General features: G+C 35.0%; 3 protein-coding genes across 4 annotated transcripts; 2 read left to right on the forward strand and 1 right to left on the reverse strand.

Moving 5' to 3' along the window:
- Nucleotides 1-4043: 4043 nt before the first annotated feature.
- LOC133854018 (glycerol-3-phosphate acyltransferase, chloroplastic) lies at nucleotides 4044-26888 on the forward strand. Of its 2 annotated transcripts, none has more exons than XM_062290037.1 (13): nucleotides 4044-4446; nucleotides 9058-9155; nucleotides 10933-11019; nucleotides 11149-11246; nucleotides 14499-14556; nucleotides 17228-17329; nucleotides 17437-17498; nucleotides 17603-17713; nucleotides 20105-20183; nucleotides 20548-20667; nucleotides 20745-20858; nucleotides 23197-23351; nucleotides 26430-26888. In XM_062290037.1, exons 1-12 carry the CDS (start codon nucleotides 4167-4169, stop codon nucleotides 23332-23334), a joined length of 1347 nt encoding a protein of 448 aa, XP_062146021.1. In that variant the 5' UTR covers nucleotides 4044-4166; the 3' UTR covers nucleotides 23335-23351; nucleotides 26430-26888. The 2 variants fall into 2 exon arrangements, with proteins under 2 accessions (XP_062146021.1, XP_062146022.1); XM_062290038.1 differs by having other exon boundaries at nucleotides 4046-4446; nucleotides 23200-23351.
- Nucleotides 26889-29560: 2672 nt separating this feature from the next.
- On the reverse strand, nucleotides 29561-30691 carry LOC133853973 (uncharacterized). The gene has a single exon (XM_062289992.1). It carries the CDS (start codon nucleotides 30689-30691, stop codon nucleotides 29561-29563), a length of 1131 nt encoding a protein of 376 aa, XP_062145976.1.
- Nucleotides 30692-47548: 16857 nt separating this feature from the next.
- Nucleotides 47549-59991, forward strand: LOC133854753 (uncharacterized). The gene is made up of 5 exons (XM_062291021.1): nucleotides 47549-48415; nucleotides 49471-49507; nucleotides 50094-50330; nucleotides 50840-50887; nucleotides 59267-59991. Exons 1-5 carry the CDS (start codon nucleotides 48087-48089, stop codon nucleotides 59804-59806), a joined length of 1191 nt encoding a protein of 396 aa, XP_062147005.1. The 5' UTR covers nucleotides 47549-48086; the 3' UTR covers nucleotides 59807-59991.
- Nucleotides 59992-70983: the final 10992 nt, after the last annotated feature.

The raw sequence follows: 70983 nt of genomic DNA on the forward strand, positions 1-70983 counted from the left end.
TGTCGGATAATTTGATTTTCTGAGACAAATTTATAAAAAGTGAAATAGAATTCTTTTTGTTTTTGTAAAAGTGAAATAAAATCTTATTTATCTAGTGTTAAATATGTTAAAAAAAGAAAAAAAAAATTATGTACCTCTTATGTAAGAAAATACTTGGCATTTATTAATGGCCCAATTTATCTTCTTATTGGTCTATGTTTCCATATAAAATAAGCAAAAAAAAAAAGAAAAGAAAAGAAAAAAAGAGAGAGAGAGAGATATCGAATTCCAGTAAGATAACAGGATAGGATACCCTATCCAGAACTTAGGTTGGGAGGGATTAACAAGAAAGATTTTTGTGTATTTTACTGCCGTCTCATTCATTAATGATAATTTTATACCAATCTTCAGCATTGTCTCTGTCAAAATTCCACCCAACTATGACGTGTCATCCTCTATCCTCCTACAATAACAACGGTCAGACTCCTTACCTCATCACTTGTACGAGACTCAATCCTGACAATATCAATGTGCCATTTTGGCACCTTTCGTGACAGCTTGCGCATGACGGTTTTCTTGGGAAAGTGTAGAGGGTGATTACAAGTGACGTCAATTGTCAAAGCTACGGATATATTTGACAAATTAAGTACTTTTGCCGAATAAAAAGTTAATTTTAAAGTCAGTAGAAAGAGATAGATGTAATAAAAAGTGAAAAAATTAAAATATTTTGATGATGATTTAAAAAAAAAATTGTAAAAATATGGTTGGAAATGATGCTGCATGATTCTGCATTTTTTATTGTAACTAGTCAAACATGCCTTATAAGATGGGTATTTTTATTTATAATTAAAAAAATAAAAATAAAAATTTGTTATTTTCAATCTTAAACGGTGTCAATCTTAGGGTCCGTTTGGGTTTGCGATTTTAAAAAGTGCGATTTAAAAAAAAATGATTTTTAAAAATGGAGTTAAGCGTTTGGCAAAATCGCAATTCAGCATTTAAAATCGCAAATTAGCCTTTAAAATTCTACGTTTTCAAAAAAACACCATCTTACCTGCGATTTGCAAAAGAAGATTTTCTGTTTTTTCAAATTGTAATTTTTAAAAACGCAGTTCCCAAACGGATTTATGTTCTGCGATTTAGTTTAAAATCGCACTTATTGTCTATGAAATCGCAATCTCAAACGCTCCCTTAGCAGAATGACTTAATTACAAAAAAAAAAAAAAAAAAAGTAATTCGATGTACTTAAATATCATGGTTGTCAGTTTGTGAGGCTAAATGGATAAAAATTAGCTACAAACTGATTTGTAGCTAAATCTTACAAACCATATTGATAAAGTGACATGTGTCATGCTATTAAAAAAATACATGTTTTTCACATGATATAGAACATATGTCACTTTATTAGACTAATTTTTTAAAATTAACTACAAATCAATTTGTAACTAATTTCTAAAAATATGCACATGGTTAATCATAACATTTCATGACTATCCATAATATTTCATAAAATTTTCATGTAATAACTTTTCATAGACTTTCGTACTTTGCTTTAGCACGTGCAATTTTGTCTCTTTATGTGTACTACAATAAAAATCATCATGGTGCAACTCTTTTGTAAGTTAAACATTTCATGAAATCATTAAGTAACCCTATGGATCTTATCACTATATGAAAATAACACAATTTCATAACTTAGGAAAAAAAATATCATTTTTGTTTGAATAAATCATGTGATAAAACTTTTAATTAATTTTGAAAGGAGTTTACTTATCTTGTTGCCCACTAAGGCTGCTATTAGCTAATTATTGAAGGTGACTTATTGACGATGATGTTAAAGCATTAGTAACAATTTTACTTAAATTTCTTCTCAATTAAGAAAATTAAACTATTTTTTGTTTTTCTATTCGGATGCAGTCCACAATAGATTCCTTTATTATTTTTCTATACCATTTAAATATTATTTAATTAAATACTAAGAAAAAAAGAAAATAAAGAGAAGTCATTTAAATATTATTTCAAAAAATGTTATAGGACTGAGAGAGGAAAGATAAAGTTTTTTATATTAAAATAATGCTAAGGAAACTACTTTTGCTTCCCTAAATGTAGGGTATAACTTTTAGTTATATTGATATTTTCTTAATTTAGGGGGAAAAAAATTGATTTAAGTGAATTTTTAAGAATTTTGCCTAATAGGACCTAGAGAGAGAGGGTCTCGAGAGTTTTCTAGAGAGAGAGAGCGTCTTTGAGGAGGTTTTTTTGAGGGAGGGAGGGGGGGGGGGGGGGGGGGGGGCTTCCACGTCCCCCTCCCAATGGTGGTTATCTCTTAGCTTTTCTTGGGCTATGGAATTTTATTTATTTATTTTTATTTTTTAATTTTTATTTTTCGTTCTTGTGAATGTGAAGTGTTTCCTAGCCATTAGGGCTGTAGGATTTTTGTCCCCCCGGTTTTCCGGTGGTGGTTGTAGTCCTTTGACAGAAGATTTCTCGGGAGTTTTGGTGTTAGGGAGCGGTTTCTTGGTGTGTCTTCGGCGAAGTATCTGACCGTGCTACCTTGGTCTTTCTTTGGAGTCAGATCTACTCACTTCAGCCGGGTTTCTCAAGACACGCACCTCTCCGTGGTAGTCGCCGGCCTCTTTTGGTTCAGCAGCCTCTAGCCTCGGCCGTGACGCGCGTTCCTGCTCAGCGCATGGCCAGCACGCGCCATGGAGGTCACTCCCTGTACCGGCGCGTGAGGGCTACGACATGACTTAGAGGGTGCGACTGGTGGTGTTTGATGGATTGGGTGTCTCCGGAGGTCATCAGTCGAAGAGGGAGGTCCCTAGCGGGGCGCATGTGTTCCACGCGCCGCCGTCGGTGACAGCGTTTTCCGACGCTGGTTTTCCGTGTTGATCTTTTGTTGTTGGGTGTTTCTTATGACAGTTTGCTCTGTGGTTGTATTAATCTAGTCATTGGTTGTAGCTTAGAATGTGTGACCGATTTCTTGTTCAAGTAAAAGTTTATGTCAACGTATATGCACTATTCTGTTGACTAGATTTGTTTAGTAGCAACTGTCTGTAGTTACATGAGTTTTGGCTCATGTTGGTTGTACACCCTTGGGGTGGTCGATTATATTTGCCTTTATGGTGTGGTCTTTTGTATTGTTTTTCTCAATAATGAAAGTTCTAACTTTCCCTTAAAAAAAAAAAAAGAAAAAAAAAGAAAAAGAATTTTGCTTACATATAAGAAACATAATGACATTTAGAAAAGCTACTTTTTTAGCTATTAACTCTCCCCATCTGTCTAACAGAATGGTCTACCAACCCCCATCCATTCCGACAGCAATCAGCCGCTCTTCTCATTCCACAAATGGGCTGCATTGAAGACCTTAAGATTTGTACATTTATGTGCACTTCATATTAATAAATGAGTCGCTTCAAATTATGTGTTTGAAAACGTTCTCACTCATTTTTCTCTTATTTTCTCTTTAAGAACTAAAAATAGAGAAGACTCCGTTGTAACCCTTTTCCTCCTTTGAACAGATTAAAAAAAAAAAAAAAAAAAAACGTAATTTATTTGAGAATAAATTAACATTATTATATAAAAAAAAATTACAAAACACATAAATTCAAATGCCATTTAACCAAATATGAAAAACATTTACGTATAACAAAAAACTTATATTTTAGACTCCATAGTCCACCCAGATCAACAATCAAGATTCAAAAGAAACAGTCCAAACGGATCCCAAAAGGCAAAAGAAAACATAAGAAAACTAAAACTAGAGCATGTAAAAAAAAAAAAAAGAAAAAAGAAAAAAGAAAAAAGAAAAAAGAAGAAGAAGCAAAACTAGAGGACAAAGCAATGGTTCCGACCGTACCCCACACCCCTCCCCGTCAAAACCTAGTTTGAACTTTGAAGACAAACAGGCCCCACCGCCACTATTACTTCCCCTGTATCTGCATCCTCCCTTCCCTGCCACGTGTCTCTCCTCTGTCACCAATCCAAAACAACATTCAGAATCTGCCTCAGCGCCTCGTACACTCCACGACGTCGTTTCCTCCCAGCGATAAAAAGCACGTGCGCCCGCCAATCCTGAAACCCCCTCCTCTCCCTCTCTCTCTCACTCTCTCTGAGTCTCAAAGTCTCATCCACACACCTCAGCTCCTCAAGCAATCAAAGAGAACAAATCAAAGCCTTAGACTAATATGTTTATCCTATCAGCTACGCCTTCGCACGCATTCTTCACATCAACACCTAGGGTTTCGCTTTCTTTTTTATCGTCTTCTTCTTCTTCTTCTAGGCTTCGTTCGGTCTCTGTGCGATTCGGTGCTCGGAGGCCGGTTTTTCCGTGTCCTATTCAATCGCTGAAGGTGAGAGCCATGGCGGAGTTGGTTCAGGACAAGGACTCCGCCGAGAATAATGTGGCGTGTTCCGGCGGAGAGAGGAGCCACTCGCACACCTTTCTCGATGTGAGCACCGAAGAAGGTTCGGTTTCGGTGTTTGTTTGTTGTGACTTTTTGTAATTGGTTTGTGAGAAAATGTTGGGGGGAGAGGATGAGAAAATCGCGCTTCTTGTGTTGAATCTTGTGCTTCATTAACTGTTGTTTGCTAATTTTCTTTGCTGAGTAAATGTGGAGATGGTGAAGTGGAAAAGTGAAATTTTCTGTTGGCGATAAAGTAACTCTGTGATGGCATGGAAATTAAGAACAAAGCAAAGAATAAGGAGGAAATATTTTTCTTTTTTATTAAAATTTCGTTCCTCTAATTTGAATAGAAAACTACGTCAAGTGAGCCTAATTGTTGCATGCGGATCAGTTAACTTGAAACTCATTTTTCGGCACAATAGCAGACTTTTGAAATTCAGATTTTTAGAATTAATTTTTTTTACTCTCTCTCACTCTTCCGATTCTAGTGCACATCTTGGTTTGCATGTTAAATATGGCGAGTTTATTAATCATTGGTTGTTGTTTTCTTCATTCGATTTCTTTTTTCGGTTTATCTTTGAGTTCTGGATTTTATTTCGCTGCCCAGTGAGAGTAGCGAAGAGAAGGAAGAAGATTATATATCTCGACTCTCATGGAATATATTTTATTTGCTTCCTAAATAACATAGATTCTGAATCGTTTGCTGAGTCATACTTTCACTCTTTTTGTTAACAAAAGCTAACAGAGACTCACCTTAATAAGCTGAATATTGTTTTGGACAAGTGTTTATCTTGATGAGAAGTTTCTCGTTTCCGTGGTTCGTAATGATGATGAATTTGAGAATCGTTATTTTAGGAATTTCTCCTGTCTACTGATCTTTACTCGATCTCCACATGGAACATACAAATCATGAATATGTTAAAGCAAAGATGTATAGATTTTGTGTGAAGACTTTTGTCGTTGCTCCTCTGTTTATTGATTTCCATGATATGCTTCTAATCTAATAGTTATGGTTCATTAAAACACCAAAAAAAGAAAAAGAAAAAGAACCATCTTTTTGGAGCTCACAAACCTCCTATGAGGTGTGTCTCTGTTAAATTTATGATGCTTTTCCTCCCTTTTTGGTTAAAAAAATCCTAGATAGTCTTATCCTATCAAAATATTTGTAAATCCAATACTAAACTTCTCAAAATAAACATGATTACCTTTTGTCTAACCCCTGCATAATAGAGTAATGCCCCTTTTGTGCTTTCTGCAATATATTTTTTTGTTACTTCTAAGTATAAACAAGATTGGCATTGATCTGTGTCCACCACCCCAAGATCTCTTAATTCTGTACTTCTCTGTGGTGAGTGGTCTGCTGACAAGGGGACATTATTTGAATCATTGAAATTGTAATTATAACAGGGAAAATTATTTGAGTCCATGGTTTTGTATTCCACATGGATTTTACTTGGGCAGAGAGAGAACAAGGGAGTTGTTAGTCTGTTGGTTGACCGAAACTTTCAGGGTAAGAGGGACGTTGTATGAGTCATTGGTTTCTTGAATTCGGCTTGTATTTTACTTGTCACATGCGTGGGCACCAGAGAGGGTGTGAGATTCGAAATGGAATTTTTTTTGCGAGTGTTTCGGAAGGGAACGAAATTCCCTTTGCAAGACAATATTCTCTGCATGGATCTCAGGGGGTAGGAATTCTACACGTGGTTCTTTGAAGGGATGGAGTTGCTATAATTAATGCTGTAATTTTTTTTATTTTGATAAGTATATTTAATGCTTTAATGAGTCAAACACTTTGTCGTATTGCCTATTATTGCTTATTGTCATCGCAGATCTAAATAATTGTATTCTTTAAGGTTTGTAATATTGTTCTAAATTGAAATTTAGATATGAGGAATCTACGAAACTTACAGTAGGTTGGTGATATGCAAACCTTGCTATGTTGTAGTGGATGTCAGGGAAATGCAGAGATAAACTATTAGAGTATTTACAGCTTAAATTATAACATAATAGCACTTTATTCAGGACAAATGCTGTTAGTTAATTCGACCTGACTTAACTTGTTTGGGTATGTATCTGACTTGCTATGCAGAATATGGTCTTTGTATGGTTGTTTGTTTATCCACAAGTCGCACTGATGCAATGCCTAATAAAGTAAGAAATGAAAAAAAAAAAAAAAAAAAAAAGAAGGAGAAGAAGAAAAGAAAAGAAGTTTTTATGTTGCTTATCTTATAGAATGGCTTCACATGACATAACCATCTTTGTTGCAAAATACAAACTGGCCTATTTCTGTAACTGTAATACCATGCGCTAGGGCCTGAGAAAAACTGACCAAGGTTGGTTTGCTGAATCTTGACCTTCCAGAATGATCTGTGTATTCCATTGTGGATACAGAGGTCTGAGGAAGATCTTTGTTCTTTTTGTTTTTAAAAGCAATTAGTTTCAATGTTCTCTTGGGCCCCTTCTGGTGGGGCCTTTCCAAGGATGCTTAAGCTTAAGCAATAGCTACTTGCAGACTGTTTGGTAACCCAAGGATGTTTTAGCTTTTTGCCAATTTGATGAAGTGCCTTGGCCTTTTTAGGTAGCATTTGGAAAACAGCTCAAGGATTGCTTCTAAAAAAAGCTACAACTTTTGAAAAGTTCAAGCTCTGAAAATAGGCCCGGAATCTTTTTTAATTTTCTTTTTCTTTGTCTGAAAATAGTTCTCCCTGTGAACTAGGGCTGCGCCCGCGGTTTATTAATGATATGCTATTACTTATTCCAAAAAAAGAAAAAATTTTGCTCACATGGAAACTAAATTAGAGTTTTCAGAATCAACTTGTAAAAATGAGAACTAATTAATTTTTCCATGAGCACAGGTTACACAAAGAAAGAGTAAAAATAGTAGGATTAAGAGGATATGATTTTGAAATAATGATGGGAGAGGTTCATGAAGCAAGATTTTCTATGAGGTCTGGTTCATAATTGTAGGCTAGCCAAATCCTCAACCAATGTCTTCCTATGGACTTGAGATATGGAGATGGAAGATAGCATTTTTCGATCATCAGATGAAGGATAGAAAACTGAGAAGAAACAGGCGGAGGAAAGGTTCATATGGACATAATTGGAAGCTTGCCGATTTTATTATTCTGAGTTGCGCTTGTTCGCAATTAGCCAACACTCATGATTGGCCATTGGTGATTTTTTAGAAGAGACCTATATTTGGTAATGGAGAGAAATTTCATCTTTCCAAATCATCATGAAGAACACACCCCTACTATAACCTATAAAGTTGCAATAGATTAAATAGGTCTGTAAGTGTATCCGCTTGATAACTAATAAAGGAACTATTATAGAAGGCTTTGAACTTCTATGTATGTATGTGAATAATTATGATGTAAAGTTGTTAGCTATGCATAGTGGTTTGATATTATACTCATCTCATAACTATTAGGATTTTCAGACACTTAAATGTATGAATATATGAATCTTCTAGCATCTTAGTGCTATTCTGCATATTATTGTTATTATTGGTGTTTTGGATCATGCTTTAATGAAAGATATTTAGCATATGTACTTGATGACAATTTAGGTTTTGGAGGGAATAATTTTACTTTAAGAAAGAGTTGAATATGGTGGTATTGCTGATTGAACTTCTTTGGTGAAGTATTATACTAGTCTTAAATGATAGTAGAGATGATAAATGATTGATTTAGAGCCATGAGTAGACTATTATGGCAATGTGAATAATCAGAAAAAAAATTATGGGTTATGTACGTCAAGGGACAGAAAAAGTAGGTGTAATTTATGGGGGCATTTCCTAATAGTTTATAGATTTTTTACTGAATAATGCACTTGCTTTCATCATAAAAGATGGTAATTAATTGTTATCATGTATGTTGTCAAGCTTGTGCCCATTCTGTCCATTATTCTTAGAAAATTTGTCATGATGATATTGGTTGTCAATATCCATCTTAATATTAAACACGGTATTATAGTCAAGTTGGTGGGCCCCTATATGATGTTCCATACTTCTTTAATAAACAAGATGATGCAAATTCTTCAGAATTACTACTTTCAGAAAATTGGAGAAAGTAAAAGTGAAACTGAATTTGGATGTACTAAATTGATGCATGGGCCTTTTTGTAGACACATGAATATATCAAATCGTGCTTTACCTTCGTAGAAGATGGAAAGATTGTGTAGAAGATGTACAATGATAAAGAAGTTTAAAACTAACTATGCATATGATAATGCAATAGTTTTAGACGGTTGTGACATCCTTGTTAAATGCAGCTTTGTTGATGAAAATTGTTTTTGCTTTTAAGAAAGTGAATCGTTAAATCATACCTTATTTTTGGCTTTTGTGCTCATCGCTAGCCCAGACAATGAGCTCTTTTCTGGCCAGCATGGGAAATTTGGTAGAAAATGTACCCCAGCAGCTTGGAATGCAGCTCCTTTGTGCTTGATTTAGTGTATTTGGTTAGAAGGCAATAGCCAGATGCTTAATGGCCAGGAGCTAAGCTGGCTTGAGCTCATACAAACCTTTTCAAATCCTATTGTTAATCTATGATGAAGTGGATGTTAGATGTTCTTCTCGTTTTTCTTTTCTAAACTTTCAGGTCTCTTTGTCTTTTATTTTTTTGAAGGTTTTGTCTTCTCTTTTATGTGTATGATGTTAAAAATTTATCTGCAGAGCTGCTGGCTGGAATCAGGAAGGAAAGAGAAGAGGGAAGGCTGCCTTCAAATGTTGCTTCAGGGATGGAAGTATTGTACCACAATTATAAAAAAGCAGTAAATAAAGCTTCCTAAACTCATGCTTTACAGCATATATTCATATATTTTCGAGAACCATTGATTTTTTCCTTTTCTTTTCCCTTTAAGTGAAATACAGAAATATTATGCCTTAATTTCTTCCAAGAAAGAAAATGTGTATGGTGGTATAATGTGTTCAATTTTTCAGTTCTACATATAAAGAATCTGCAAGTGAGATACTTTTTAAATACCATTAAGGTAAAAATAAGGTGAAATATCTAAAGATTATGCAAAAAGTTTAAGCTGGTAGGAAATAGTAAATTTTATCATTTAATTAATATTATAATACTTCCACTTATATGTGGGCTCCAACTCCTCCTTAATAAGTGAAGTCTAACGCGTGAAATATTTAATTGAAATGGGAGGTGAATTACGGAAAAATAGTTCAAACGCAGAATCTTTGCCTAATATCATGTTAAATTACTATTTATTCCAAAAGTTTTAGTCGACAAGAACAAGTGAATTTAATCGTTTAATTAATATTCAAATAAAAATAACAAAAAAAAAGAAGTTTTACTAGAAAATCTAATAGTACTTTTTAATAAAAATTTAGCTTTGGTTTCTCCTATGTATACCATCTATGTACTTGGGGGCACTTACGCTTTTTTTCTCAATAAAATTTTACTTATCAGAAAAAATAAAAACCTAGACCCAACTTCTACTTTATTATGCCACCACTCCTAATGACTATGGGACTTGTACATAATATGAATAACTGATTTGAGAACTAATAAGTCCGTTTGTTTACTTTCTAAAGCAAATCTGGCTATCTGTAACTTGAAATCTTGCCCTTGTTAGATAGAAAATCACATAAGCTATCAAAAGACCTTTGCTTTGGTCCTATGCATATGGAGTCATGGCAATTTGTGATTTCATATATGTAGATTTTCTATACTTTAAATTTGTCAGAAGCTCTCCTCCTCATGCTTCATTATTTAAACTCACTCACTTGTCGGGTTTTCATATTGCATCCCTGAACCTAAATGCTTGACGTTTTCTTTTGATCTTCCTCCTTCTATCTCCTACTGTAGGTCATTGTCATTTCATTGTTTATAGCATGTATGATTGACACGTATTATACTTCCATCTCTTACGTCACAAGTTATAATTAGCATTTCTTCTATAACTAATGATGGTAAAAAGCAAGATAAGCATTTTTTGTATGATTGGTCTTCGTATATAATTATTTTAGGATAATTTTTGATAAGCTTCATGGTTGAAGCTTCCGTAATGTTTTGATAAGCTTACATCTATAATGTAAATTGTCAAATGTTTTTTTTTTGCTTTACCTTCACGAGACCTTGACCACTGTGCTAATGATTGTTGACAATGTTTTGGTGCACTCAGGATTCTATTTCTAGGTAAAATTGTATTTTGGTTTTGTACTTTATTGTTTACTTAAACTTATGAACACTGGAGAACTTGCAAAGTAGGGTGGGATTATTTTTCGGATTTCCTTTACGGGGACAGCAAACAATTTTTGGTCATTTAGGCCTTAGGGTGCTGTCCTGCAATTCAATATATACTGATTCTTTTTATCTTTTTGGCATGTATCTATCTTCCATAATTTTAATTTGCATGCTGTATTGGTACTTATCAAAAAAAATTTGCATGCTGTATTGGTGAGTTCTAACTCAACTAATACATTCTCCCCTTGTAAGAACATGTGCCAGTTGAAGTTGTGGGTTCAAGACTCACTGGGTGTATGACTTACCAAAATAATACTAATAATAATTTGTTTGCTGTCATGTGTCAGGTTTTCCAAAGTGGAAATCCAAGGGCTGATGAAATAGTGTTGTCAAATATGGCTGTTGTATTAGATCGTGTATTCTTTGATGTTGAGGTAATGTTTAATTATCTTTACTCTATCATTATGTCCTTATAGCTTCTAGAGTATGTGCATCTACAGTCTGCAGATATTGGATATGAGTTATCAGCTTTTATGAATCTTATATTACAGTAATTTTTTCAGGATCCTTTTGTCTTCTCACCATATCACAAAGCACTGCGAGAGCCTTTTGACTACTATACGTTTGGTCAAAATTATATCCGTCCTTTAGTTGATTTCAGGTGAGGTGACAACTTTTATGTACTTCATCTTGTTTTTTGAGAGATATTGATTGATCTCTATAAAACTGCCTGAAAAATTAATGACTTGATTTGTTTTATGACTTTCCATGCATGTTCACATTTATAATTTGTCATTGCTCAAAATATTTTTTTTATAAATAATCAAGATATCATTAAAAGTGTAAGGTGCCCTCAAGTACACTTATGGAGTATACAAGAGAAACCACCTAATTAGTAGGAGCAAAAAGAACAAGAAACTGATGAAAACTAATCACCAAAAGAGAAACAAAAGCAGCTGTCCAAAGTTACAAGGTATTGAAAAATAAAGACTTAATCTCCTCCAAAGTCCTCAAAACTTATATCATTCATTTTCTTCCAAAGACACCACAAAATGCACGAAGGTACCATCTTCCACACATCAGCACTTTGAATGTTGCTGGTAGTCCACCAACAAGCATATAAGTCGACTACTCGTCTAGACATAACCCAAGATAGTCCAAACTGACTAAAGAAACCATTCCACATAGCACAATGTTCAGGTCTTTAATATGATCATTTAATGAAGTTCGTGCAGTCTTTAAGTATTAATAATCTAAGCACTTAATGTTCATGCTGGTTGGGAATTATGTTTGAGTATGATAATTAGTTCTTGTTACTTGGGAAATGGCACTATTGAGTTACTATTTGTGGATGGTTAGGTTCTTAATGGATTAACTTCAGGTATATGTATTGAAGTGTTACAGCTTATGCATGCTTCTTTACTTTTTATTTTTGGGCTTTCTAAGGTCAAGTAATGAATCATCCATTTTGACCTTCATTTTGATCTCCTACATATCTATTTTTGTTTATTTCATTTTTTTGGTGTTTATCCTTATCATGAATACACTGTTCAAGTCATGACTATTCAATCAGATTAAGATAAAGAACTAGTCACAAAAACCTGAGGTAAGAGTTTACTGCACTGGAGGAATTAGCAGCCTGTAAAATATTTTCCTTTGTCATCCACCAAGCTGAAGAATTTATTCTTATGAAATAAGCAAACATTATTTATCTTCCAATGGATAACACTATCATTGTGGGCGAGCTTCCACACAAATCTGTCTTTGCCGAGCTTCTACCCCTTCTATGCATATAAGTTTTTTCATTACTTGTTTTCTTTTCTCCCCCATCTCTTGTCATTAATTTTGGAGAGACGATCATTCTGGATTTTAGTGGTTGTGGTAGTAGTCATATGTAAACACCTGTAACAACCAATATACTTAGTATCAATCATCAAAATTCATACAACCCCAGGGGTTAGCTCAAGTGGTAAGATCTTTGGTCTTTGTGGTAGTCTTATGAGGTCTAACATTCGAATCTCCTTGGATGCCAACAATTCCCTAAGGCTAGCCTGCCGGCGAAGCTGGAGTATTACTCGATCCGTGTAGAGAGGCCGCTTTACACAAGTTTGATTACCTGACTGGGATGGCTACACGAAGTGACCTTACATTGGAGGGGTGTATCGTCTAAAAAAAAAAAAAAAAAAAAAAAACCAATGGCTTTCATACAAAGGCTTGTGATATTTCTTAATAGGCCTAGGATTTATACTTGTAAATTAAGCTGAAAGGCTACGCTAACTAAAGAAGACTTACCTAGTCAGAAAGTAATACCCACAGCCCTCAACTATGGCCCATGTCTACAAGTAAATTAAATTAGCAAAACACCCTTGAATAACCTAACTATCATGTTCACTTATTCTTGAACTGAAAAGGCTTCCTGCTTGGTCTAGAGACGTTAAATTTAAAATCAATCTAATAAATATTTGCTAACGATACTGAATAATCCAATGGTTCAGGTTTGCATTTGATTCTCAGGATTTTCAGTAATAAACTGATTGAATTCGGAAGAAGGCATATTCTTCCCTATTATGACCTGAATTTAATTGAAAAGATTAATCATAACAAACATGTAATTAATATATATATAAAATCAAAATATTATTAAAAAGTGCAACCCATACAAATGAAGTATACAAGAAAAATACCTAGCTAGAAAGAGAAAAAAGATCAAGAAAATATGAAAACCAAGCAAATAAGGATAGTCTAACGTAGTTGTCTAAAGGTAAACAGTATTGACGAAGAAAGATTTTAGCTCCACTACCGTCCTCTCATGGTCCTCAAAACTTCTATCATTTATTTTCAGCCAAAGACACCACAGAAGACATGATGACACCATCTTCCACACTGTTACACTTTGAGGACTGCCATATAACCCTCTCCAACAAGCAAACATGTCCACTCTTTGTGTAGGCATAACCCAAGTCAGCCCAACATGACTGAAAATAGCACTCCATAACTATGACTCGAAAATAGCATTCATATGTTAGACATGAATAATTCTGTATGTGATAATTGATTAATACCACATATACTATTATAGATATTCAGATTTAAATTGAATCTGGATTTTTGTTTGATTCTAAGCTTAGTTGCATTTTTTCATAAACCTATTGGATTTGGGTCTAATTTCTGTTTTTACCATATATAATGAGATTCATATTCTAGGTACCAAGTCCAAACCATTGAAGCCTATGTCCTGTTTGTCCAATGTGTTGTGTCAGATTGTAGAGAGATATTGCAAGAGCTTTGATTATAAAACACGTTGGATCTTGGGCATCTCCAGAGTGCTTAGAGCACCCACATATGTCAACATGCAAGCATGTAGATACACAAATACATACAGTGATTCCTCTTGGTTACCTTGGAATGTCACAAGGAAACTTAAATGCTGGTGTTGACTGGTTGTGATTGTGCTGGTGGTAGTTTTGAGATTTGAATCTCCCTCAAAGTTACTAAGTAGGCTCTATCTCTCTAAACAACTTGTTAGAGTGATTTTGTAGTTTGTGTGGATGTCAGATATTTCCAAGTTCACACTAATTGATTCGGTTGAAAACAGTGAATCTCCCTGTAGATCTTGTGCTCTAATAAAGAGCAAATTGTATACTTCATCAAAGAACTGTTACTTGGTTGGCTTCTTATCTTTTATGGTTGCAGACTATGTTCAGTGCTCTCTTTCTAGTTCAACTCTTCTGCTTTTATCCCGCTTCCTAATGGTTGAATTTTAATGGAATGACTTACGTGTAATTTAGTTCTCAAAACTAGTGGCTACTGTTTTGTGATCTATGCAGATTGAAAGAATTTCATTTTCTGTCAGTCAAGATATGCACTTCCCTCATGTTTTACCCTATTGTTGAACTTTTAATCTTTGATGCAGAAATTCATATGTAGGCAACATTTCGCTTTTCAATGAAATTGAAGAGAAGCTTCAGAAGGTGCCTATTTTCAGTATTCCAATTTTCTTCTGTTTATTGTTTCTGCTGCTGCTAATTGCTGAAGTCTGTTCAATTATCTCTCTCTCATGAAGTTAAAAATATGACTTCCTCCTAGTTGTTTGTGTTAGAATATTAATTAAATGATTAAATTCTTCATTTTCTACATGCTTAAGCTTTTGGGGGGATAAGTTTTATTTTTTATGAGTAATAGACCGATCTTATTAAAAGCGTAAGGTGCCCCTAAGTACACTGAGAGTATACAAAAGAAAACACCTAACTAAAAAGAGAAAAACTAACAATAAAATCATTATAACTAATCGACAGAGAGGACACAAAGGCCGCAATCCAAAGGTACAAAGTATGGAAGAAAAATGATAGAATATCCTCCAAGGACCTCTCCAAATCCTTAAAACTCTTATTGTTGCTCTCCCTCCAAAGAGTCCATAATAGGCAAGTAGGCGCCATTTTCTACACCGCAACACTCCTCAGCCTTCCAGAAGACCACCAACATGCAAACAAGTCGATAAACCGTTTAAGCATAACCCAAGACATCCTAAAACGGCTAAAGAAAAAACTCACAAAGCAGAAGCCACATTACAATGAAGAAAAAGATGGTCCACGGACTCCCCATCTCTCTTACACATGTAACATCTGTCCATGACAATAACATGTTTCTTGAGATTATCCAAAGTAAGGATTTTGCCTAAAGTTGCCGACCACGCAAAAAAGGTCGCCCTCAAAGGAGCTTGAGTCCGCCACACACTATTCTAAGGGAAGCGACTACCTTCAGAACAAGCCAAAGAGCAGTAGAAAGACTTAACCTTGAACAGACCTCTTTTGGAGGAGACCCACCATAGCTTATCTTCACTACCTCTTCTTACTGTAACTGAATGCAACACCTGGGGAAAAGAATCAAAGACACCTCCCTCTCGATTATGCGCCTCTCCAGTAAAGCTCACGTTCCACTGAGTAGAACAGCATAAGAGCTCCAAATTAGCCGCAACAGAGGCGTCCTTCATCCGGGGAATACTAAATAAACCTAGAAAAGCTACCTTCAAAACCGTATCCCCACATTATAGATCATGCCAAAATCTAATCCTAATCCCATCCCCCACTACAAGTCTAGTAAACCTTGAAAAGGAATCTCAACCTTTTCTAATGTTCTTCCACAACCCCACCCCGAAGGCTCCTGTAGGCTCAAAAGAGCTCCACCCACCCCTTAAGTTGCCATATTTAGAGTCCACCTCAACTCCCCACCAAGCATCTCTCTCAATCCCATAGCGCCACAACCATTGACCTAACAGAGCACGATTGAACGCCATCAAATTTCTAATACCCAACCCTCCCTTAGAAATCAGAGAGCTAACCTTGGACTAACTCACCATGTGAAATTTGAACTGTTCACCTAGCACGCCCCATAAAAAGTCACGTTGTAGTTTGTTGATGCAATTAGCTACACGCCGGGAGTGGGAAGATGGACAAGTAATACGTGGGTAAATTAGCGATGGTGCTCTTGATAAGGGTGACCCTGCCACCCTTGGACAGATACAACATTTTCCAACTAGTCAACCGATGTTTTATCTTTTCAATAACGTCATCGCAAATATGATGGGCCTTATAGGATGCCCAACATTCAGCGAAGGTCTTGAGTTTGAAGTTGTCTCCGTCATTCACCTATTATTTCAATTAAATATTCCACATGTTGGGTCTCACTTATTGAAAAGAAGTTTGAGCCCACACGTGAGAGAGGGGGGGGGGGGGGGTTAGAATATTAATTAAATAATTAAATTTACTATTTTTTATCAGCTTAAACTTTTGGAATAATTGATGATTTAACAGTTTGTGCTTTTGGAAATTATGTATTATGTTTATTTGTTTGTATGGGTGGCTTTTAGGCTAGTAAGTAGATGTGTATGCTAAAGTGTTTTAGATGACTTATGTATAATGAACGTAGGCAAAAAAAAAAAAAAAGAAAAGAAAAGAAAAAGAAAAAGAAAAGAAAAGGAAAGTGTATGATTAGAAAAAATAGAAGGGAATTTATATGTGGCAAATTATTACTATTATCATATAGTGCATATGATGATGAAAACCTTTAGGCAACTTACTTCCATGACTGAACCAAATGATCTTTCCATGGCCTGGTTTCGTTTGGTTCTACTAGTCCGTTGGTTGGTTGTGTGACGAAATTGAGAACCATTCTCCGTTGGTTTAGTTTTGGGTTAAGGCTAACCCTGTGCAAAGGAACTGATTCAAGTTCTATGGGGTACTTTCATAATTAGAATCCTTCTGTGGTGTGCTTCCTTTACTATTCTAAGCTAAGAGATTAAGGCTAGAACTTTGCTTTGATGCTAGCTGGCCCAATTGCTTTTGGGCATTAGTTATGTGAGATTTGTATGGTAAGAATGCCCAGAGGTTTCCCCGGTATGCAATATGCAGGTACTGTATTTACCTCTATTTTTTTTTTTTGGAAGTGTGTATTAACATGCCTATTCAAGTGATGAGTGAAGAAATAGAAGATCGTATAGAACTATCTGCTTGTTCAATGGCTTGTCATCTGTGCTTCTCATGGTTTTAAGCATTGTTTATAATTTCCAATTTATGATTTTCAAGTCTTTGTTGATGTAGAAGTGACTTTTGTTAATGCAATAATTTCTCATATGATTGATTTCAGGGTCACAATATTGTCTTGATGTCAAACCACCAAACTGAAGCAGACCCAGCTATCATTGCATTGTTGCTGGAAGCAACAAACCCTCATATTGCTGAAAGCATGGTGAAACTTTTTTCCACCCTTCAAACTCAGAGCCTGCAATAGTTACTGATGTTATTCTGTGCATTGGGAAATGTTGGCATAACAAAATCATTCTTGACATACTGCAGACCTATATAGCAGGGGATAGAGTTCTAATAGATCCTCTTTGCAAGCCCTTCAGTAAGGGAAGGTGATTCTGAAGTTTTCAGATGACATCATATTGTGATTATGCTCCTTGCACCTGTGTTAAATTTTAATGAATTTGACGTTATTTTCCTTTTTGCATTTTGCTAGGAATCTTCTTTGTGTGTACTCGAAAAAGCACATGCATGATGTTCCTGAGCTTGTTGAGATGAAAAAGAAAGCAAACACACGAAGTTTGAAGGAAATGGCTTTGCTTCTAAGGTACCTTTGCTTGTCTCTGTGAGTCTGATTGAAGTCTTGGATATATGATTTCTGTGGACATGAGGAATAGATACCATTGGAAGTCATTTCTTATTTCTGGCCATCATATGTACTTTTAGAATGTATCTTTTTACTTATTCATTTGAAGATTGTGAGGGTTGTTGTTCTTGGGTTTTTCCCTCTGTTTTTTGGGTTTGCTTGTATTTCGGGTTTAAGGTTTTTGGGGTGTTTTCATGTTTTTTGGGTGGGGGTATCTTCTGGGATGTATTTTGTAGTTTGGGCTTTATGGGAGTTTCTTTTGGATTTTGGGTTTTTGGGGCCTTCGGGATTTGTGTGTGCGTAGGTTCTTGTGGGTTTTCTTCTGTGGGCTAGCTGGGTGTTCCTGTGTATACTTAGGAGCGCTTTTCGCTTATTTTAATAAAGTTTTCTTACTTATCAAAAAAAAGATAGTGGAGAGAGAGAGGCATGGAGGAGAGTTGTTATGGATTCTAAATTTGGCAAGTCTTGGGGTGGGTGGTGTTCTATTGCCTCCCCTGGGCCATATGGGGTGGGGCTATGAAAGAATATTAGAAGGGGGTGGAGGTTGTTTTCTAGTCATACCAGATTTGGCCAAAAGATGGCTCCAAGATCAAATTTTGGGATGATATGTGCTGTGGGGAGATGGCCCTTAAGGAAGCGTTCTTGGAGTTATATAGCATTGCTTGTGCGAAGGATACTTCTGTTGCAATTCACTTGGATCTTTCTAGTGGTTCCCTTCAGTAGAATGTAAGCTTTTCTAGAGTGGCTCACGATTGAGAGGTGGATGTCTTGGCTTCTTCCTTTAATTTGTTGTATTCCTATAGAGTGAGACGGGAAGAAGAAGACAAGTTTTGATGGACCCTTTCAAACAAAGGGATGTTCGGTGTTAGCTCCTTTTACAGGGTCCTTGCATGTAATGATGGCATTCATTTTCCTTAGAAGAGTATTTGGCGAACCAAGATGCCTTTGAGAGGCGTTTGTTGCTTGGTCGGCAGCCCTAGGAAAGATCCTTACTATGGGTAATCTTAGGAAGCGACATGTGATTGGTGCTGCATGTACAAGAGGAATTGGGAGTCAATGGACCATCTTCTTCTCCATTGTAAGGTGGCTTGTTCCTTATGAAATGCTTTCTTCAGTTGCTTTGGGTTATGCCTAGCCGGGTTGTTGACTTGTTTGCCTGCTGGTGGACGGATGGTAGCTCTCAAAATGCTGTAGTGTGGAAGATGGGGCCCTTTTGCCTTTTGCGGGAAATAAACAATCGGAATTTCAAGGGCCAAGAGAGGCCGTTGGAGGAGCTTAAGTCATTTTTTTATTCTCTTTTTACTTGGATAGTTGCGTTTTTAGCTCCTTTGATGATTAGTTTTAATGATTTTCTTGTTTGTTTTTTCTCCTAGATAAGTGTTTCTCTTGTATACTTCGTGTTTACTAGATTGTGCTTTTAATGATATCTTGATTACTTTAGATGATCTCTCTTGTATACTTTATTCATTTGATCTTCAGATGATGACCCCTTAGATCTTATACCTTTTTTTTTTCTTGGTCTTTTTCTCTTCACCTTTCTGTTTTTCTTTACCTTTTCCTTGAATATGAGTGATGGAATTGTGTAAAATTTATTAGAGTAGTAGCTGGTAGATTGAATAATCATAAGTAGAACTTGATTGGTGGAATCCCTCTTTGGAAGTCTGATGAACTACAAGGATAGGGCTATTGTGTTAGTTCGTCTGGTTTGCCTTCGACTTCATTTTGGGATTGATATGATGTTCGATGTGGTTTGGTGATGCCTCTGGAGAGTACAAGATAACAGTCGAAAGCACTGAACAGATCTTTTTCAAATTAGGGTTCAATGAGGGGAGTTAGGGCGACATCTCGACCTTCTGCCATATAGAAATATATGCGCATCCCAAACTTGATATATAGAGAGAGTAAAGCACAGTATTTAAGATCCTAGCATGGATTGTGATGAAAATATCCAAGTCAAAGGCGAGCTCCTAGCAAAACCATAAAAAAGTTGCATGATAGCCTTCAGGTTATTCGAACAAGTTCTGGAATTGTTGTTTCTACAAGCAATTCGCTTACACCCACACACACTCACGCACCTGTTGTTGATTACTATCTCTTTGTGAAATCTAAATCTTCTCCTTTTCCCCCCAGTTGCCCACCTTATACTGATCCTTCAACTTTGATTTTAAAATTTTGTATGATTAGAAGTAGGGAAGTTACTATAGTTGTTTCAGTGCCTTAAGATGTTTAATGTATTCCTGCTCTTATATTTGATTTTGAAAACAGATCCACATCTTTATTTTTGGCAGTTTCTTTTTGCTCTAGAAAATCTTCCATTCTGCTCTTCTGTCACTTAGCGGCTTTCTGATACAGGGGTGGATCACAAATAATATGGATTGCACCAAGTGGTGGGAGGGACCGACCAGATCCTCATACAAAAGAATGGTATCCAGTAAGTTTTTCTTCTCCTCTCTTTCTTTGTATGTCAGCATTGGTTTGTTTCTCGCACCTTTATTATTTATGAAATATTGAGGTAAATGCATCTCCAATGACAGTTTTATTGTGCAAGCACTAGTAGCTTGTGGAAGATTTTTTGGGTTACAATATGTAGTCTTACTGAGATAAATTTTTACAGATATTTCCTGAACATGCCATTAGTTAGGAGAAAAAATTTCTTTCTGTACGATATGTTCTTTATCTAGCCAAAGATTTAATTCTTTCTTTAACAAAAAAAAAAAAAAAGACTTTTTGTTTGATATTTTATCTCCATTTTTGTGATGTCATTAAATTCTTTGATACTGATATAAGGGGGTCAGGCACCCTTTGATGCTTCTTCAGTGGACAATATGAGAAGGCTTACCGAACATTCTGGTGCCCCCGGGCATATATATCCAATAGCATTGTTGTGCAATGACATAATGCCCCCTCCACTCCAGGTATGCCCTTGTTTTTCACTTGGCGTCTTCCCTTTTTTACTGTTTTCCTCTCTTGTGACAATGTTAATATTTTCCAGGTAGAAAAAGAAATTGGAGAGGAAAGAGTCATCTCCTTTCATGGAGTTGGATTATCAGTGTCACCAGGCATCAGCTTCTCTGAAATTGCCGCGGCCTGTGGAAACCCTGAAGAGGTTGGATCCATTTAGTATAGTGGTCTTTCGCTTACATGTTTTAATATCTAGTTCCTGAAATTTATTATACTGTATCTTTTGTTGCTATGGGTTTCTTATCTTTCACAACTAGGCAAAACCCATGCCTACCCTACAAGGCTGAAGATGGTATTTCATAGGGTACTACCCATCTCACAATGAAGTAAAAGGTGGTTTATTGATTCCCCACTCTTCTTACACATACAACACCAATCAACCATAATGACATGCCGCTTTCTATGATTATCTATGGTTTGAATCTTCTCTAAGGCAGCCAACCAAGCAAAGAATACTACTCTCAAGAGAGCCCTATTCCGCCAAATACTCCAAGGGAAAGGAGTGCTATCATGGGGAACAAGGACATTGTAATAAGATTTAACATTGAGTGTTGTTTGACTACATGGAAAAGGATGTATTTGTCAAAAAGTGGTAGAGATTCAATATTAACATTTTTGTTTCTAAGTAATTGAAACATCATTAAAAGCTAAAAACGTAAGGCGTCTCTAAGTACACAAGAAGTATACAAAAGAAGCCACCTAACTAGGAGGGACAAAAAGAACAAGAAAATCACCAAAGGAGAAACAAAAGCAACTATTCAAAGATACAATGTGTTGAAAATTAGAGACTTAATCTCCTCTAAAGTCTTCTCACGGTCATCAAAACTTATATCATTCATTTCCCTTCATAGACACGAAGGTACTATCTTCCACACAGCAACACTCTGAGTATTGTCAACAGTCTACCAACAAGCATACAAATCAACTACTCATCTAAGCATGACCCAAGACAGCCCAAATCGACTAAAGAAAACATTCCAAATGGCGCAAGCAACCTCACAATGAAGCAGAAGATGGTCAACAGACTTCCCATTCATTTTACATAACAACACCAATCAACCACAATGACATGTCACTTTTGAAGATTGTCCATGGTAAGGATCTTTCTTAGGGCCGCCGACTAACCAAAAAAGCTACCCTCAACAGAACTTTAGTTTGCCAAACACTTTTCCAAGGAAAACGGACACAATTATGACAACCCATGACATTGTAGAAAGATTTAACACCAAACAAACCCTTTTTGAAGGGACCCACCATAGCTTGTCCTCTTCCCTTCCTGTCTCACTCTTGCTAAATACAACACTTTGAAGCACGAGGTAAAGGCTTCCCCCTCCTAATCATGAGCCGCTCTAGTAAAATTCACAGTACACTTAATGGCACAGGTTTTTTTAACATATATCATATCAGAAGTCTACCTCGGTGGTTTTGATGGGTAGATTCATGAAATACCGAAAGTTGATTAATGTTAGTGCTTGTGTCCTGGGGCCACGGGTTTTTTGCTTTAACTAATTTTAAATTATGACTTGTAAAAGAAACTACCAAAATTTTCAACACATATATACTTAAAAGATTTAGCTTAATTTATGAAGGAATTTTAATTGGGAAATGGGAAGGCATGTTTGTTTACATAAGAAATATGCTGTTATTAAAAATATGTATCGCGTGCATTGGCATATAATGCGTACCAACTATCTAACCATACGCAGCGATGTGTTTGATAGCTTGGGAAGTGGAGAGCTGTTTTGTATAAATTAAAATTTTACCTGGCTATATACCAATCAAAAAAATAAATAAAAAATACCACGCTATTAGGATAATGTTATTTGTATGAAGTCCTTCGCACAAATCTTCATTTCCGTCCTTGCTTTTATGTCTATACTGGTAAATAGAGCACATTACCACAAGTCTGTAGAAGGGCCATCCCCATGGTTGGAAATGAGGGCTCGAGATAGACTTTGGTATACGAGACTATGCAAATAGCATTGTTGTATTGACTGCACTAGTGCATAATTGACACCAATTAGTAACAACTTTTCGTTACATACTATATATTATAGATTCTGACATATTACGCATCTTTTCCATGGCAATGAGATGGTTTGAGCCAGGTTTTAAATTTATGTAAAAAATCTTATGATGAGTTATTGCCTCTTTAGGATTTTAATCTTATTAGGATTTCAAACTGCATGAATGGATTAAAGCCAATTTTCAAGCCGGCTTTATTTTATCAACTCCACATAGTTGTTAAAGTTGCTTTTGACACAATGCATAAGTTATTTGGTTTGTTAATATATATTTGTGTGTGTTTTTCTTTGAAATTCGATGATGATAAATAAGAAATCTTAGAGAAGTTATGTTCCATTAATGTTTTATTCAAAGGCTAGCTTCGCTTGTTTAGGTTCTTAGTTTCCAAAGAACTTCATGCACATTATTTTTATGGTTAATTTTTTTTCGACTCTAAATGAGCTGGCTGTTCACTTTAGCAGGCTAAGGACGCATACACACAAGCGCTTTATAATTCCGTGACTGAGCAATACAATGTGCTCAATTCTGCTATACATGGCAAACAAGGACCAGAGGCATCTATACCAAGTGTCTCTTTGTCACAACCATGGAATTAGTGAACCTTTACAATCAGGTACTTAATTTTTTTTCTTTATTTGGGATAAGGAAATATTTTATTTAAAGATAAGGGCATTGCCCAGTGCAGAGGTGGGATACAAGAGAGACACCTGAAATTATAACCTAAAATTACAGATAAGAGGTACATATCTCTTAAAGATCATGAATTGGGTCCAATGCATGAAGATGGGCTATACTTAAATGAAACAATTGCTGTCATCTAGCCTAAATACTTCCCTGAAAATCTGTTAGTTTAACGAAACAGACACTTTTTCATTAAGCAGAAAACTTGTGGCTGCCATGCTTAATTTCATTGCTTGCCCGTAATTAGGCCTGTAGTTAGCCTGTGAAGTAAATCTGTAATTTATTAGATATACTTTGCATCCTGGTTTTGTCAAAAATAAACCTATCTTGATTAGAGATGTCAAATTTCAACCGTTTGATAAGAGGTGATATTAATCTGTACACATAAAGAAGTAATTTGCATGCATGAGTTGTGCAGAAAATAGATGCTTGGATGACTTTGTTGTGAAAAACACAAGGAACAACAAAAAAGCATGTGCCTTAAGAATCCACTGGCAAAAAAGAGGTGATATTTATCGTGGTTCGGCAAATTGTATGTCCAAAAAGAATCCACTGGCAACTATTTGGGATTGTAAACTTTCTAATCTAAAACTCACAAACTTAATACTCTCAAACTCACGACCCTAATACACCCAATTGTAATTTCACACTAACTCACACACTGGACAAAACTATGTCTTCCAATTCACACGCAACATAACTATGTCTTCCAATTCTAACTGATGTGGGATTACCACTCTAAACTAGGAACTACTGCACCTCCTTACTATTCTTCTTATCAATGTGGGATTTCAAAGCCAACAAGGAAACCTCTAAATTTACCACCTCATGTGTGGGAACCAACACATTTCCTCCTCCGATCTATGAGGTGTGTCTCCATTTGCACCGGTTTGGGTATCCCTTTGAACCTCTTTGTGGGTAGGGGCACTCCACCACGTCGTCAACAAAGTCAAACTTGGCTTCACTTTTATATTTTCTCTTCAAATCTCACTCTCTTCCATTTATTCACTATTTTTCTTTTACGGTGTTTTGACCAAACGCTACTCTGTGCAATTTGCTCCACCTTTAATTGTATCGCCAATTAACTCGTACAGATTCTAAGCTCTCTCTCGTTTCATCACCACCAAAGCACCTTTGTTAACTTTTATTAGTCTACTTCTTTTAGAATATCCATAACCCAAAGCATCTAGCTGGCCTAAAGAAATCAAATTCCTTTCAAGTTCTACTACATGTCCGATATTACTGGAAGCCTCCACAATCCTATCAAACATTTTAAATTTTACTCTACATATTCCCACAACTTTACGTTCCTCGTTATTAGCTAACACAACAGAGCTTTGTTCACAACCCTTATCTGTCAAACCAGTCTCGGTCCAACAATTTTTTAGTCGAATCTCTACCTTTTATGACCATAATAATATCACCATCTTCATCATCATCATTCAATCGCTGCATCTACGGACTTTTGACTTTCACAACTTCTTAAAATTCTTTTAATTCAGCTCTCAACTTCCTACATTGATATTGCCTATGCCCCAACTAATAAAAGCACTCCATTCATGTCCTTTGTCTCGACTTCAATCTTGACTTCTCCCTATCAAAATTCTTCCAAGGTGATATAGCCCTACAATGACTTGATTCATACTTCACCACAAATGCTCCAACTCCTTAATTATTCGTTGGCTTCTTGAACTTCTTTTTCTCTGGAAATAATTGTTGTTACCTCTTTTAGCTTGAGTGTCTCTTTTCTTTCTCTCTGAAAAGAATTGTTGTTGCCTCTTCTAGCTTTAGCGTCTCTTTTCCAACCAATAGTGTAGTTATCAAGGTGTCATACAAAGGTGGGAGCAAAGGTTAAAAGCAGTAGGTTTGATCTTCCTCTTCAATTTTAGCCTCCACACTCGTCAACTAAGTAGTTCATCTATTAAAATCATTCAGATGATCTCTAATATCAGTACTTTGTTCCCTGTGTAGTTGCTTTAAGTACAACCTATTTGTCAGCAACTTTGACATCTATATTCTATATCAGATCTAACTTTTTCTACAACTAACTAGGGAGAAGTTTCATTCAACACACTATACTTATCTTTCGGCAAGATTCATTTAAATAATACTCACAACCTTCATCTCAAGCTCTTTCAATTCACCATCAGACATAGTGGTTGGCTTCAATCTTCCAGACAACATTCTAATCATTAATTGTTTAATTAAGATATTTTTTACCGTGCTTTGCCAAAACTCGAATTATTCTTCTCAGTAAATGGCTCCATATTAGCTTAGTACTTTCTATCTCCAGGATCCCTAAGCAAATTGCTTTGATACCAATTTGTGAAAAGCACAACCAAAAAAAAAAAAAAAACTACCGAGTCCCCATCAACGATGTGGATTACAAACTTTTAGCTATAGAACTCATAAACTTGATACACTGAAATCCAAGATCCCAATAAACCCAATTGTGCTCTAACACTAACTCGCACTAGACTAAGTGTTTTCTTCCAATTCTCACACTACAAAAGCTACCCTACCACTCTTATCTATCGAAATTGGCACACCTCCCTACTTCACTTTTACTGATGTGAGATTATCACTCTAATATAGGGACTATTGCACCTCCCTACTGTTCTTCTTATCAATGTGGGAATTCAAAACAAAACAAAGAAACCTCTAAAGTTACCACCTCATGAGCGGGATCCAACAGACTTCAATACCATAGAACATTTTTGTTTCCTTTTTTCCCTGGTTTAGGTATCACTACCTCAAGTATATGTGAAGAAAAATCTGTTACAAGATTTATCCTTTACGGGATGTTGTGTTTTGGCTGGAACATTTTCTTGCCCAAAGCCTATCATAATTATGATTTTGTATAGCTTTTTTTTTTTTTTTTTGCCCGGGGGGTGGATACTTGCTCATGAGAAGCCAGTCCAGAGAAGAGGTTGGGAGAAAGTAATAATTAGCCAAAAATTGTTGCACTATTTCAGTTATTTTAAAATTAACTTAGTTTAATGAATTGCAGGCTAGGACCTTTCGTTTAAACATAATTTTGCAACTCAACCTAATGCCCGCTGGCCCTACGAAACCAGGGTGCAGTGAGAGAGGAAGCCTATCTCTTCATGTTCATTGATGACTTGAAAATCATGCCATCTATCACCTGGTCTTTTTCTGTGCATGCCTCAGTGGAACTGTCAGAAATTCAATTTTGCAGGCATCTGTCACTAGAGGGAAAGTTCAATTTCAGGTGCTGGCTGTACAGCTTATAAAAATAAAATAAAGAAAGAAAGAAAAAGGTTTCGGCTGTCTTACATCATTGTAAGGAGACTTGAGACCGCTGTTGATAGGCAATTTAGGTGTATATTTTGCTCAAATTTTGTCATTTCCCGTATTCAGACTAATTGCTCAATTCTCCTTATTTCTCTTTGAATTAAAATATCTTGAACTTTTCCCAATAAAGCCATACACCTGGAAACATTTGAAATTGTGTTTGAGAAGCCAAGTGTTCAACTACTGCCCAAAAAAAAAAAAAACTGTCTTAAGCATGCGATCGTTAATTTTTTTCTGTGGGTATGGGATGAGGGATAAAGGGGGAGACCAACTAAATTCAAAGCCATGAAGATTAAAGGAGGGATCAAAATGACTAATTTTAATTTTAATTTGAAGTATCTTTTTCTTTTGACATTACTAAGTATATTCGACCCGGAAGTTTCAAATTTGTTGTGTTGTGATCAGTCGAATCAATTGTGCAAATATTAACTGCCTTGAATTGCTCAGAGGCGAAGCAATCTCCTGAAATGGATAGCTTTGTTCAATAGGAATATTTTGGGTTCTCGTGGCATTTACAGGATTAAGACTTGGGTGTTGGATGTGTGCCATGCAGCCATTTTTTTCTTTTTCTTTTTGAATGTATTTTACTAACTATCACAAGAGCCTTCAGCGTTTGATGCGACTCATTTATCTTTTATTTTATGATCTCTAGATTAAGAATATGTTCGTCTTTAAAAAGTTACCAAAAAATTTGAAAACTTTCCCTTTGAGATTTCTAGTGCCTTGCGTTTTTTTACTGGAGCAACAGAACTGGTAGCTGTGGCTCACTCGGCTGCTACACTGACTTGTTCTTGATAATGTGAATCAGACTCGAGGTCCCCTGTTGTGAGAAATGCAAAATTTTGCCCTTTTTCTTTTGGGCATAATGTAACAAATTTCCACACTAGAATAGAATTACCAGAAGTTGTGGCAGAATAGAAAAGGTTTACAAGACCGAGTTCCTTTGAATCAGTAACCTTGATGGCTCAAACGGGTTCTTAATGGGGAACATCTTAATGAGTCAAATTATGATAGGACTATATTTGATTTAGTGGTTTTTAGTTCATTAGAAGTCTTTCTTTTTTGTAGTAGTTTTAAACTATATTTTTTGGGGTTAGCGGTTCAAGATCACGCACTCCGTTGGCGTTGGTTATTACTAAAGCTAGAGTTGGCCATTCGGGTTCACGGGTCGGGTTCGGGTCAACCCGGCTGACCCGATTATATAAACGTGTCAACCCGAACCCGACCCGATTATTAATCGGGTTGTGACACGTGACCCGAACACGACCCGACAAACACGACTAAAAAACGTGTCACCCGTTTACCCGACACGACCCGACACGGCATCAATTTCACTGTTTTCACATGTTTCAACCTTCAATTTTTATTTTTTTTTTACCTTCAATTTTTTTTTTTTTTTTTTTTTAATCGGGTTATAATCGTGTTGGCAGGTCAACCCGGGTAATCGGGTTATAATCGTGTTGGCGGGTAATCGTGTTATCGGGTCAACCCGTACAATCGGGTCATAATCGGGTTTGCGAGTCAACCCGAACCCGATTATAACAAACTCAAACCCAGTTTTTTCGTGTCGTGTTCGTGTCAGGTTCGCGGGTCGTGTCAAAAATTGCCAACCCTAACTAAAGCTGGCAAACTTGGCCAAACTTAATTCTGAGAGAGAGCACGTCTGGCTGAGAATTGATGATTTTGTCTTACACATGGGGCTGAAAATTGAGAATTTTGTCTTACACTTTTCGCTTTATGAAGTATAGATTTTTTTTATTATTATTATTATTCTATTTTCTTCTCCCTCCATGGATTACTTATCCAAAAGAAATATTTTATCATGTTTGTTAGCAATTTTTGTTTTCTTTTCTCAAGTAAAAGACATTAACAAACAGCAAAAAAACCACAAAATACTATTCAAAACAAAAATAAATGAATTATTTTAATCTTTATATTACATCAAACATTTTTTCAAATCAAAAATGAAAAAACACCATTCAAAATACATTAACAATCATACAATCTAGTCAAACGTGCCAAATGGTGGAGTCTTTCATAAATGCGGGTGACATTCTTAACCACAAAAATATCTTGCGGTTAGTTTCTCTGATTTTCTTCCTAAATGGACCCTGATTCATGTACAATCGGAGCTCAACTATTACACAACTCAAAGGCATATTGGGGTGAGACTTACTAAATCAACAACTCGAGCCCAACTATTGTACAACCCCAATGTGCTTTGGGGTTGTGCAATAGTTTGGCTAAAGTTGTATTTTTAGCATTATCCTAAATAGAAACCAAATAGGGCAACTTATATCTAATGTGACCAATAAAACTATAATGAAATATCTATTTGCTTCTCTCTCTCTCTTTTTGTAAATATATTATATACGATGGAGATTGAAAGTAGTGCATTTTTCTTTTTATTGCATCACTACTTGTGAAGCACAATGCAATTTAATAGACTACAACCGGATGACGTAACAGTAAATAAATTGATTTAAATATTGATTTTTATTGTCAAGTCATCCAATTATATTGTATGACAGTCATATATGAGTCTATTAAATAAAAGAGTAATGTTTTCTACACAACATATGTACACACTTTGTACAATAACACTGATGTAAAAATGATTTTCACAATAAAAAAGAATAATATTTCCTGCACAACAAAAAAAATTAAAAATTAAAAATAATTTTCACATCAGCATTATTTTACAAAGTGTGTACATTTACTCCAACTAAAATTACTTTAATTACCATATTGGAAAGTAGTCTTTTTTTTTTTTTTTATATATAGGTACGATTGAAATACAACAAAAGGAAAATTTACAACTAATTATTAGGAAACAGGAAAATTATGCCCAGGATCTAAAATAACACTGACAATCTGAGTAGTAGCGGAAGAGATGACTGATAAGGATGTGGGAATGCTGCTTGATTGGAATCGAGCTGCGGCCCAATGTGCCACATAGTGGGCACCGAAGTTTGCACTTCTATTGACTTTCCGAAATGACCAAGTCGAATCAGGAGGGAACAAGTCTAGTGTTTGTTGGATGATGTCAGTGATACGCCAATCTTGAACAATATTTGGCTGTTGTAGAGCATGGATTACTATTTGAGAATCACCTTCAATGATAAACCGGTCGAGGCGAAGGGATGATGCTAAAGAAACAGCGAGTTGTGCAGCTAAAGCCTCGCCTTTATTAGATGAACAAGCAGCCTGGATTCGAGTAGCCGCTTTGATTAACTTCCCGTTATTATCTCGACAAATTGCTGCTTGACAGGAAAAAGTGGCACGTATAGCAGTATCAAAGTTGATTTTGTACCAGTGTAACGGAGGCCGAATCCATTTTTCAGGGTTAGGAAATAACTTAGCAGACCAAGCATCACAATGTTGATGGTAGGAAATACAAACAAGATTGGCAATGGAACGAGCATCAAAAGTCAGCCCATCATGATAGGCCTTATTTCGATGGAACCAAAGAAGGTCACAAGCAACCGCTGCAAAGACCTGAAACCGATGTTTCTCCAAGAAAGGAATTTTAAGCAAAACATCAGGGTATAAAATAACTCGTACCCAATTTAGTAGATCAGGAGAATCTAAAGAGGTTGAATCAAGCGGCCAAGGTGAAAGACGCCAAACTACTCTAGCATAGTGACAGTGAAAGAAAAGATGCCTAATGGAGTCTTGACCAGATTTGCAGAGCGGACAAGAAGCATCAGGATGGTATGTAGGAATGATTGACTGTAACCGCTGAGTAGTTGGCAAAATATTCCAAGCTATCTTCCATATGAATATTCTAAGACGATCCGTTAGTTGGAGCTTCCAGATATCTCTCCAAAAAGTAGACAAAGGACATAGATGTGATCCAGTAAAATCATTATTCAAGATTGAAAGATAGGCCATTGAAGTGGAAAAACGCCCAGAACAAGAAGAAGTCCAGAGATAGCTCTTATCAGAGGCTGCCATGATCGGTAATTCCCCAACTGCGACAGCCGAGAAAGGTTCAAATAGAACTGAAAGCAGACGCTTATTCCAAAGACGAGTTCCTGGTATAATGAGGTCAGAGATAGACAATGGGGGAAGAAATCTTGAATTTGGACTACGGGGAGAAGGCCGGTAGGATGTTGGAAAGTAGTCTTATTTATAGGGATAAGGGATTTTCTATCCATAGGCAGACAATATGGGGCTGTCTGGCTTTTGGGGCTTCCTTTCCCCAAAAGAGTCACTTGCATCTAAAAGAACTGGAACACAGATTTTGCTGGTCACTATGAAACTAAAAGGTCAGTTTTAAAATGGATTTTGGTTTACCCGATTATGTTATCTTCGTAATAATCTTACTTCTTTTTTTCTTTTTCTTTTTTTTAATGTTTAAAAGGAGGAACGAATAGTAATAGGGGCAGATTCAGAGGTCAATCTGAATTTATCGATTAAGATAATCCATTCTAATTGAGGTTTGATCTTAGAATTGGCCCATAAGAGGCCCAGTTATTTTTCCATGACAAGCCATTACGAGAGATGCTTGCTCCTTGTTTGAGAGACACATATCTTAGACTTCAATGTAAAATAATTTAAGTCCATAAATTTTAAAATTTTACTAATGTATATGTTTCGATACGGTGAATATGTATATCGTTAGATAATTAGATGCAACATACAAAATCTTGACCATGAAATAGATGAGTAATGCTAAAAGGAAGACTTATGTCTTCCTTGAAACATTTAAAAACTAATGTGACTTTTAAAATTACCATTAGATCAAAATTTAATAGTGATCTGTCACACATCTAATAGTGATTTTAAAAGCCCATATCAATTTTGAGAAGACTAAATAGATACTCGTCATTTTACTTCTTTTTTTCTTTTATATATATGTATATATAAAAGATACTCTCCATTTCAAGTAAAATATAAAGGATCCTAATGAAAATCTTGTGATTATTATTTAATACGGGACTTAAAAACTCAAACTTACTAATATTTTCAATAGTAATGCTATACACTACATTTTTATTTCACTTGCTGATGTGACAGTGCCAATTAACTCTTGATTGACAGTGTCATATTAGCAAAATGAGATAACGTATGGTTTCTAGCATTTTTCTATTTTCAATCTTTAAAGAAAAAAAAAAAAGTGTAATGTTATATACTACACGAATATCCCACAAGTATCTTGTCATGTTAACGTGACAGAGTCAATCACCCGTTTTAATTTTAAAATATACATATTATATATATATATATATTACATTATTAAAAAAAAAATAATAAATAAATAAAATGTAACACACAGATTTGTGGATTGCGCCTCACGTGGTTAAAGGTAAGACAAGAAGCCGTGCTAACTGCTTCGGATCTAAATAATACTAAAAACTTTAGATCTCCAGATGTCCCAGTTCAGCTCCATCTTTGCTTTTGTCTCTTCTTTTTGGTGTTTGTTTCTTTTGCGAGGGGAAGATCAAGATATGATCGATCCATCACATGCATGCAGTCTCTCTCCCCCACATCTTTCTTCATTTTTTTTTGTTTATAAAAATGATTTAAAAAGAAAAAAGAAAAAAAGAAAAGCAGATAAAATACTTTAATACACGTACACGTCTTCGTGTTTGTTTTCTCATGGGATTGCATCATGAACAGTAAAGCTTAGCAAGAGACAGCCTTTGATATTAAAATATTAAAAAAAACATGCTGTAATACAACTCTGCCCCCCATGTAGGGCTGATGAGGTTCCTCGTCAAGGCATGGCCGGGTACGTTTGTTTAATCATTTTAATGTTTGCATGAACGAGGTGCATCGATCTCACATTCTCATGCATGCATGCATGCATGGGAAACATTTGATGATATCTTTATTGATACTCTACAGATACCAATATCAATATTGGCTGTGAGAATTGTGCCGTATGTGGTTTACCACTCCCACTTTCAAAAGCTATATGGTAATTGATTCCGGTTTGTATTTACCACGCTCACCGTTAAGACGGTTAAGTTGATGTCTTGATGGGATTGGATCAATCTATGACTTAATTAGATTTGAAGGAACGCCTGCGATTCCTACCGTCTAAATCTTTCTTGTGCAACTCCAAGCGGGTAGGACCTCTTCACATCCAAGCCAATTGACAGATATTGTTTATCACAGATCAAGAGACTTGAGATTCGTTTGTATATAGTTTGATTATCTTTTATGGGAGACCCCAATAAACACTAAAAAAAAGTCATTAGTGTTAAAGATTAAAACTAAATTAACCAAAAGGCCAAGGAAAAGGCAGGCCGCCTTGATAGCAGTATATAATGGAATCTGATGAAAGGACCGCTGATTATGGACGAGATTTTCGAAATCCCAATAGCTTTAGGATTAGAAATTCTAATACATTTTTGTTAGGATTGCATATCTTCTCAGAATTATGAGTCCTATTATATTTTTTCTTTTTATTGTGAATTTCTTAGGAGAGGATTATTTTTACCAATAAATAAAGCTCATGAAATTAGGAAAATAAATAAATAAAGCTCATGTTAATAGGCTAAATAAGCCTATTAACATGAGCTTTATTTATTTAGGGTGACTTAATTATTACATCTACAAAGCAATTTGTTGCTAAGCATATCTATAAAAGCAAAATGTCTAAATTAATTTCCTCCATTTCAGGTAATAATTTGTGATTACTTCCATGATTGCTATAGTTTTACATTTTTTTATTTTTTTTTTCTTATCCACGTATGTTTCTATCTTATTCATTATTCTTAATCTTTTATAATTAATTTGATACAGGGAAATTAATAAATTATTATTCTATTTCCTAGTGGTCCAGTGGACTGAAAATTAACTTCAGAATTCCTCTGGGTACCGGAGGTGTCCCTCCAACTTACTTCATTTGTTGACTTTCTGCCTCGGGAAGCATGCAATTTGCTTATTCTCAGCTATCTTAATGTAAGAGGGACCCCATCATAATGGTTTGCTTAATTCAAATTTATCGATGCTCATTATCTTATGACCAATAATCTCATGGATTCATGTCAAAAAAAAATAATAATAATAATAATAAATTAATTAAAAAATTAAAAAATTTTAAGGATTAATATGCGGAGTTTGTGTTTTAATGTAAAATGTTTTTCCTATTTTTTTATGTTTGATACAACTGAAAAATTATGATCAAATCGAAAACATCTTTCGGTCAACCAAAAATCTTATTTAATTTTTATTTTAAAACCGTAAACTATTTTTCGAATTTGAGTTTCTTTTTCTTGCACCCACATCTCCTGGAGTCCATTCTCCATTGCCACTAGAGTTTGTCGGAATCCTTAATTTTAAAAAAGATTAAGAATACTTGATTTTAAAATCCTCTCCATTTCCAATAAAATTGAGATAAATTATTTTATTGTTTAAATTATATTTTATCACATTTAACGATGTATATGTTACCTATATTATCATGTCAATTAAAAATTTTAATGATGTGTAACACTCACCATATATACCCTTAAGGCCTTAAATGCTATGAATTTAGTATAGACCATAAAATAATTTTAAATTGGAGTAATTATGAAGATATAAAGAGATGTAAAATTCATTAAAAGGCAACAGTTTTCATGTTTAAGATATGTGATAGTTCATTAGTTCTGGACCTTCTGGCTGGCAAATGTATGGCATGGAATTTTGTAACACGTGTCATACAAATACCCAATGCCACATCACTATATAAAAAGAATTATAATAAAATAAATAAACACACTCTAATGGGGGCAAGATTAGGCTAAACGTCCCATGCCCACACGTGGCAGCCATGGAAAGAGTGAGGGGGAGGCAGGTGGGGGCCGTAGAGCCGTCAGATGTAAAAAAATCTGAGAGAATCAGTTTGGTGAGGCATCACCATCCGATTCAAGATGGGGTCCCCTGAAGATTTCAGAAAGTCAAAAAAACAAATCAAAAATAAGGATGACCCCTTGAAAACAACGACAAAAACACCCATCATCAAAAGCTGGCTCAGTGGCAAACAGTCGGAGGTGTGGTCCACGCGCCACCCCACAATGCTTCTCTGTAGGGGGACAACTGCTGCTATCAGGTAGAGCTCCTAGAAGCTTGAAGCAACAAGTCCTCAGCCAGGCGGCAAAATTTGGGCCCTACACTTGTTTGATTGTAGCGTTTGGAAGCCCCTGATCAAGACCCTACTACAAGTGGATAAGATTAGCTTCGGTGGGATGCAGTGAGCCTTGGTGGGATGCAGCTTCGGTGCACTGTTCATAATCCTTTGATTTTATAATGACCAATCAAATCAAATTAAATAAGAGATGGGCAAATGATGAATTTTTATTGTGTTATTTTTAGTGTTGGGCAGTAATAACAATTTGCTTTCTTTTATTTATTTATTTCTTAAATTAGGGGAGATTCTAAATTGACTTGGATTTTTCTTTCCAAGGCAGATAATGCCATCTTTTTTATTTACTAATCATAAAAAGTTATTGATAATTACAGAATAATTCATTAAAATGTCTTATTTCTCCCTAGTTTTTTTTTTTTTTTTTTTTTTTTTTTTTTTTTTTTTTTTTTAAAGGTTTTCCCTAGTTTGTAACTGAAATTTTAGTTAATTTTTTACCCCAATAAACATAGGAAGACTAAATTAATAATAAAAATACTAGATTTACAATTATGTTATAACTTGTTGACATGTATTAAAATATGTCACTAAACTTTACGAGGTATAAATACACATTGGGAAATGCTAAAAATATAAGTGCACAACTGCAAAAAAATTAGGGAGACCCACGTGTGTGGGTCTCACTCTAATGTATCTTGGGGTTGTGCACTAGTAGTACATGTATCACAACCCATACACATCAAGGCATCTATGTTGTCCAACTAAACCTGGTCACATCATGATACTATCTTCAGTTAAACCCAAAAGAGGTACATATGCAAATACTCTAAGAACCGTTGCTACCTTTTCCTATGTAGCTGCAAACTCTGTAAAATAATTTTTTACAAATGAAACTATGATTCCACAACTTAGTAAGTAAATAATAAATCCAATGAATGTGTTTAATGACTATGCTAGTGTCATAGGTGACGCATCCAATGAAGTGAATCTTATTATGTTTAGTCTCTTACTTAAAAGAGAAAAATTTAAGATCAGACCATGTGGTTGCACTGATTTCCAATGAGCTTTATAAGGTTTAAAAAGTAATTTAAAACTCTATGCGATAAGCATAAATGAAAAATAACACCCTATCCCTAACTTTCATTTAAAATTTTGACGGAAATGACAATCTGTCACGTCAACACAAATAACAAAATGACAAGTGTCTACTATAATAAAAAAAACAATCTGTTCGATGATCTAGAGAAGTCTTTGGAGAATATTGCAAGTTCTCTCAAGAAGGGTTTTTCAGGGAGCCTCCAACAATCTATCAAAGAGATCGTGGATAAAAAATCCAGCACTGAAGAGTCTTCACTGCAAAACACAGTGCAAATTTCATCGCCTAAGTCAACCCCGCTCGTCCAACCCGTGACCCAGTTCACTGACAACCCACAACCAGTCCAACCGTCGAAAACCCACAACCAGGCCGCTGTCAACACACCTACTCATGCATGCAACATCGACGCGGAAACCACCCCCAAAAACCCATACAAAATCGTCCTCCTGCGAACTAAACATATTCCTATCAGAGTTTTTTCTTTCAAGAAGCTGGAGATGGACGGGAAACCACCAAGTGAAAGACCACCGAGGAAGCGGATGAGGAGCCTACAGATCCAGCCAGCTGCACAACCACCGAACAGCCAAACACCGCTCATGAAAAGCGCCTGGAAGAAAAGCAAAGCTGAAAAATTTTGCTCTTTTTTTGGTACTAGCGGTCTAGATGCGTTAGAGAAAAAGAAGGGAGAAGTCAAAAAAAAAAAAAAAAAAGGTTGACGTGTTAGTAGAAGATGGTGGGATTCTCATAGATGTGTAGTTTTTATTTTTAATTGTGTAATTTTTTTTTAATTTTTTTATTTTTCAGTCATGTGTACTAGGTTAATTTCATTTTGTTGGACCTTGAGGACAAGGTCCTTTTAAGGGTGTAGGATTGATAGGGATAAAGGGTTAGATAGGTTTAATAGTTGAGTTGCAATGGAATTCCAACTTATTAGGATTAGATTATTTGAATTAGGATTAGAGCTTATTTGAATTTGAATATTTGAACTTTAAGCATTATCACCTTAGGTATTATCTACTTGTATTTCTATTTAAAGACCATTTGGTCGTGAATGAAAAAAAAAAAAAAGAATTGATATAGACTTTTGTCTTGTGGTTTGATTCCAGCCTTAATTGGATTCACTTGGGGTCTGTCTCCAGCCATTAATTGGAGTTCACTATCATCTTTCCATTCCATTTCTACATTCATCCCTATTTTTCATACATCCAATCAGAAATCTCGCCCCAATTGATGCGAGATTTCTGATTGGATGTATGAAAAATAGGGATGAATGTAGAAATTGAATGGAAAGATGATAGTGAACTCCAATTAATGGCTGGAGACAGACCCCAAGTGAATCCAATTAAGGCTGGAATCAAACCATAAGACGAAAGTCTATATCAATTCTTTCTCTCTCATTAACGACCAAATGGTCTTTAAATAGAAATACAAATAGATAATACCTAAAGTGATAATACTTAAAGTTCAAATATTCAAATTCAAATAAGCTCTAATCCTAATATTAAATAATCTAATCCTAATCTAATCCTAATAAGTTGGAATGGAATTCCAACTCAACTATTAAATCTATCTAACCCTTTATCCCTATCAATTTCTAATCCTAATATTAAATAATCTAATCCTAATCTAATCCTAATAAGTTGGAATGGAATTCCAACTCAACTATTAAATCTATCTAACCCTTTATCCCTATCAATCCTACACCCTTAAAAGGACCTTGACCTCAAGGTCCAACAAAATGAAATTAACCTAGTACACATGACTGAAAAATAAAAAAATTAAAAAAAAAAATTACACAATTAAAAATAAAAACTACACATCTATGAGAATCCCACCATCTTCTACTAACACGTCAACCTTTTTTTTTTTTTTTTTTTGACTTCTCCCTTCTTTTTCTCTAACGCATCTAGACCGCTAGTACCAAAAAAAGAGCAAAGTTTTTCAGCTTTGCTTTTCTTCCGGGTGCTTTTCATGAGTGGTGTTTGGCTGTTCGGTGGTTGTGCAGCTAGATCTGTACGCTCCTCATCCGCTTCCTCGGTGGTCTTTCACATGGTGGTTTCCCGTCCGTCTCCAGCTTCTTGAAAGAAAAATCTCTAATAGAAATCTGTTTAGTTTGCGGGAGGACGATTTTGTGTGGGTTTTGGGGGTTGGGTTCCGCGTCGATGTCGCGGGCATGAATAGTTGTGTTGACTGCGGACTGGTTGTGGGTTTTCAACGGTTGGACTAGTTGTGGGTTATCGGTAGACTGGGTCACGGGTTGGATGAGCGGGGTTGACTTAGGTAATGAAATCTGCACCGTGTTTTGCAGTAAAGATGATAGTGAACTCCAATTAATGGCTGGAGACAGACCCCAAGTGAATCCAATTAAGGCTGGAATCAAACCACAAGACAAAAGTCTATATCAATTCTTTTCTTCATTCTCATATATTGATAGGGATAAAGGGTTAGATAGGTTTAATAGTTGAGTTGCAATGGAATTCCAACTTATTAGGATTAGATTATTTGAATTAGGATTAGAGCTTATTTGAATTTGAATATTTGAACTTTAAGCATTATCACCTTAGGTATTATCTACTTGTATTTCTATTTAAAGACCATTTGGTCGTGAATGAGAATGAAGAAAAGAATTGATATAGACTTTTGTCTTGTGGTTTGATTCCAGCCTTAATTGGATTCACTTGGGGTCTGTCTCCAGCCATTAATTGGAGTTCACTATCATCTTTCCATTCCATTTCTATATTCATCCCTATTTTTCATACATCCAATCAGAAATCTCGCATCAAACTGCAAAAAAATTAGGGAGACCCACGTGTGTGAGTCTCACTCTAATGTATCTTGGGGTTGTGCACTAGTAGTACATGTATCACAACCCATACACATCAAGGCATCTATATTGTCCAACTAAACCTGGTTACATCATGATATTATCTTCAGTTAGACCCAAAAGAGGTACGTATGCAAATACTCTAAGAACCGTTGCTACCTTTTCCTATGTAGCTGCAAACTCTGTAAAAAAACTTTTTACAAATGAAATTATGATTCCACAACTTAGTAAGTAAATAATAAATCCAATGAATGTGTTTCATGACTAAGCTAGTGTCATAGGTGACGCACCCAATGAAGGGAATCCTATTATGTTTAGTCTCTTACTTAAAAGAGAAAAATTTAAGATCAGACCATGTGGTTGCACTGATTTCCAATGAGCTTTATAAGGTTTAAAAAGTAATTTAAAACTCTATGCGATAAGCATAAATGAAAAATAACACCCTATCCCTAACTTTCATTTGAAATTTTGACGGAAATGACAATCTGTCACGTCAACACAAATAACAAAATGACAAGTGTCTACTATAATAAAAATAAATAAAAATGAAAAAACAATATAAATATAAATATAAAAAAGAGGTTTTTTTTTTTTTTTTTTTTAAAGAAAACACATAGGGGTTGGTTGGACCACCCCGTATTGGCCTATAGGATGTGATCAAACCACCCAAAGTTCTTTTTTGTATTTTTCTTTTTATATTTTATATTCTTTAATTATATGTGACACTTGTTATTTTATTATTGATGCTGACATGATGGGTTACCAGTTTCGGTCAAAATTTCAAACAGAAGTGGGGAGTAACGACTTATTTGCCATTTATGCTTACCATGTGGATTTTTAAGCTACTTTCTAAACCCTATAAAGCTTATTGCAAATCGGTGTAATTACTTGAACTGATTTTGTATTTTTACACACTTAAAAACCCTCTCACAAAAGCTCTTTTGAATAATATTTTCGTAATTTTTTTTTTCTCAATATCTGCTTATAAATTCGTTTCTGAAAAATCATGAAATTCTGATAAATAATTTATGCAATGAAAATGCTACTAAAATCGAGGCTCATACTATTAGAGAATATATTCTCCATATATTAGGAGAAAATATATTGTAGATCGTTTATCAGAGGTGCTTAACAAACAAGAAAAGAAAAGAAAAGAATAAGAAATAAATAATAAGATTTTGTTTGTTTTGGGTTACACCTGACCCAGCAGGAAAACAACAAAAAAAAAAAAAAAAAGAAGAAGAAGAGGAAGAAAAGAAAAATAAAAGGAAAGGAAGAAGAATAAGAGGAGAAAAGAAAAGTTTAGAAAAAAAGATGCCAAGTTGCCCACATTTTGGCATTTGAGGTATTACCTAAAACCCATGCCTATTTCAGCTCACAGTCTATTTTTTTTGTTTTTTTTTTCCTTGGCCCATAAATGGCTTATTATGTGTTTGATCTTTGAGGTATTAGCTAAAACCTCTCTACCCAGACCCATTTAACCCACAATTGGCTCTCTTTTTAACCCATCGTTAGCCATATTTTGAAAATTCTTGGCTTATTGTTGTTAAAGGCCTAACTCCATTCATCGCTACTGCCATCTCCATTAAGTTTCCATTCTCCGCCGCTGCTAGCCATCTTCAAAGAAATAATAAAATTCAAACTCAATATTTCATATTCTTCCATCTTGAGTTTGCGGGAGAATGTTAGAGAATATATTCTCCATATATTAGGGGATTTGATTTCAGAGATTATTGTAATTATTTTATGGTGATCAAATCAATCAAATCACATGGATTGATTACTATACTTATCTACCCAAATTTTCATATAAATAGGAATCCAATGTGTTGTGAAAAATATCAAAGAATAAGAGTAACAATGTATCCCTTTGGGCTTTACTCTGTGGACGTAGATCATAGACCGAACCACATAAAATTTATTGTGTTTTTATTTTACTATTCTGCTATTTGTCTTTATTTTTCCATTCGATTATATTTTATTGCATTGCAAGAAAATAAAAACAAATAGAAAATAAAGACAATAACGGAAATAATAAAATAAGAACACAATTAATTTTTACATGGTTCGGTCTATGACCTATGTCCACAGGGTAAAGCCCAAAGGGCTACATTGTTGCTTTTATTTCTTGATATTTTCACAATACATTATACTTTTATTATAGGAGAGTTTGGATAGATAAGTATGGTAATCAATCAATGTGATTTGATTGATTATAGGAGATAATAATTACAATAAATCGTTCAAATCAAATCCCCTAATATATGGAAAGTATACTATCTAACATTCCCGCGCAAACTCAAGGTGAAAGAAAATGAAATATTAAGTTTGAATTTTCTACTTTCTCTAAAGATGGCTGGAAGCGGCGAAAAGTGAAAACTTGCTAGAGATGGCAGTAATGGTGATTGGAGTTAGGCATTTAACAATAGTAGGCCAAGAATCTTCAAAATATGACTAATGATAGGCCAAAAAGAGAGCCAACTGTTGGCTAAATGGGTCTGGGTAGCAAGGCTTAGGTAATACCTTAAGGTCAAACACATAATGAGTCATCTATGAGACAATAATAAAGAGTTGACTGTGGGCTGAAATAGGCATGGGTTTTAGAAGGTGGGCAATTGGGCCTTTTCTTTTCTTTTTTTCCTTTTTTTCTTTTTCCAACTTTGTTTTTCTCCTCATCTTCTTCTTCTTCTTCTTTCTTCTATTTATTTCTTATTTTTGTTAAGCACCTAAATGATCTAAAATTGCAAATCACAATTGGGTGTACAGCAAAATCTATTAAAAGAATATGTTTTCTACAACAATAGACTCTTACAATATTGTCAAAGAAAATAATGGACTCTTTCATATTGTCTTGCCATATGATATAATAGGTAAAATCATAGACAAAACCATGAAAGAAAAAATAAAGAAATAGAATGAGAGAGTACCTAAAGACATTGAAACAACAACGATATAATGTTAGGGAATAAAGCATATTGCCTTGCCATACAATGGAGAAAATCATAGACAAAACCATAAGAGAAAATAGAAGCATAAGGAAAAAAAAAAAAAAAAAACCAAAAGGTATAGAATAGAGATGATAGAAGCGTGAAAAGGCAAGAAAAATAATAGTACAAAATTAAAAAGGAAAATTACACAGGACAATTTTGGATCGAAAGAAACATAGAGATAAAAGAAAACAAAAAATTCATAGGACCACTGAATCGAATACTGGCGTTAGCCTATAGCTATGATACCATGAAAGAAATATAAACAAATAGAAAATAAAGACAATAATGGAAATAATAAAATAAGAACACGAGAAATTTTTACGTGGTTCGGTTTATGACCTACATCCACAGGATAAAGCCCAAAAGGCTACTCTATGCTTTTATTCCTTTATATTTTCACAGTACATTAGACTCCTATTTATAGAAGAGTTTGAATAGATAAATATGGTAATCAAATTAATGTGATTTGATTACCATCAAATCTGATTACAAATAAATCAATCAGATTTCATTGATTATAGGAGATAATAATTACAATAAATCCCTCAAATCACAAACTCTAATATATGCAAAGCATACTCTCTAACACATACCACGTTAATCAAACATTGCATTTTCTTTACTATGAAAAATACGCAAGTATATTGCATCACTCATGAAAATACAACTACATGTTTTTCAAAGTGAATTTTACGTACATAAGTCATGCAATAAAACTTTAACTGCATTCGAGAAGTGTTTACTTACTTGTCTGCTTATGGTTCGTTTGGATTTGCGATTTTAAAATGTGCGATTTGAAAAAAATGATTTTTAAAAATGCAGTTAGACGTTTGGCAAAATCGCAATTTAGCATTTAAAATCCTGTGTTTTTTTTAAAAAAATCATCTTAACTGCGATTTGAAAAAGCATATTTTATGCGTTTTAAAATTACAATTTTTAAAAATGCAGTTCCCAAACGATTTATGTTTTGCGATTTGGTTTAAAATCGTACTTATTGTCTACGAAATCGCAATTCCAAACGCACCATTAAACTTCATTACTTTGAAATTCTTCAAGTTGTCCCACTTTGTCTTCTACAAACTTACTGTGCTATCAATGAGGGTTAAACCATTGAAACCTTATGGTTATATCTAAACCTTTTTAAATCCCTTTACAAAACTCATCTCATCTCACCTCAAACCTTAAAACCTTCGTTTTTTTTTTTCCCCTTGAAAAAAATCGTATTTTTCATTTTTTTGGTAGTCTTATTTGAGCGAATTATGATCAATCTAGGTTTGTTCAAATCAAGTCCATTTTTTTTTTCAAATGAGAACATGTCTCACATTTTCACGTATGACACACACCTAAAATTCTAACTCTCTCACTACCAATCTCCCCTTCCACACCTCACCTTACACTTCCACTTTCCAACAACACAAACATATCATTTACATTGGTCAAGACTCAAGACCCATAATTTGTTCCAACAACAATACAACACATCATATTACACAACATGCACCAAATCATAACAACTAAATATTTCAAAAACCTCCCAACCCTTCAATCAAACTTCATACACAACACAATATTATTAATCAACACAACCATACCTACACACTACAACACCATTCCCAACTCAAAATTGTATCTCTTTAATATTTCAACTACAAAATCACAATATCTCAACACCACCAAACCTTGAGTACCAAAACAACAATACCTTTACAAAAATTATATCAAAAACAATTTCATCTACCCATCTATGAAAGTGACCCTCTAATCAACCAAAATTACAAAATACTAAAGCGTAGCACTACTTCTCCAATCTTTGCTCTTCACGTTCCCTCTATCTTTATCTCTCTTTAAACTCCCCCTCTCTATCTTTCTCTTTCTCGCTTCCCTTTGCTCTTTGTCTACTCCGGTTGAATAATAATATATAGAAGAATGTTAGAGCATCTTCTTGTGTTCTCCTGATGTTCTCTTGAAATGGCATAAATGTAATTTTTTTAATTAAAAAATTACAACTATGCCATTCAAAAGGATAAAGATGTAATTTTTTAATTACATCTATGCCATTACAGGAGAACACTAGGAGAACACCAGAAGATGCTTTAGCATTTCTCTTATATATACAGCAAGTATCAAAATTTCGTTTTCTACTTATAAAATAAATAAGAAAATGGCTTCTTAAGAATTTCAGCTTTTATTTACTGTCAATTGTCTAGTAAATTATCAAAGCTTCGTTCTCTTCCATTCAAATGGGAAGTCAGACCCTCTCCAGTTCATTGGTGCCGATTCATTCAAAAAAGGAGGCAAAATTATTTGAAAAAAAAAATAATAATAATTTTGCCCATCTTTTCTAAAGAACTGGTTCATCTCTAGTTCAAATAAGATTCGATTTCGCCAAATGGAGGGCTCATGTGCCACAAAGTAGGGTCTTCAAGATCATCTTGGACTGCACATCTTATGTTCATATTTGCGGGATTTGATTTATCTTATCGACTATCCATGTAATACATTCGGCATAATTTTTTACCTCAATGTCTCACTATGAGATTAAAAAGTGAAAACCCATTTTACATATTAATTGCATAGTCTTAATGTATGTATCATACTCTTATCGAAACCCTTTTTTTACATTTATATTTCTTGAAAAGTTTCAAGTATGTAATCAAATTTTTATATTAATTTATTTTTAAATAATAAAAGTGTCTATATAAGTTTTTATATGTAGAATGCTATTTTAAATTAATTGTTTATGAATTTAAAGTCCTAATTGTGACTTGAAATTCATTCTATTCTTCACAATTAGGACTTGAAAGGAAACAAAAATATATTTATAATTCATTATCTTTGACATTCGAAAGGGAAAAATTCAAATGTTAAGTCCGATTATTTTTCGTAACCATTAAAAGGAAAGTTGGAAATAAGCAAATTCTCGACCCTCTTGCAATATAAAAGTATGAATTTAATAGACACAGATATATACGGTATTTTGGCAATATTAAAAACATAGAAAAAAAAAAATCCTTTCAATTTTAAAATGAAAAATGGAAAGGAGTCTAGATAATTGCTAAGATTTTATTTTATTATATTTAATAGTGTATATAATGTTATGTTTATTTATTTTGTTATAAAAAATAAAATTACGTACGCTTTATGTTACAACACATATACAATTAAACTTGTAAAATTTAGGAAAAAATACATATAACCCACTCAAACTACGATTTCATTGTTAATATTTCCCAAGCTACCAATTGTATCAGTGTCCCTCCATAAATTACCAAAAAATGTCAATATCTTCCTTAATGACAAAAATACCCTTCATAAAATTATTAAAAAACTAAAATAATTATTAAAAAAAAAAACTAAAATAACAAAAAGTTATACGAGAAATAAACTAAAAATTTAAAAATAAAAAATAAAAAATAAAAAACTGGTTTTTTGATCTTAAAAAATAATCCTTCTTTTTTTTTTTTTTTCTTTTTTTTTTTTTCCTTAATTTGTTTTTTCGTTTTTCTTTAATTTTGGTTTTTTTAAAATTTATTTATTTATTTTTAAAATAATTGTTTTTTAGTTTTAGTTTTTTTTTTAAAAAAAGAATTTATAAGGACATTTTTGTCTTATTAAAAAAAATTAGGGTCATTTTTGTCTTTTTGTTGGTCTTAAGGGGGATATTGACATTTTTTGATAGTTTGAAGGAGATATTAATACAATTAGTAATTTGGAAGGAATCGACAATTGAGTGATAGTTTGAAGGGGATATGTGCACTTTTTCCTAAAATTTTATATTGAGATATTGGTCTCTTTTTTCTTTTATTATTTTTAAAAAAGCTTCAGAGTCAATTAGATTTTTAGGGGTGTGCAATTTTTTTGTACTATATTTTACTATATTTAAAATTACATATTTCAAGAAAATTTATTTTTTGAAATTTTGTTTAAATAATTTAGAAAATTTAAGATTAAATTGAAAAGAATTAGATAAAACTCGAGGAGAATTTGAATTTAAAAAATTCACTCAAACATGTTTTTAAAAATAATAAAAAAAAAACACGAATTACCCAACATGCCCTTAGGTTTTGTATTTTTCTGATTCCAAGAGATGTTAGTTATTAATAATAAGTAATGGCACAATAAAGAAGGCATGTGGATGTACTCTTTAAAGAATTAAAAATTAAGTTGAAAGCTCACAAAAAAAGTTAAATGTAGAGGAATCTTACAGCGAAACCTGCTACTCTACTGCGGAGGCAAGTACACCATGATATTTATGTCTTGTTATCTTGTAGCCCTGCAGTCTCACAAAACTTTATAATGGGGGAAAATAAATAAATAAATGCAATTATAATTATTTGCCTAAAAGAAATAAATAAATAAAATTCAGATTAATCACTCACTTTAGACTCTAGTGGCCAATCTTCACAAAACTTTAAAAAATGCAATTATAATTATTTGCATAGAAGAAATAAATAAATAAAATTCAGATTAATCACTCACTTTAGACTCTAGTGGCCAATCTTCACAAAACTTTAAAAAAAATGCAATTATAATTATTTGCCTAGATGAAATAAAAAAAAAAAAAAAAAAAAAAAATTCTTTTTAGACTCTAGTGGGCAATCTTGGCCCAGTTTTTAATCCAATCATCCACTTTTCTTTCTCTAATTTTGATATTCCCATTGCTTTATCTTTTTGGTTCAAGAATAGTTCATAAACATGATTATGTCTAACCGACACCTTAATCAATCAAGCATGAAATTGATGACTTCTTAGAAAACAAGGCAGAAATCGATGACATTTATCGAAAATCATAAGGGATATTCTGCCTTTACATCTACATCCCTCTCCAAAGTCAATACACATCCCCTCTTAACAACGTAAAAGCTCACTTTGATAATGCATTTTAGAGCGGGTTTGTTTGTTTGTGTTTTTTAAAAGCATTTTGATATGATATAAAGTTGAAACGAATTGTACGTATTTTACGAAAGGGATGAGGAAATTTTCCTTTTTTAGGACTTCGTTTGTTTTGGGGTAATTTTTTTTTTTTTTTTTGAAAAAATAATCATTATTTTTTGGGATTTAAGCGGTGTAAAATGATTTTTCTTTTCATTTTTTTTTTAAAATTTACGTAAACCATTTTTCGAGTTTGAGATTCTCCATTTCGACTCATAGTACTTGATCTCGTTCTCTCATGCACTCTCTCTTGCTCGTCGTCAGATTCTTCGACGAAGTTGTTGCTGAAGCCTTGTCGAAGTTATTCGAGTCGCCGAATTTGCTACTACCATTATAGATTTTTCCGTACGAGCCAAACGTTAGAAAATGTTTTCAGTGAGATTATTTTTCAAGAAAAATAATTTCGCTGAAAATATTTTTCAATATAAAATATTTTACGTCGAAATAAATGGATTCATGGATTGAAATAAAGAATTTTTTTTCGATTCAGTTTACTAAACTGACATGTGTTTAAAATACACGTAATTATCGCATACAATTTTTAATAAAATTAAATAATTTTTCACATACACTTTTAAGTTTTAAACATACATTTACAAGTCCCATGCATTTTCATTTTTTAGACACGTTAATTTTATTATTATTATTATTATTATTATTTTTAAGTAGACACGTTAATTTAATAAGCGTGAAAGAAAGAAAGGGTCCCCCTGAAAAGTGTTCGTTAGAAAAGACAGGTGTCAGCAAGAAGAAGAGAGTTTCAGCCTTAATGCACACAAGAGAGTATGCATAGAACTCATAAACTGGCCAAAAAATGGCTTGTAGCAGGGAGATATATGTGAGATACAAAATATTGACCCGCTTCCCTGTACAGCTGACAGACAATGAAGTCATGCACATAACTTAAACTCAAATCTTTGAAGTGAGTTAAGGCTCTGTTCTTCCATCTCTCTCTGACTCTCTCTTTCACTGGGATAAAGGTGCTTTCTCTTTCTCTTTTTCTTGCCACCCTTTCACTCTACACTGTACTAAAAACCAGTAAACAAAAGCTTCACAATCCTCTGCCTCTCTCTCTCTCTCTCTCATATACACTGATACACACACAAACAAACACGCGGCAGAAGTCTGTAATGTCTTCGACCATTAAAAACCAACTTTATTTTATACAAATCTAAGCAAGACAAACACATACCAATATCTCTGAGAAAACCCACCACTCTTACCTTCTCTGGCTGACTGGCTCCCCACTATTACCACCTTCAGTTTCTCTGCTTTCTTCTTTCTCTCCCATCCCATCACGAACCCAAAGAAAACCCACGAAAAAGACATTTTTTTTTTCCCTGTGTGTGTGTGTGTGTGTACACATGCGGTCGAGATTGCTCCTCCTTCAATGAGTTTGGCTTCTTTTTATCCATCTTCTTGGGGGGCGAATGGGTTGCATGGTCTCTCAACTGGCGGCCAAGTTCGCCTTCTTTCCGCCATCGCCGCCCACGTATCAGATCAAGCAGCTCGACGATGGCAAGCTCACCGTCGTGTCGTCTTCCTCACCGTCGTCGATGCCGATTCCTCACGCTGACGACAATTCCTTGGACGTGTTGCTGATTGATACTAAGCGCGGCAATAAGATTGTTGCTTTTTATCTGAGGAATCCGTATGCTCGCCTCACTTTGCTCTACTCGCACGGCAATGCTGCTGACCTTGGCCAGCTCTATGACCTCTTTGTGCAGCTCAAAGTCAATCTCAGAGTTAATCTCATGGGGTTAGTCCCTCTGTTTCTGTTTTAATTTTTGCTTTCTTTTAATATAATGGTTAATCTCGTCTATATGTAAGATTTAGGATAATGGGTTTTCTTTCTTTTGTATTATTGCTATCTATCTTGGGCTTTACACTTACAAATCTTACATTTTTTTTTTCTTTTCTTACCGTTGTTCTGAAAACTGAAAAGCATAAATCTTTGTGGGGCTTTGACGCTTCTCTACCCTTCCATTGTTGTTGTTTTAAGCGTGATGGTTTGTGTGATTGAGATTGATTTTTCATTTTATGTCTTTTCAAGAGAGAATGTAGTCTTCTTGGAACTGGTTTTCTTGGGCTAGATCTATTATTGGTAAAGATGATAGCTTGTTCTATCTTCTGACTAATAACTTTTCTTCTCAAGGTGTTTGTGGGTAATGGCATTTTTTTTTTTTCACAATGAAAAGGTGAAAGTAAAGAAGGTTGGTGTAATAGTTTCCCTGTAACCAGGTAGTTCTCAACAGTCTCTTTTCACCTTTTCTTTTTGGCAACTCATTTTTTACTTTCCCTTCCAGCATAAAGTAGTTTATTTTTATTTTTCTGATTGGATGGAGACATGGCTTTGTATTTATCTTTATTTTGGGTGTTCTGTGCTTTTGGAGCTCTGTAAGATTTTATGGCGTGAATGGCCAACTCGAAATCTGCAGAACTTCCAAGATCTACTTTTTCCTGCCATATGATGCACCGATTTTACCGTGATTTAGGGTCTTGGAAAATTCTAGTCGTCTTATCTTTGTACTTTTTCATGTGACTCTATGAATGGTAAATTTGAAAGCGCATAAATTTCACTCCATTTTTGTTGAATGCCTTTTGTTTCTGCTTTAAAGGGATTATTGTAATCCAAATTGTGATCTTGTTATCAACTTGATTAACACACACTTATTTAGAGGGATTTGCTTTCCACCTTGAACTAATCTTAGCTACAATGTGATGAATTTAAGCTTTAGTTAATCTTGCAGTTCATGCTTCTCCCCTGCCATTTGGTTTTATGTTAATATCTTCCATCTGAATTTTATGATGCAGATATGACTATTCTGGCTATGGAGCTTCTACCGGTAAGGTAGGCTATGATTCAGTCTGAGCTGTACTAAACTATGCAGTTTCATCATAGTCCTCCTTGACTTTCTTATTTGTTAGCGGTGACTTCAGTTGGTAATGGTATGCTGATTTATGAGGTGCACTACCTTATTCACATTATAGAAGTCAGTAAGAGGAATGGACAATGAATGGGGAATATGTTGAGACTTATCTTGTACAATTGACCAATAAAAGAAATGCATAAGCAAAGGAGGCAAACATTCTCAATCAAGATATGGAGCAATTTAAGAAAAGTTAGGCATTCGGTTAGAATCCATGATGTTTATGAACAATTTATAACCAATTGAATAATGTGATGGATGATTTTGATGCATCTGGAATTGTCTTGTTGGTATACTTCAGAACCCTACAACAAAGTGGATGAATCGTGTATATTGCCATCTTGTTTTGGTCAGTCAATCCTTATATTATCTAGATGAAACATTTCTATATACTGAAAAATGTTGAATCATCTGATCAGGTTGGCGTCATGGTTTATGTTACTCTGTTGGTATCTATGGACCTGATGGATCCTTTTTTTTTTTTTTTTTTTCCTTTATGAAATGCAGCCTAGTGAATCCAATACCTATGCTGATATAGAAGCAGTATATCAGTGCCTTGAGACTGAGTACGGAGTTAGCCAGGAAGACTTAATCTTGTATGGGCAGTCAGTTGGAAGTGGCCCAACACTGCACTTGGCAGCTAAATTGCCAAGGCTCAGAGGCGTAGTTCTGCATAGTGCAATTCTTTCTGGTCTCCGTGTCCTCTGCCATGTCAAGTTCACATTTTGCTTTGACATTTATAAGGTAAGGAGCCCAACCTGTTTCTTATGACAAATTTTGTGAATTAGCTTGGTCCTAACACCAGGCCAGCCAATGAAATGTTAATGACCCCGTTTAATAACCCCCCTCCCCTCCCCTCCCCTTTCCTTATGGGGGGAATTTTTTTGAGTGAAAGTAAAAAGTGATTGATGTGATATAAAGTAGAAAGAATTTATATGGAAAAGTGAAAAACTTTTGTATTGTAGTGGGTTTTTTTTATTTAAATAATAATAAAAAATTGTTGATGTGATATAAAAAGTAAAAAAGATTAAGAATGTTTTGAAGTTGATGTTTTTTGGGAGAGGTGAAAATAAGGGGAGGGGAGGGGAGGGGAGGGGGGTTATTAAACGGGGCCATTATAGCGGCATACTTCCAATCCATTCCATTGTTAGACTTAGAGTTTTAAGGACTAATATGCTAGAATTGAGCATTTTGTACTGGTTTGTTGCTATTTCTGCTGCATTTGAAGCTAGTAACCAGCCTATTTTGTGCAGAACATCAACAAAATTAAGAAGGTCAAGTGTCCCGTGCTGGTGATACATGTAAGTGTGTCTTGCCATGTTTAATAATTATAGAGCTCTATTTCCCTTCTCATGCTTGTTTGTATCTATTTTTATTGGAAAGATTGTTTGCTGTTGATTCTTGAAGGCTGAAGAAATGTTTCACTCTCCTTCTACTTGAATCAATTGATCTGATTATATATCATATAGCAGAGCTTGTGAATGAATTCTGTGACACGAGAACATTTTCCACAAATGGGATAATCCTAACTGTCTGATCAAAAAAATTTCTTGGTATCACTGTAATGTTATACTCAAAGCCAGAATTCTAATATATCTGATGTTCAAGTAGTCCAGGTAATCTGGTTTTTAGGTTGTGATGAAACATGGGACCATTTACAAATTTTTTTCTTACTTATCAAAAAAAGAAAAGAAAAGAAAAGAAAATTAGACAAAAGATTTGAATGACAACATCTAAAAAGTGAATTTTTTGAAAGCTTTGGATGCAGACACTAGTGCAGGAGTTTGACACTGGTGTACAAAAGAAAACAGGGGTTTGTTTGTCATATAGGTTTTTATCTGATAGCTACTTTTCAAAGAAAGGTTGCTATTCTTAGTCTTACTAGAACATCATATCTCCTAAGGGAGTAGGCAGTCTAAAGCATATGTTGAAAGGTTACATGGAGTTAAAATGTAGGTTGAATAGAAGGCGGAGAAACTCATCATGGTGCATGAGATTGATTGGATTTAGACATTTGCATGAGAGCATCTTTCAGAGAGAGGTGATGTGGAAAGGTTCATTAGATGTTTTGCGAATAGCACTGGTGTATCTTTCGGTACGAATAAAGGTTGGTATGTACAGCCAGACATGGGGAACTTTCTTTTTTGTTTTGGACATTTGCTGGTGATACTGTAGAATTGAATGCTTATTAGAGAAGTCAAATAGTGTTTAGGCATGGATTCAAGGTCTCCCGTTTATTAAGTCGTCAAAGTGATCAGTGAAATTTGTGAAATTCCTTCTGTTGGGTTCACCACATTGATCTTGTTTTTTAGAGCTCTACTGGCATGGATGTGGTCAGATGATTGCTTTTCATTTTCTTTGGCATGGTTTTTGAACTACATTGATGGACATAAGTGTAGTTATGGTAGAGTTAATTTACAGGATTGAGAATTGTGAAGAATCTGGAGGAAGCTGCAGTGTGATGTATAGAGATCTTTCCATGTTCCAAGTACTATTTGTTGCATGCTTAGAAAAAAAAAAAGTACTGTTTGTTGCATTACCAACTGGAATGTTAATAGGATGCCGTGGGTTTTACGAAAATTGCAAGTATATGAATTTTTTAACAAGTAATTGTTTACTAATATGCACTGGAAGGGAGATTTGGGGGTGATTTAAATAACAAGAGGTATGGTAACAGATGCAATAGGGTTTCTTGTGGCAATTAGTAATTTCTTGTATGCAAAGTTGGGTACATTGTTATGTAATAGGCATCCTTTGTGTTGAAATCTCGAAACCTTGCCATTTCACAAAGTCATCCCTTTGGAGCAATTGGTTTAGATATTGGGACATATCCTGTTACTGATATCTTAAGGAAACAGTTACACAACTATGCAATCTGAAAAGTGTAGAAATTTGCTGGTGATCTCCTAATCATATTATATTTGACTGTTGGTTTTGCTTGAAACACGGTTTTTAATATTAATTTCTCTCATTTGCATCATATATAAGGAAACTAGTATTGTTCCCTAGCCTTGTATAACTCACGTATGTTAGATAATAGACTCATTGATAGGGCTGCCCAATAAGCCAAGATACCAGACCTGACCTGCTTATTCAGAGCTGAGTCAACCTGAATTGTCAACTCTGACACGTGTTGGCTCGGTAGTTGGTGATAGTTTTTGCTTTCTGGCCCACATTGGGTTGGAAGTTGGAAATGAAGTGTTGGAAACCTGAAAACTCATCCCAACCCTAAATTGAATTTACATTAAAAATAATATATATCCTTATAGCAAAAGGTGCTGTTTAGCTTTCATATATAAACCTATTCTAAGAAGCCCTAACCATTTTAGAGCATACCTCCCTTCTTCGTTTAAGTCTCTCCTCCCTCTTGCTCCCTCCATTGCCCTCACATCATAGCCTTTAATTTCTGATGCTGAAGCACCTCTCCACTAGTAAGCCCAACCCGCCTTCTGATCTGAGGGGGCCGCTGTTGGCTCAAAAACCCTTAGGAGTTGGGTTTGTTGAGTTCGGTAATGAAATACTTGCCTCTGTCAGGGTCGGAAGGTGGTAGGGTGGAGTTTCACCTGATCAAGTCGGTGCCCACCATTACTCATTGATTTCTCATAGAGCGCTGCTTTCATTTCCATAACTGCATGTAAGTTCTTGGATGTTATGACCCTCTGTTGTGAGTGCACTTGTGAGGTTTGTCTCACGTTAAGAAAATATAAAGAGAGTGAGTGATTAATATACCTTGGTGGACCCAAGCCCATAAGCTTAGGCTTTTGGGCTAGAAGTGATGTCGTAGTATGTATATTAACTTACTCTTGTTTGACTCCCGCGGTGCTTCTCTCCCTAGCACACTCCTTCTTGCTGTCCTTCTCTTTATGCACGTGGTGGAACTTAATGCTTTGTTCTAGGGTAAGATGCCAAAAACAACACAGTAGAACATATTTAGAGTGTCTTTTTGAAAGAAAAGAATATAGGAGGGAATATTGATAAGTAACCTAGTTTGTGCATTTTTTGGCCCTAAGTGCACTCGTGTGTCCGTTAGAATCCACAATCTCTTAAGAGGTCAAGGTTTTCCTTGAAATGTTTGTTTTATACTGTTCAGAATTGATCCAGTAATGGTACCTCAAATATCAGCTGGGCTCATCTCTCTCTCTCTCTCTCTCTCTCTCTCTCTCTCTCTCTCTGCATCTTTGTTCCAGTACTCTATTTGGTCCAACCAATTTTGCAAAATATAAAAAGGGACTGAAACAAGATCTAAATATTTAATATATACCATCCTCCAACCTTTCCTAAACCTGTATTTCTTTTTTCTGGGAAGAGAAGTGTGAAAGGTCTTCCTACACTTGATGCCTTCCATAAATGCAATAATTAAGCACCATTAGCCCTCTTTGTAGCTGTAGCAACTCCTACTGGTGCTACTGTTTTGCTAATGGGGCCATGGTCACCTTGGCTCAATATCCATACTTTATCTTCCTTGATCCTTAGAGTTTGATTAACTTCAAAAAGCTTTGACCCCCCCTTGATTTTTACCCAAAAAACAAAAGAAAAGTTCTTTTTTGAGCATAACAGAGATGGCCACTGAGGGATATGAAAGAATGGAGAGTCCTAGTTTCAATATTTAGAATTAAGAAACTTAATTAGTGATGTGCCTTCTTCACGAATAATATTGTGTATCCCAAGGGTTTCTTCAACAAGGTAATAGATGTGTAAGTGGGGTAATTTATAGATGAAGGAATGTATTTTTAATCTTATTCAAATCAATTTATAAATCTATTATGGGTGGTGATGGATCTTGTACTCGGAAAGAGAGAAAATAAAAAGATGATGATGGATCTATATTGAATATGCTTTGATACACCTGTTAGAACACCATTTTAAACATAAAAGCTTAAGTCAACGGGGTTGAGCTTAATAATATTATGTTTGTTAAGAATATTATATTATTCTTTAGGTTTATTGTTTTTCCTATTAGGGTTTATTTCTTACCTTATGTAGTTTAGGGTTTCTTGCTCATTACTCATTATCTCTCTATAAATAGACCTATGTAATATTGTTACATACATTACTTCAATACAATGTAGTTCATTATATACTTCCGCTCTCTCTTTCATATATTTCTCCAATATATTTAACATTGTATTAGAGCCACTTTCTTGTGGCCTTCAATAAACATCCTTGATGTTCTCAGGCATCCTTCACGTGCTCTACGGTTGTCTCATAATTCTAGTCGTCCACACGCCGCCTTACGCCTTTAAAATTGTTGCCAATCTCTTTGCCGCCTTCATCGCAGCTTTGTCTGGAAAAATAATCTCAGAATCAGGTCTGCAAGGTAAGATCCGACATCGACGACAGCCGCACGCGCCACCCAATCTTTTTGCCCAGTCATACATGCGCTGCAACGTTTAGCCAATCACCTCTGTAGCCTTGCCAATCGGCAGTTCCAACGCCGAAGATTTCAGATCAGCCTCGATCTCTGCCATACAGGGCCCCACGCGCCTCCATTTGCGTTCAAAAGGTTGCTGCATTGGCCAATCACAGCACGCGCTTACATGTGCCTCCCTTACCTTCCACACGCCAACACACGCCAACATAGTTCCGCGCGTCTAATCCATGCGCCACACGTGCTTCACGCACGCTTCCCGGATCCAGTTCCAGGATTCGATCCAAACCCGGTCCAACCAGATTACATGCCGGTTTCAATCTAGGTTTCAGACCCGCTCCACCGGGTTCAACCTGATTCTTCGGGACAAACTGTCTCGGCTCACAAGTTCTCGTCTGGTTCAGTACAATTTCATTGGGTTTTTGGCATTTTCAGCCTGATTCCAGCCGTATTCAATCTGGTTCAACCGGTCTTAGGCCATTCCTAACCTGGTTCAGTCCTTTTCCATGTCGGTTCAAACCTGTTGAGGCCTCCAAAGACCCGGTTCAGTGGATTTCAGCACCGTTCCATAGCTTCCAAGGCCGGTTCTCTACCAGTTCAGTTGTTTTCTATCAATTTCAGTATGTTTCAAGCCGGTTCAGGTCCGGTTCAATGGGTTTCAATACCGGTTCAGCCCCTTTAAGACCGGTTTTGTCCTCTTATCAGCCGATTCATGCCTCTTTCAGCTTGGTTCCATCCGGTTCAGGCCTCTTTCAGTTCGAATTCACGCATTCCAGCCAGGTCCAAAACCAGTTTGTCACTGATTTTGAGTGTCCAACCCGAACCAATGGTTTTCAAGCTGGTTCGGTCCACTGGGTTTGAAGACCCGAATCGCCCCAATCCTACTCGGCCCAGCTGTCCAAGCCGGTCGTCAACTCGGATTCAAACCACTCAACTCGCTCTAGTGGGTTAGACCCGAGTAATTTATTTTCGGGCCAGACCGACGCATGAAACGGTCCACGGGTTTCGGGCTAGATTCGCCCATTAAATTGGCCCAATTCAACTTGGTCAACCAGGTTCATGGACTCCAGTCTATACATGGGCCCAATGCCATTACAGCCCAGCTGTTCCTTCAGATCATGCACTGCCACCAACAGCCACAGCCAGCCTCCTCTGCCACCAATCTCCGGCCACCGTTTGCCATCGCCGCCAGAATTTCCGGCAGCCTATTCCGGCCATCTCCGGCAACTTTCCCGGCAACGAAAATATATATATATATATTTTTTTTCCTTTTTCCCAAGTTCAAGCTTGCACCTTGAGTTTGAGGAGGGATGTTAAGAATATTATATTATTCTCTAGGTTTATTGTCTTTCCTATTAGGGTTTATTCCCTACCTTATGTAGTTTAGGGTTTATTGCTCACTACTCATTGTCTCTCTATAAATAGAGACCTATGTAATATTGTTACATACACTACTTTAATACAATGTAGTCCATTATATACTTCCACTCTCTCTCTTTCATATATTTCTCCAATATATTTAACAATTTCAGCCAATTTTTTTGACTACTACCTGATGTGGGGATTCCTTTTGTATGTGAAACTCCAATAAGGAGGATGTGATAGAGAGGAAGAACAAAGAATCTTTAGCCAGGATAAGTGTATGATAGTTCCTCTATTAGAAGCACAACAATAAGAATTTGTTCCTTCATTGTTAATCTTTCTTCCAGTTGTATGATAGTTGATTACCCAACTAAATATTTTGAAATATTCCTCACCTTGTAACCATTTATGGAAGACTTGAAACACACTAGAAAACACTGAACATACTTGAGAGCTTTGAAATTTTGTATGAATCTTGTAAGCAACTTATATACTTTTGATCTATATTGAATACTCTATCATGAATAGGGTTTAATAATAACTGCCTTTTCATATTGATGATGTGTAGAATTTAAACAGGTTAATTAGCTTAATTGATACCTTCCTAACCTAGAATATTAGGTATCTGGAGTAGAGCTCTTTTGGATTGAATGGCTCATGCATCTGACATATACATGGGACATTGTTTTTTTTTTTTTTTTCTTCTTTTTTTTCCTCTTTTCTGAGCAGACATGAAACATTGTTATAAGAAATAAGAGTGTGCCAGTTTCAAGTTATGAAATGCCTTGTGCTTTATGCACTTGTGAATGCAATTTTGTTTTTGTTCAAATGTTATTGGTCTGTTCTGGTTGTTCATTTATTATTTGTGATCACCTAAGCAATAAATGATATTATTTTGCCATCTTGTATCTAAATTACATTGTCAGGCTCATTGAAATGTTCACTTGTGAGTGGTGTGGCTGGTTACGTTCTCTAATAAGGAAAATCTCTCAAACCTAATATGGAAGTCCTTATATTCTAGCATCTATTAGGTTAAGTTATTGTGTGAAGGTGCTGGCCCAACATTTTGAATTAAGGATTTACTAAAAGACTTCCAAGGTGTCAATGTTCAACTTTCACAAATCTTGATTCAAGAAAACTACCACACTACTTTTCCTATGGGAGAACCACGTTATATTGAAGCAACAAAATCCTACAAAATTGAAGTAATTTTGTCAAATCCTACAAGTACCCCACTTGGTCTGAAGCAACAACCCTAGAAACATTTTTTCTTTACTAAACTGATTCTTGGGGTTTAGGCTTGTATTAAATCAATCCCTGAGGTACAAATATTATCTTATAGCTCCTTGTAGTAAGCTTTTTGTATCAAATTGATCATTTTGTCAAATTCTGTATAAATTGTCTATTTTTCTGATGGAGCTCTTGCAAATTACAATTCTGCCCCCAAATAAAAAAATAGGAGAAAATACGCTTACCTCCCATGAACTGATAGGTCATTTGTAGATAGCTCCCGAACTACTATTTGTGACACTTGATCCCCTTTGAACTACCATTTCTTTTCAATTGGCACCTTCCGTTAGTGTTTGATGATAAAATGGTCAGAAACTTGTGCACATGACTTACACATGCAAATTTTTACATAAAATGTCTAAGTTACCCTTTAAAAAAAAAACTAAGTTAGGGGGTGGCCGACCACCCCTTTGGGGTAGCTAAACCACCCCAGAGTGGCCAACCACCACCAAAATCTCTCTGTTTTTTTTTGGGGGGGAGGGGGGGGGGGGGGGGGGGGGGTCGTATTTTTTCCAATAAAAAAAAAAACTCTTTAAGAATTTATATTGAGGTCATACTGTCATACCCCTTGTTTTGTGTGGAGGAGCACCCTTTTGAAATATACTTTCATCCTTATTACTAGGCCACAAACTAGTCTATTTGTGGATCAGGAAAATCTAATAACTTCAGGCAAAGTATCAATAATTCAACCTAGATTTTAGGCCAAGGAACAAACTCCAATCCTGCAACAAGTAAAGGGATCAATCAAACACAAGCACCAAGAGTATGTGGAAAACCTTCTGGTGCAAAGGAAAAAATCATGGGAAAAATCCAAACATATCCATCATAAGAAAATAAATTTCTGTGGTATCTCAAGTTTATGCCCACAACTTCAGGCACACACCTCAAGTGGAGTCAATACTGGGAACTATTTCTCCAAATATTTATAATGTAGTAACTGATCAAAATTATGAATTTAACGAATATTTCATGCCTCAAATAAATCTGATATAAAATCTCAATCAACAAGAATAAAAGTCAAAAGTTTTTTTTGTGATTTGTGCGCTTTAAATCATTTCGGAAGGAAACACCCCAAACTTGTTACGCCCCTCGTGCTTTTTCTCACCAGAAAAAGTTCTCTTTTTTCTTTATTGGTTTCACCAAGGAAAACCCATTTGTATTTCCCCCCCTCTTCTTTGTCTATGTACATAAAAAGAAACTTAGGCTATATTTGTCAAAAAATTTGTTTTCTGTTCTCAAAACAAAAACATTAACAAACAACTCAAAATACAAAACACTTTTAAAAACACAAAAATTGTTTTCATCTTCATATCACATCAGAAGACTTTTAAACCAAAAAAAAGAGAAAAACCTCCCAAAACACATTAACAAACATATCCTTCGTTTCTTTAATTCGGTCAACCAAACTTGGTCAAACCCAAAATATATTTAACACTTATATGCACTAAATGGATTGTTGATCTTAATCTCTGAACACCAAACATGGAAGAGGAGCAGCTCTTTCACTTTGTTTGGAGAAACTTCCTATGATTTCTGTAAGTGCTGCTATGTGATTTTGGCATGTGCCAACCTTAACTAACAATTCTGCTCTATGTAGTTTATCTTAGTCCTAATTTCCTGTTCACGACCTATGCTGAAATGGGGTGGGATAAATTTACAGGGCACAGAAGATGATGTTGTCAATTGGTTACATGGCAATGGGCTGTGGAAAATGGCAAGGGAACCATATGAGCCTTTATGGATTAAAGGAGGTGGGCACTGCAACTTGGAGCTTTACCCTGATTACATCCGCCATCTTTGCAGATTTATCCAAGAAATGGAGAATATAACTACAGCAATCCGCCTCAAAAAGATCCGGCCGAGTCTGCGTAGGCCCTCTAACAGGTGCTGCAGAATTAAAATCTGGCGACCAAAATGCCCTGATTGTTCAAGACCTAGCTGTATCAAATGTTCCTGGCGTCCTAAATGCCTAGAATGTGGTAGACCTTGCTGCCCAGAATGTTGGAGACCTAGCTGTCCAGAATGTTTGAGACCTAGCTGTCCAGAATGTTGGAGACCCAGCTGCTTTAAATGTTGCTGGCGACCCAAATGCCCGAAATGTCCAAAATGTTCGAGACCGAGCTGCTGCATGAAATGTTTTAGCTGGCAATGGTGTATGGGAACACAAAGTGGGTTAAATGGAAAGGAGGAGGATGGCTAATGCCATTATGTGCTTTGTATAGATTGCTGAACTTTGCTAACAGCCCTCTAATCTTGTGTAGTAGTGTACCAAAAGGAGGAAGTAGTTGTTACTTGTTGGATACTCAAAGAAATTTGTAATTTAATTATTTTATTGATACTGGTGTATTCTTAAACTTTAATTTGATATGGGCTCTTTTGGTAACATGCTGCTGCTACACCTTTTGAAATTTTTAGGCAGCTCATGCTTGGATTTCTTGATTGTCAAAGTTATTATTGGGTGTCCAAATCTATTTGGTTTAAGTTTTAGGGTTCAAATAGTATCTCTTAACTTGTGTATCAATAGTCTTGGTACTCTCTAGGCATCATTTTTGAAGGTTAAATTATACTTCTCTCCCATAAATTACTACTATGCTCACCTATCCCATATTCTATCTTCTGATTTAGAAAGCTGACACAAGGGATATTAAACAATAAGGTTGATGAGTTTTTCTTTAAGCTCTTCTTTTCACATTAAAAGGTAATTTGGTCATTTCACGTGTTTGGTAAGAATAGTGCTATTTAGGGGGACTGTCATACAACTGAATAATGTAACAATGAATTTTTTTTTAACATGCTCTGATTGAAGTTTTTATTTTTATTGTCAGATTATCAGGTTGTATGATACTCTACTAAGTAGCCGTACTGTTTTTTTAATCCAACTTAACTGTTGATTTGGAGAAATTAAAGGGGTAAACTTCCATCAAAACTTCAAAATAAGATCTTTAAGTGAGTTATAGTTTATTGGGGGAGAAAATCTCCTCTTATTGAACCAGGAACATTTCTTTGAATGGTCAAATAGAGATCATCAAGTAGGCTTGGCAATTTTGACACGACCCGCGAATTCGACACGAACACGAATATATAGAGTTTGGGTTTAGGCTATAACTCGTTTATGACCCACCAACCTGTTTATGACCCGTTTATGACCCATCAACCCGTTTATAACATATTTATGACGTGTTAATGACACATTTTTTTACCAAATTAGCTAAACGGGTTGACACGCTAACTCGATGAGTTGACACGACAACCCGAATTGCCAAGCCTAACATCAAGGGATTATTGCTTTCTATTTTCTGCAGCTATTTTCTACATTATTATTATTATTATATTGTAGCTACTTGTTTCTTTTTTCGAGCACGGAAATTGGAAAAGCGTTGTTTGGAATGCTGGTACGTAAGTTACCGTTAGTTATTATATGGACTCAAACCCAATTGGGCCATTTTGATCTACAGGGTTCTATTTGATGATGGGCTTTCCTAAGTTTTGGGCTCTGGGCTTTGGACATGTGAGAAAGTGGACCTGGGTCAAGGGTACGATTGGAATGCAAAGTTAGATGCACGAGGTTTTAGCTACATCTTTTTTTTTTTTTTTAATAAAATTATGTTTTAGCTACATCAATGCATTAACGTTTCCTTTTATTTATTAATAACGCATGATTTTGGGCTACCATTTTATAGGGGCTCAACAAAGTTCAACTTTGCCTATGGGTTTGCGGATCTCTGGCCTTTTGACCGCCGACCCGTCTTCAACAAGGTTTCAACCCGCTCGGGTTGGCTTCCGACAACAGGAGGAGGCAGTGGTGGAGTTCCCTTTTAGTTCTTGACGAAAGTCATAGGCGGGGATGAAGGTCTTTTAGTTTTCAACGGAATTTGAACCTACTTGACTTTATTATTATTTTTTTTTTAAAAAAAAATATGTTCCGAAATCACTTCCTTAGCATGTGACATTTTTTTTTTTTTTACTATTTTCTATTTTCTTGATGCAAACTCTAAATCACTTCCTCCCTTGTTTGCACCGTTTGTTTGTTCCTCTCTTCACCACCTCATCATTGTTCGTCCACCGTAAATGAGCTTATTTATTTATTTTTCATTCTCCACCCTTAATTGTTTCATTTTCACTTTCAGACCTATTTTCGATACTTTTATCTGAATCTGCCCATTTGACATTCTAAAGGTGGAGGCAAGGCGAAAATGGCCTCCGTTATAAGAAGAGTGAATGGTTTTATTACTCTTCCAACCCCAACGAAGACAGAATGCAAAGACCCAATTCTCGACTTGAACACCTCTTTACGCACACCCTTAGATTGAGCTTCATTTCGTGGAGGCTCTTGTAGAAGGCAATGCAAAATGCATATTTTGGTTATGGAAAAAAGATTCCAAGAGAAAGAAAGGAATATTAGTTGAGATGTTGTGTTTGATTTAAACACTAGTTTGCAAACACAAATCACTTTTATCAATGTTGTTGAGAAAAGTTTGATATATAATGAGAGTCTAGTAATTGGTCTTAGAACTTTGCGCTTGTCCAAGTACTTGTTGGGGGCAATCTACCATATTCCTTTGGATGTATTTATCTAAACATTGAGATTGCTTGGGCAGTAGGAACTTGCCAATTGGGGCTTTCTAGTATGAACTCGGGTTATATCAATGTTTTCTTTGTTATTTTTTCTTAATGAGCGTCGGGCGTTGATGGGTGGAAGAACGGGATCGGAATCTCTATAATCGAGGATCTCGAAAAATTCCCGCTCCATGTTGTAATTGGATAGAGGGATGGGAAGGGGTCCGATAGAGCCTACTCAAGCTACTCTTGTTTGGACAGTCCGAACAAAGCATTTTTTTTACGGGGCTGTAATTCTCCTACCTCTCCTCTTTAGACGGAGGAATCCAAAAGTACGAAAGTGATTTGATAGCCAACTCTATATCATTGTCTTAAAACAAGATTCTCTCTCTTGAAAAGAAAATTTACAAAAAAAAATTCAAAATTCCCTTTTGTTGTAGATATTATGTTGGAAATTTAGAATTAAATGTGGCCTTTTTGACCACATGCTTATCATCATGTGGTGGATGTACGAGGGTGATACATGTATTACTTTAATGGGCACTATGATAAAATTCAGTTTTTTAACAGTTTAATTTACAATTTATTCATTCTAAATATCTTCAACTTGAATTATATGTGGCGTGAAAAATTATTTAAGTTTTTTTTTTAATCTTTTTCTTCAGAGATATGAGAGAGAGAGAGAAAAGGTAAACACTTGTTACCTAATGGATAAAATATAGAAGAAACATGTTTAAAACAATGGCATATATATATATATATATATATATATATATATATATATAGAGAGAGAGAGAGAGAGAGAGAGAGAGAGAGAGAGAGAGAGAGAGAGAGAGAGAGAGAGAGAGGTCTTCTTTGACATTTTCTAATGAAGCCCATTCACGTTTTTGAGCATAAAATTCAAGCAATTTACTTGGTCTTAAAAATAGCTTGAATAATTAAGCAAAAACAGCCTGACAAGTGACTACCAATCTCCCGGATGCTATGCTCAATCCTTCCGGATATGGTGATGATCGATTTGAGTGATTTTAAAGGATACAAATTTTTTACAAATTAGTCTCTAAAAGTGACACGTGTCCTTATTTCTTAGCATGTGACATGTTTTTTTTAGGGTAATGTTAGAGCTTCTTCTAGTATCTTTCTATGCTGATATGACATTTTTTTTTTATTATTAAAAATATGGTGCTATGTCAGCATAAAATGACCACAGAAGGACACTAAAATGAGTTTTAACAATTTTTTTTTTTTTTTTTTTAACAGCTACTATGCTTGGATATGATTATAATAGTTTTTACCTATTGAGGATTTAACTAGTAGGAGACTATATGGCATTGGTGCTCTACCGATTACAAAATATAATTCTATCAATTTAAAAATAGTGTGGACAACAGATCGAGATCTTTTCCATTTCAAATGGGATGAAGAGGATTATTTCACGATCAAGATTTTTTTTTTTAATGACGTGGCAATATATTCACTATGTATTGAGATCTCCAGCAATTTAAATAACAAGAATATATATATCCATTTGGCTTAAAATTGATAGAATTAACATTTTCCTTAATTGAACCATAACTTAGACCTTAATTCTAGGATAAGATCCACAAGTACCTATCTGAATTGCTAGAAACTTAGACAGATAATGTGAAGAATTTTATATGAAACTCACTTACCTAAATAAATTTTGAATTGTCTAGTCACCTATCTGGACAGGTGGATCTCATATAGAATCTCTTATATTACCTGCTCAAATTATTAATAATTTCTAGAAGGCCTTTAATAATATTAATTAGAAAGGATTCTATGGATTGAATTTGGAGCATAACCTTCTCGACCATTAAACAAGACCCTTAATGCCACTAAACCACAGCTAATATGCATTTATATGCTCAACAACAATCAATGTCGTTTCGAAGTCATGCATATTGCATGCAGTTTCCTTTTCTTGTAGGATTTTTTTTTTTAAAAAAAAAATTATTATTATTATAATATTAATATTAATATGAATATATTAATAATGAATCATTCTAGAAGATGACATGTTTGCCATTTAATTACTCACGTTGACTTGTGCAGGGTTTGGTGTAGAAAAATCTGAAACAGGAGGCATTCATAGAACCCTGAATCGATGGTGGCCGACTTCATTAATTTCTAAAAGAACAAAAAATATGAAAGGGTAGAGAACTTCCATAAAACCACTTATTTTGGATAATCAGGAAAAAAAAATATTAATTATTGTAGAAGATACATATTTGAAAAAAAAAATAATGGTTTAAAACTTTTTAATTTTTTAATTTTTTGGTTCTCTAAAATGGATGCTCGAGGCTGGATTGTGATTGAGAATGGGATTTAAGTAGCTCGTTTCGAGTAGGAGAGACTACAATAACTCATTTCGGATAAAAGAAGTGTTATGGGTCTCCATCGATCCTAAGAACACTAACAGCAGATTCTCAACCATTTTCCTTATATTTAGATAACAAAACTACTTTTTGCTTCCCTATAAAAAAACACCCCACAATAGATTCCCTTACATTTCCCTATATCAATTAAATATTATTTTTTGACTCTTACTTTATTCTTTTTCTCTCTTTCTTACTTTTTTTCTCTTCCTTATATCAATTAAATATACATTTTTTATATTAAAATAATACATATGGAAGGAATAGTAGACATGTATACATAGGGAATTACTATTCATTCCCAACCCCCTCATCTAAATATAGGATATCTGCTATGGGAGGTTTTTTGATGTTTTTCATGAAATTTTCCCTAAATATAGGGAAAAGAACCAATATAGGGTAACTGCTGCTAGTGCTCTAAGAACACTAGTAGCAGATTTCCAACCAATATAGGTTTTTTGATGTTTTTTGATGTTTTATTCATTCTAAATATCTTCAACTTGAATTATGTATGGCGCGAAAAATTATTTTAAGTTTTTTTTTTTTAATCTTTTTCTTTAGAGATATGAGGAAAAAAAAAAAAAAGCGGTAAAAACTTGTTACCTAATGTTTAAAATATATAAGAATTAAACATGTTTAAAACAATGGCATAATCTGGAAGATATGTTTCCCTGTCATATAAGATAATTGTGTGAAAAGTTGATAGAAAATTATTTCGCAATTTGTAATATGAGAGAGATAGAGAGAGAGAGAGAGAGAGAGGGGGGTCTTCTTTGACATTTCCAACGAAGCCAATTCACGTTTTTGACAGTTTTGAGCATAAAATTCAAGCAATTTACTTGGTCTTAAAAATGGTTTGAATAAGCAAAAACAGCCTGACAAGTGACTACCCATCTCCCGGATGCTATGCTCAATCCTTCTGGATATGGTGATGATCGATTCGAGTGAGTTTAAAGGATACAAATTTTTTATAAATTGACTTCTAAAAATAACACGTGTCCTTACTCTTTAGCATGTGACATGATCATAATAGTTAGTAGGAGACAAAATATATGGCATTGGTGCTCTACAGAGTAAAAAATATGATTCGATCTCTTAATTTTAAGTGAAATGGATATAATCTAGTTGTTCAAATTGCTGGAGATCTCAATATATAGTGAATATATTGCCACGTCATTTGAAAACAAAATCTTGACTGTGAAATAATCCTCTTCATTCCATTTGAAATAGAGAATATCTCGATCTACGGTCCACACACTCTTTTTAAGTTAATTGAACCATAATTTAGACCACGATTTTAGGATAAGGATCCACGAGTACTTATTGGAGTTGCTAGTAATTTAGAAAGGTAACGTGAGAAATTTTATATGTGACCTACTTACCTAAATAAATTTTAGACTGTCTGGTCACCTATCCAGGCAGGTTAATCCCATAAAAAATTTCTTATATTACTTGCTCAAATTAGTAACAATTCAAATAAATAATTGCTATGAATCCCAATTTTTGATTCTAATAGACCTTCGATAACATTAGAAAGGATTCTAAGTATTGAATTTGGAGCATAACCTTCTCGACCCTCAAACAAAGACCCTTAATGCCACTAAACGACAGCTAATGCCTAATATGCTCAACAACAATCAATGTCGCACGGCAATGACGCTCATGATTGCGTGCTCCACAACTTTCTCTCCTGACTTTGAAGTCATATGCATGCAGTTTCCTTTTCTAGTAGATTTTATTTTTATTTTTATTTTATTTTTTAATATTAATATTAATTTATTAATAATGCATCATTCTAGAAGATGCCTAGCTTGTTTGCTATTTAATTCCTCACGTTGACTTGTGCATGGTTGGTGTGGAAAAATCTGAAGCGGGAGGCACATATTCATATAACCATGAATAAATGCTATTTAAATAATATGTGATTCTCACATGTCAATTTTATATGTGGGTTGTGAAAAATTTCTTACAAATCGGTTTGTAAGAAATTTTTGTCCTAAATGATCGCCAGCTCCATTTCTAAAAGAATGAAAAAATGTGAAAGGGCATAGAATTTCCATAAAACCAGTTATTTTGGATAATCAGAAAAAAAAAAAATTATTTATTTATTTCATCAGGGTATCCCAGGATGCCTATTTTGGTGGACGATACCGCGGGTTTAGACCCTTCTTTCGATGGGGCTCGTCCCGCGTGCAGATGTGGTTCATAAATAACCCCATACTAATTTTCGGCCCCAAATCTATGGCTATTCAGAATCGGGACGTTGAATCTCGAGCTTCGCTCGGGTGGTTGGCCCCAAGAGGAAAGTAGCACCGAGGGATTTCGAATTAAAAATTTCATAGAAATTATTCCCTAGAAGCCCCCCGCCTTAACCACTTTGCCAACCCCTTGGAGTTATTTATTATTGTAGAGGATACATATTTTTTTTAAAAAAAATATAATGGTTTAAAACTTTTTTTTGTCGGTTCTCTACAATATTAGTATTATTCAACTCTTGAATTGAGTTAAGAAATATTCCCCAAATTATTCTTATTCTATACACCGTCAGGTAGTTGAGAGAAATTAAGTCCATTATACTTTTCTTTGTTACGTATTTGATAATTTGGAATGAACAAGTAGACAAAGGGACCTTCACATTGATGACATGACGTTAATGATAGACTATTAATGGAAATAACTTCCATACAAGTAACACGTCACTATTGTAATTTGTAGGCCACAATTCGTGATCATGTCCAATGGAAATGATAGACAGGAACGTCACCTGTCCATCTTTTAATAATAAAATAATATATTATATAAACAACCGTCTCTTGTCTATCATTTTCCCATGTCCTGATCATCACTTTTTATTTTCAACCTTATTAGTTTCACATTGTGCATTTTTCTCTATGATGATGGCTCACGTGTATATATCTCACATTTATTTATTTATTTTTATGACCCTATTCAACATCTTGAGCACAATTTCTTTTTCTTATACTCCTGCCTCGATAAGAGTCAAAAGTATTAAAAAACCTTTGACGCTATATTTGATGTACAAATGTGGTCTTTTTTTCAAGCTAACTCTAACTCTAAAAAGTTGAAAAGGGTATGAAAAACAAAGGAGAAGAAGGTTTGAATTTTGAAAAAAAAAAGAAAAAGAAAAAAGAAAGAACATTCTAGGGCTATATTTTTGGGCTCGAGGAGCGCTGGCCCACATTAAAGGCAAGCCAATAGCAGGCCCAATTCAAGAGACGCCTCAGGCTCTTCAACAAAAAGGCCACACCTATATATGCTACTGCAGAAGAGGCCACCATTCAACAGGGCACTACTGTTGGAAGCTAGATTACATTTTCTTTGGCCCCAGATTATATCTTGTTTTGCAGTTGGCCAAAGCACAATCATATACCCCAAATTATATCTCCTTGGAAAATTGACCAGAACATGATTATGTATCCTATATTATATTTCATTGGGTAATTGGTCAGAGCACGACCATGTACCTCATAGAATTATATCTCATTGGACAATTGGCTAGGGCAAGACCATGTACCCCAGATTACATCTCTTTGGGCAATTTGCTATAGCACAATCATGTCGCGTAGATTATATATATTTCATTAGGCAATTGGTCATAGTAAAATCATGTATCCCAAATTATATCTTAGTGAGTAGCTGATCAAAGCAATGTCATATACCTCGAATCCCACATTCGGTTGGGTAGACCGCTAGAGCAAGGCATGCGCTCCACATCATGCTTGTAACAACCCGATATATTTATATACATGTTAGACATCCTATTCTCTAATCATCTTATACCTATCTTCATACAACTAAGTTTCAAATTTATCATTTAATTTGTGGGACCCAATGTGAATCTTCACAAATTCAATTGTGAATTTGAAAATGAAATGAATATATAATATATTTGAATTATTTTTGATTGATAAATACAACGAGGCATTACTATGATGCCTTGACAGTAATCTCACAGCGAAAAATAACTATAAAATTATTTTATTGCATCTATCACATTACATGGACAATACCCACCAAAACACTAACCGTAACACGGTACACACATAGCCACGTAATTACATTAATTAGTCTATGAACTTACAACTTTAATTAAAACATCGCATTCTCCTCCTCTCTTCATCGGTTACACTTACATATCGGAGCACAAGTTTAGGGAAGCCACGTGGCCGGCCACGTGGGCTTGCCAGCCTATAAGTCTATAAACCAACACATTGTAAAAATAAGTACAAATATTGGAACATAGAGTACTAAATATATGTTATTTGTGCAATATCAAGAATAAATAATCATCTAATGATATTTTTAGTAATTGTGGTATAATAACAAAAATACCACCTATCAAATGGGTTTAATTTGCTTTAGTGGTAAGTTGCTTAATCTCATGTGGTTTGGTAAAGGAAAAGACAGGGGGATTTGAGTATGATATAAAGTTTGGATAAAACCCACTCTTGAAAATCGGTTTATAAGGGGAGAGTGCTCAAAAGTTTATCTATATTGATCCGATAATATCCATTTCTTTTTTGGTGGTTCCGTTCACCTGTCAATATTCAATGACTTAACATTATACCTATATATAACACTAAGATATTTTAATCCAGCCTGTAAGTCATTTCTTTTCGTGACTCAACCACAAAGCTCCAATCATTTCGATTTCACAGTCGATGAAATGCGTCCGAACCCATATTTGACGTGGTGATCAACTCTATACTAAATGATACAAACTTTAGGTCGAATTTACTCTTGAAAACCGGCTTACTTAGAAAAGGTGTCCAAAAACCTATATATACATATAATTAAGATTGTACTTAAATCGCCTCTATGAAATGTGACGCAAACGGGAGGAGACTCTCACTAGGGCCTTGGTGAGGCGATTCAATTCGTCCCCCATTTTGCAGGCTTATGTAACCGTTGCCCTAAAGGTTAAGGTGTCACGTCGGAGTAAGAAATTCCAGCCTCTAATGGGAACTAGCCAACTAACCTTTTTCTTATAAGAATAATAACAGAAATACCTAACAGAAAATTACCATCACGTCTCATTTTCCTTCATTCACGCCGGCAAGCATTCATTGTTATTTGTTGACAAACAAAAGGCACATTTAGATAGAGCCTACACTCTAGACTCTATAGGCCACATGTGAAAAGCACACCGGTGTGACCCACACGGTTTAGGGTACTTTTTGGATTCACACCCTCCCACTTTAGGTTTCTTCTCTTTTCTTTTCTTTTTTTTTTTTTTTTAAAAAAATATTTATTTATTTATTTATGTGCTTGTTCGTCCTAGGAATCAACGGGGGCAGAAAGGATAAGTTCTACATTTTTCACATATAAAAATGCAAGTGTCCTAAAGAGACGTGTAAACAATATCTTTATTTTTTCTGGGTTATATTATATCATTTAATTATGAAAGGTTGGAGCACTAGAATAGCCAAACAAAATACATAGAAAGAGGGACAAAATGAGAAAAAGGCATGAGGTACCAATGGGGCAGGTAGAGAGAGCTGAAGAAATTCATAATACTATGAAAAACTAAATATAAAAAAGAAAAAAAGAAAAAAGAAATTAAGAGAATAGATTTTACGGGCGTTCGGTGTTAGACGTCTACGGGTGTATTTGTGATTGCGATTTTGTAGACAATAAGTGCGATTTTAAACCAAATCGCAGATCATAAATCGTTTGGAAACTGCGTTTTTAAAAATTTCGATTTAAAAACGCAGAAAATCTGATTTTTAAAACCGCAGGTAAGATGATGCTTTTTTAAAAACGCAGAATTTTAAAAGCTAAACTGCTATTTTGCGAAACGCTTAACTGCGTTTTTAAAAATTATTTTTTTCAAATCGCACATTTTAAAATCGTGATTTTAAATCGCACTTTTTGAAATCGCAAATCCAAACAGACCCTACGTCCAACGAGAAAAGAGCTTAAAAATTATATCTTGCTCTTATTTCTTTATAATTAACTACAATACAAACGGTAGGTGAAAAATGATATCAAATGGAATTTGAATAGAATCAAATCTAACTATCTAAAATGTTTGAGATAATTACAATTAAATTTTGAAATTATTTTTTTTATTAAGTTGACTTGTGGAACAATAATTAAAGCTGCTGGTTTGGTTGGATTTGGTCCACCATCGGTTCGGAATTTGTGAAAGGATGTTTCTACTCATAAGCCAATAGCCAATAGCAATTAGCAAGCTGATTTACTTGTTTTTGGGGGCGTTAACAGAGAAAGAATCTTGTTTTGCACAAATCAGGTGCAACTGCTCAAGCAGGGGAAATGATATTTGGGGGACGTTTTAAAAAAATTCTATTTAAATGAAAAGTGACGGGTAGGGGCCGGCTGTTTTGCCTCTACCTATCAGTACTCCACAACCAGTCCATATCTAGGCACATATATATTT

This window comes from Alnus glutinosa, chromosome 13, assembly GCF_958979055.1.
Source record: "Alnus glutinosa chromosome 13, dhAlnGlut1.1, whole genome shotgun sequence".
In the NCBI taxonomy this organism is placed as follows: Eukaryota; Viridiplantae; Streptophyta; class Magnoliopsida; order Fagales; family Betulaceae; genus Alnus; species Alnus glutinosa.

Coding starts and splice junctions, on each gene's coding strand:
- LOC133854018 (XM_062290037.1), top strand. CDS start 4,167: ATGTTTATCCTATCAGCTACGCCTTCGCACGCATTCTTCACATCAACA. Junction 4,447..9,057: donor CGATGTGAGCACCGAAGAAG/GTTCGGTTTCGG, acceptor ATTTATCTGCAG/AGCTGCTGGCTGGAATCAGG. Junction 17,330..17,436: donor CTCATATTGCTGAAAGCATG/GTGAAACTTTTT, acceptor GACATACTGCAG/ACCTATATAGCAGGGGATAG.
- LOC133853973 (XM_062289992.1), bottom strand. CDS start 30,691: ATGGCAGCCTCTGATAAGAGCTATCTCTGGACTTCTTCTTGTTCTGGG.
- LOC133854753 (XM_062291021.1), top strand. CDS start 48,087: ATGGGTTGCATGGTCTCTCAACTGGCGGCCAAGTTCGCCTTCTTTCCG. Junction 48,416..49,470: donor CTCAGAGTTAATCTCATGGG/GTTAGTCCCTCT, acceptor TTTATGATGCAG/ATATGACTATTCTGGCTATG. Junction 49,508..50,093: donor ATGGAGCTTCTACCGGTAAG/GTAGGCTATGAT, acceptor TATGAAATGCAG/CCTAGTGAATCCAATACCTA.